The 71,785-nt window shown below is 46.0% G+C and overlaps 1 protein-coding gene across 3 annotated transcripts; it reads right to left on the bottom strand.

Moving 5' to 3' along the window:
- Window positions 1-36,288: 36,288 nt before the first annotated feature.
- Window positions 36,289-65,906, bottom strand: XPNPEP1 (X-prolyl aminopeptidase 1). Of its 3 annotated transcripts, none has more exons than XM_082764482.1 (20): window positions 65,846-65,906; window positions 63,276-63,406; window positions 57,878-57,941; window positions 56,335-56,439; window positions 55,928-56,020; window positions 54,851-54,994; window positions 54,366-54,461; window positions 52,047-52,128; window positions 50,880-51,090; window positions 47,316-47,405; window positions 46,151-46,201; window positions 44,979-45,037; window positions 44,232-44,309; window positions 43,621-43,692; window positions 41,803-41,863; window positions 40,891-40,960; window positions 39,601-39,774; window positions 38,673-38,749; window positions 37,879-37,977; window positions 36,289-36,842 (listed from the first exon to the last, which is right to left on the bottom strand). In XM_082764482.1, the coding sequence occupies exons 2-20, from the start codon at window positions 63,390-63,392 to the stop codon at window positions 36,714-36,716; spliced, it is 1,872 nt and encodes a 623-aa protein (XP_082620608.1). In that variant the 5' UTR covers window positions 63,393-63,406; window positions 65,846-65,906; the 3' UTR covers window positions 36,289-36,713. The 3 variants fall into 3 exon arrangements, with proteins under 3 accessions (XP_082620608.1, XP_082620607.1, XP_082620609.1); XM_082764481.1 differs by lacking the exon at window positions 65,846-65,906 and adding an exon at window positions 65,699-65,820; XM_082764483.1 differs by lacking the exon at window positions 65,846-65,906 and adding an exon at window positions 64,034-64,952.
- Window positions 65,907-71,785: the final 5,879 nt, after the last annotated feature.

Genomic DNA, 71,785 nt, shown 5'->3' with positions numbered 1-71,785 from the left:
AATAAATAGAGCAGGGAGTTCAGGAAAAGTCAGTTTGATGAAGAAGGAGACCAGACTATACACTCTGTAGCTCCTCTGAATCCCAACAATCTGGAATCAATCATTTGGCTCTATGTGGCCTTGTAACATTAAGGAGAACATAAGCACTGGTTTGAGACTTGTGAGATGCTTTGTAATCCCGGGACAGAAGGTATCAAAGAACTGCAGCATACTTACTGTTAAAAATGTTTTCATAGCACAATTATAGTGCAATTGCAAAGAGATCTTGCATTCCTGCATCCCTGTAGCCCTGGGCTGTCTTGCTACAAACTCTTTTGCAACTTAGCTTGGAAGATTAATATTTTAAGAGCAGCTAATGCTGCTAATTGAACAGGGAAACAGACATGTCAACCTTTGTTTTCCACAGGACTCACTTCAGAAGCATGAATGATAAATGAACCCCAAGAGACATTATCATAATCATCACTCCAAATAAATTCTTCAGACAATGAAGTTCATGGCCATTAACTTTCAGTGAGATGCAGAAAACACACTCGGTGCTAAGCTACTTCCTAAACACATGAATATGTATTTTGCCCCACTGTAATGAACTGATACAGCTTAGATGAAAAAGACCATGACCAGGTGAAGGCAACAGGGAGGAAGCTCAAAGCAAGGAGAGAGATTGAATTAGCAATCGCATTTGGCCTGTGCACTTACCATGGAGCTCCACAATAAATGTCTTGATAAGACCACACAGCCAACAGTTCCCACAGCAGCTTTTGGCACTGAAACAGGAGAGTGGCCCTGCTATCAAAGAACAGCAGGTGTTTGCCGGTATGAGACAGAAAGCTTTAATTCCCAGCTTAAAAGAAACCACTGGAGCTGAGAAGAGCAGCAAAAATGAGTTGGGTCTTTTGTGTCGTTAGGCACCAATGATATAAGGTGACTTCTGTTCAAGCATACTCCACCTCAACCTTGTAATTACTTTAGTATTTTGGGAGGTGAATCTCAGGATTGTGTTTTACCAGGGAGAAGTGATATTCTGAGCCATATGTCACATCCTCACTGTATATGCATGAGGACCTGGACATGGGGTTGGCAGGTTGTTGGCTGTGCAGCAGAGATCCCAGTATCCTTCTTTGGTGCAAGAGATCCTTGATTCAAGCTCTTGTTTTTGAATTGTTTTGAAAAAGATGCTTCCCACTCCCTGACGCTTTTGTCCAAAATAAATAGAAAGAGAAATAAATAAATAAGGATTTTTCATGAAAGGAAGAAACACAGAAAAGTACTTGTTTCTGATTTTTAATGAAGAAGGTCATTTTCTTGAGAAATGACTTGCTGGCAATTTTTGTATCAGGTCTATTTGCGGGCTCCCTGCAGTGACAGGCACATAGCTTCTTTCCCAATTACACCACATTTCTTTGTAGATTCAGCTGAAGGAAAACATGTTAAATAAATTATTTGTTTCTAATTATTCACTCAACTCTAAACACACACACACATGTCTTTACATAGAGACTTAGCAGGCAGACCAAAATATTTGCTATTTTAAGAGCTTAATGGGAAATAACACAGACAAATGTCTCTTCTGATCACAAGCAGGTACATCACCACTTCCCCGCACACAACATTGAGGGCAGAGATTTGTTCCCTGACAGCGAGTAACAATGTGACCAAAAGGAATGTACTGAAATAAGACAAAACTGCAAGCCTATAAATATTACTCCGTAAATATTTTATTCATTTTAAAGATAAAAAGGAAGGCGCACAGCCATTATGCTACATCTGTGCCTTCAGAACTGTGATCCATCGAACTGATGAAATTCTGATGGTGACTTCCAAAAGCTGTGTGATCCTCCACTCTGACAAGACCTTCTGTCATCTAAAGAGTAGAGGTGAAACAGAATAATACAAAAGAAATGAGCATAGAAGAGAGTATTAGTTAATCTTGGAAGACATACACAAATTTATTTACTCTTTCATTATGATTCAAAGATGTGGAAAACAAGCTCTTTTGCTTCTCGTCTTACAAATACTAATATTTCAGGTTTGGGGGGTATGTTTTTTTTGCTGTTGTTGGGTTTTGTTTGTTTGTTTTGGTCTGGTTTTGGTTTTGTTTTTATAGTCTTACAAGAGAGGTGCAGAGCAACGTTGTCAGGCAGCTAGATGCTAATGTTAAGGGGTCAGCTGAACCTGTAGAATTTTTCTATGTGCTCTCCATAGTGGTCCCTTCCTCCTGCATCATTAACCCAGTGAATGCCCCATTAGACACATCTGTCAGGCAGCAAATGAGCTAGCACATTTTCCAGCCCCTTCCTGGGGCTGGTCAACCCAGGCAAAACCTTGGTGGTAGATTCATCCCTACAAACCACAGCATCAGGGAGAGCATTAAACAAGTGCCTTGGACATAATGATGCACTGATGCACTCACCTATAGTTAGAAAATAATATCAGTTTCTGAGGAAAAGGGAAGAAGACCAGGGTTATTGCACAGGATATGGCCTTATGCTAACAGTCTCCTGATTTCCAGCCCTGCTGCCCCGTATCTGCTCATAACTGAAGACCTCAGATCATTCCTGCCTGTTTTTTCCTGTTTGTTAAGGAAAGGCATAAAAGACACTCACAAATGCCTTAGATTTGCATCAGGTGAAATAATAATACAGTAGTGCAGGGACTTCAGACATCTCTGAGCTATTCATATTCTTTCAGTCTGCAAAAATGTACTAGAGACGGAGAACCATTGAGCCGGTTATCATTCTACAATGTCCTCAAAAGACTTTTTTGCAAACCCTGACAGTGGGCCTTTCACTTTTTGTTCACATACTTTGCTTCAAAAGGAAAAAGAAAAAAAAAAAAACAAACAAACATGAAAATCAATGTTGAGCCTCTGACATGTGAATAATATAAGACAAAAAGTCCTGAAATTTCATGGATTTTTTTGTTTCAGGAAATGGCCTGACTGATACAATCTAGACTAAGCAACAAATGAACTTTAATATTATTGTCCGTTTGGTATCTTCACACTCATCTTCGTTCTGGAGAAAGGGGGAGCTTGTGAAATCCTGGAATTTATGTTATTTAACAAGTCCCTTTAGCTTATCATGCCTAAACTCATGCTTAAGCATTTTTGTTATGTGTTAATGAGCACAGACTCAGCAATTTATCTAAGTACGTTCTTAACACTGCTTTTAGCTTTGCAGATTTCCCAGCAGGCTGCCAGCCTTCTCCAACTAATTGACCTGGCTTCTGCTTCACAAAAGACAAAAAACAATGGACTGGGGAGCATTCACTTGCTATGGCAGAAAAGGCCACCATCATCTGACTGCCCTGGCACAGAAGTCCTTGGAAGACTTAATTGTGACAGAGCTCAATCCTATCTCCTCTAAGGCTAACGGCAGTATAGTACCCTAAGAGTCTCACCGTGACTGTAGACATTTCTGTGGCTCTCTCTGGCCTCTCAAAGGACCCCTTGTTCCCACTTCTCCATCTAGACATGGTGGCAGCATCTCTGTCCCCTCTGCAGCCACAGGAGACCCATTTTCATGTTTGAACATCAGAGCTGTGAATCCCAATATTTCCCTTGGTGGTAAGGCAGCAGCCAACTTGAGATGCAAGCTGGACTTTCTGAAGTCCCCTCAGCCTCCCACACATGCTTTTTCATGCCTTTGAGCTCAAAAAGGGACCAAAAAGGGACTGGAAACCCTTTGGCAGCACTTTTTATGCTAGTGACATCTGACACTGCAGGACATGGACTCTGATTTCACCAACTGAGATCAAACCCTAACACCTTCTCACTGGGTCTCCAGTCATACCTTCAGTCAACTTGGAAATGGGATAAAATCATCTCATAATAAAAATATGAGCACAGTCAGAGGGCCAGGAAAAAGTCCTCACTACAGCAACACCTTAAATTGATCCCTACTTGGGTCAAGACTGGGGAAGCTCAGAAGAAGACGATCCACATCTTACAACCCCACTTGAAAAGCTACAGCACTCTGATTTTCAAGAGGCTTTCAGCTGAGGCTTCCTGTCCTCTTGTTAGTTAGTGAAGGAAGCTGGCTCACTTCACTCCCCTGGCTGCTGGCACAGCAAAGGGAGAAAAGATGTCAAGAGAGATTCTCCTGCCTTTTAGCATATCCAATAGTTGTCATTTCAGAAAAAGCTGAAAGGAACTGAGAAGCAGGTGATTATAGGATAACCTCTTTAAGAGGCTTCTCGGTACTAGAAATTCAGGGAGGATGATGCAAATGCTCCAAGGCTGAGATTCTTCTTCCCATCCAACCCTCATCTTCCCTACCAGGAAAGCCCTTGAGTGTAAATCTATTTCTTTAGGGAGTGACACCAAGAAAAAATTTGCCCTGACCTGTCTAAATGTACAAGCAAAAGTTTCCTACCTCTGCGAACAAACCATACCATAGTTGGGCCAGGAAGGATGATCCTGTGATTATAATTCCAGCCTGAGACTCTGGATATATTGGTTTACTTCCATGCTCATTATTCACTTTCTGTATGGTATTGGAAAGGCCACTTAAACTCACTAAGAGCAAATTCACCATCTGTAAAAGATGCATAACCATATTTCCTTTTGTCTCTTTTGCCTACGAGAATGTAAATTGTTTGGGTCATGTCCCAGTACTAAGGGGTATTTTGTCATTGCGGCAATATAAATATAGCAATAAAATAACGCTCTGAAAGAAAAAAAAAAAAAAAAAAAAAAAAAAAGGAAAGAAAGAAGCAAAATCTCTGTCATTCCCAGCCATAACTATGACTAAGTCCACAGAGATCTGTGGGTCTGAAGCTGGCAGCTTCAAGGGCCATGTATGGATTAGATACCATTGCCAGATTCCTGAGAGACTGGCATTTCCATCTTAACCTGGTACTTTTCCAGCCAGACTGAAGGATTATTTACACAGGATATTTGTGTGTGTACACATACAAATATATACATATGTGTGTGTGCACTAAACTTTCCATTTCTGAGAAGAATCCACATCTAAAGGAAGGTCTTGGAAACAATGAATGAACTCTTAAAATCAAAGAACCACATCAGTGAGATGAAGCCAATTGAGTTGGACACAAGGTTAGGAAAAGATCCCAAACCTCCACAATTCAGCAGTCTTGTACCAGCAATTTCTTCACTTGTTTATTGCAGAACCCCCTCCAAATCTCTCTGTACCAAAAGACATGATGCATTTCAGTACTTTTGATACATAAGAATGAAGAATAATCAAAATAAAGTTTGTGAAAGAAGAAATAATTCTTATATATTAGACGTTGAGAAGAGTATCATTTACGAGAACAAAACTCATTGGGTCAAAGGCATCATTTTACCCTTATAAACCACCAAGAATTTCTCTGGAAGGGGAGTTCATGAAACCAAGGATGAAATGTGTGACAGCTGGGGGCAAAGCCTCCACTGCTGATAGGATATGGCCTGAAAAGTATTTTCCAGAGAAGGTTAACTTAAACAACTGTACTAACACCTTTAGGATATATTGCTGGGTTACAGTTTGAGTGCTGCAATACAGTAACAGTACAGTAATAGCACAGACTTAGCAAAAATATGAGCAATTCCATGAAATTCACTGGCTTTTTCACTATTGTTTTGAAAATTTATGATATAGAAATACACTGCTATGGAAATGGGTGTTAGCTGAGCCCCATACATATACTTAGGGCTGGGAACACACAGCTGATCACTCAGCTGATCCACGGTAAATTGCTGAAGTGCAGCAAATTAATCACATGCATGAACCCTCTTTGATAAATGACTTCTCCTTATTATTCCCATTCCTAACGAGACTTCAGAAATAGAAATTGAATCATAAGTAAAGAAAATCCTGCTAGCCCCAGACATAAAATTTTAGATTTGTGGTTGTACTGTAGATATCTGTGGTTATATTGGAAAAATGACACATTACTTTAGCAGAAGCTTTTGCACTTGATTCTGTCCCTTGACAATCCACACATACAGTACCACAGGTGTAAGACACACACAGTGCCATCAGCACAAAGGATGAGATTTTGTAGCAAGCCATACTCTGCAAATAACTACTGCTATCGTTCAGTAGTGACTTTTACTCAGCCCTTAGAAATGTGACCAGTTCTGAGCCCCTGCCAAGTCGGCACTTTCAAAGCAAACCTCAGCTTGCTTTGCTCACTTTTCAATCCGAGCTGGAGCAATTTCCCTCCACCACCTGCAGAGCAATCATTTCAGCAGGAGCAGCGGACAGCTTGACCCCATTTAGCGTCTGCAGACCCAGACCCTCGTGCTCGTGCTTCTGCTGACACTGGGTCAAGCAGTAGCTGAGAGCATTTCTTGCTGCAGCCAGGCTCGTCTTGCCCACACCGCGGGGCCGCCCCACGGTCATGCATCCCCTTGCAGGGAGAGGCAAGAGGGAGAGATAAAACAGCTCTCCTGCCAGAGCTGAAAACAAGAGGAAGATTTTTCTCACCCAAGGCATGAGAAAGCTGTAAAACAGTACAGTATATGTAGGAAGGAAATGGAGCCTGACGGATTCGGACCATGAAAGCACCAAGCGTAACCCATTAAAAGATTTTGCTATTACTTAGCACAGCTGTAGCACAACGATGCTGCAGGGTGGGAAGCCTAGGTCTGACCACAGCACCATGGTGCAGGAGAGGCGGCCAGACCTGCTCCTCTGTGTGTGTGTTCGTGTGATATGTGTTAGGGCCATCTCAGGATACGTGCACGATCTATTCTCCCCTGCCCTGCTTGGAAACAAAAAAGGAGAAAGGGAAATTTATTTGTCGATGAGGTCTTTTTAAACAGACAAGGTAATTACCTGACTACATCTATTATATGCAGAGCTGCTCTGATCATCACAAAGCATGATTGTCAAAGTATAATTAACTGGGGGAAAAAAAAAAAAAAAGTTTGAATTTAATGCAAGGACATGGACAAAAATTCCTGTTGTCAATGTGATCGTGCACTGTGAGAGGGCTGGAGGCAAGAGCAGGGCTTTGACCTGAAATATGTACCCTTGGCTTTTAGCTCCCTGTGTCAAAAATTCTTAACACTGTATTTTTTTAGAACTAGTCTGCTATGGAGAGTTACTAAACATACATCAGCAGCCCAACAGAGCACTAACAGGAGTATGCGGCAATCAACTAAATGGACCGAGTGAGAGCCAGGAGGAAGATAGTGTGGGAGAATTTTAAGTGAATTGGTATGTTCGTAAAAAATGACATATTAATGGTCCAAAAGACTCAAGGTCCCTGCTCATTCAAGAAAAACAGATGCAGAGAAGCAGTTTAAGCTCCAGGAAGAGCTTTAAGGCGTCCTGGGACTGCAGAGCTTGTGTGGTCACCAAGACACAAACCCCACTCCTCCTCCCCTGTTCTCTGCAGGTGCTGGGCTAAGCACAGATATTTCTCAAGACTGGATGCTGTGGCCTGTTTCTCCCTCCTCACAAAAGTCTCCAAGGGAAGAAGATGCACCAGTAGACATTTAGACATTATTCTAAACAGTAGGGGTAACGGGTAGACATTTCCCAGGCCAGCAGTGCCAACTTCACAGCAGTGGTGCTGCCTTGGGAGCCCCAGTCCTTTCCCTTCACACAGCAGCACAGGGCTCATTCTGGCGATGGAAGGAGTAGTGGGTGGTCCTGCACCCCCCCCTCTTCCTCAGGCCCCAGATACTGCCAGGGTGAACCTTGGAAATACAGGATCCAACACCGGCTGAGAGGGCAGCTCATTTCCAATAGTCCCTCAGTAGCCCAGCATTAGTATAGGAATAATGGAGCAGCCCTTTGTCCTTTTTTATCCCCTTTCACGTCTGTCCAGTTCTGTTTTTACCATTTCAGATGGAATTTAGTTTTGTCTCTTGTCCCTCAGACATCTGTGCCCAGGGAAAGGCAGGAATTGGCCAGCTTGCATCACTACAGCTCAGCCAGAGCCTGGTCTGAGCCAGTCCCTGCCCACTTCTCCTCCTTGTCCTTTGCGGACCAGCTGCAAACCCAAATCCTGCATGCTGATGGGGTGGGTAACAGAGGGGTCTGAGTCTCAGTGTGCTCAAAACCCAGCCTGATGTGATGGTGTAGGCACAGTCACTCACAAGCCTGGAGCCAGGGACCTCCAAGACTGCAGAACACACCCCTAGTGGAGAGAGGTTGCTTGGAAAAGCCATTTTCTTGCTGCTCAGCCCTGCTCTGCCCTTCTTGTAGGGCATCACATTCCCCTTCCAACAGCAGAGGCAAGTCCTGGGGCAGAGCCACCAGAGCAGCACGCTTCTACAGCTTGCACAGGAGACTGGCAGATACCTGCAACCACAGTCCCCAGCACTCCTCACACACCACCGGGAGCTCTAACATTAAAAAATCTCGTTTGTGGAAATATAACTGCCTAGAGGGGAAAGATGCCACTGAAGCATTGTGAGGGGTAGCCGGTCAATAAAGCACCGTATGTTAGCAGGAGTGTAGGATGTGTTCATACATTGATAAGCTCAATATTACCACTGTGCAGAGGCGCTGGACTGGGCAGGTTCTTATTGTTATTTTTTCCTCTGACTGCTTTTCAGGCCCACTGGGATAAATGACGAAGGCCACCACTTAGATCTGTTTAGAAACACGTGTACCTACAAGAAGTGAAGGCAGTTGCTGTAAGAAGGTCACGCTGTCAGACAGCAGCCAACAACTGTGCCTGCAGAACAGCCATCCGGCTCTCTGCAGACAGCAGAGCAGTGGCAGCAAAGCGAGGTCACTACGGCTTGCTCCCACAGCAAAAAAGCTAGTGACTGAGGCAAGAAGACCAGAGGAGGCAAAAAGGGAAACGTTTCATTTCCCCATCCCCACCCCCATGTAATCCCACGGAGCCTAGAATCAATTTGTCCCGACTTCCACAAGCATGGAAGGAGAATCAGAAATCCTATATCAATTTATAACAGCCCTGAAAGGGAAGAAATCAAGCAGATGGTAAAGCAACAGCATTTTTTTCTTCCTTTCACTAGCCCTAGAGTTATTGGGACATGCATACAAGGAAGCCTCCAGAGACCCCCCAGTCCTGCAGTTGACTTCCCCACTGAGCAGATTGCTTAGTTGCATTTACACTGCCTGACCCAGTTTTCATCTCCCTGTTTGAAGAGACAACAAAATCATACAGAAAACCAAGCGCAGCCCAGATGCATTCAGAAAGTCTTTGGACTGTGAACCATGATAAAAGGAAACTTGCAGAAAAGAGACTTCACTTTGCCCAGTATACAAAAGGTACTGGTATCGCATTGACTTTACCAGCGACTTAATCTCCCCCTGCCTTCCTCCCTACGCCACATTTTAACCTCACTAACTAGACTACTGCCACACGTGCCTGTTCTAGAGCTACTGTAACATCGTGCTTGGTGTAGGTCAAGGCAAGCTTTGTGTGAGGGAACGTGGTTTGCACTTCTGGTAGGGAAGTATGCTTAACCTGGAGATGTTCACCTGCAAGAACCCCAAAGCTGTCTGCCAAAAGGTGGAGTCGACCAAAAGCTAAGGTCACTGGCTTCAGTATTGGAAACCTGGGAATACCACCTCTTTACATATATCACAACCTTTGCTGTGACCAAAGATCCAGTCCCCAGGCCCCACATCATACTTTGTTTCTGATCTGATCATGGGAGAGGCTGTTCCCAGAGTTCTGCCTAATGAATGTCATAATACAGCCTTACAATTAATTTTTCATCCAAATGAGAATTAATGGACTTGGGCTTCAAATGAGAAACATTTTCCAGTTCTCTCAGGAGGAGAGCTCCGCTTCCCACGTGTGTGTGTGTGCACACATGTGCACATGTGCTACCACGGGCATGTGACAGACCAAATCTTGCCTATTTGCAACTGAAGCATATTCATAGCTAGCTATTTCCCACTCTGATAAATTTTCTCCCTCTATCTTGATTGTGTTAACAAAACATGTCATAGTGCCTTATTTTCCCTTGAATTTTTTAAAGTGAGAGCTGTAGAGTAATTTAATGTCCCTATTTACCACATTTTTATTGAATACAGGAATCAATAACAAACTACTGGTCAATAAAGAGCTGTTTATTGAAGACAAAAGCTTCTTGCAGGTGCTATAAAGGAAAAAATAGAGGAATAATTAATAAGTGTTTGACAGTGGCCACCGGGCTGTAACTAATAAGGGGAATGTATCATCTGTTAGGAGAAAGTTTTCATTTCACAGCTGCCTGGAAGACCTGGGGACATTTTTCTGGCTGCCTGCAAGAGCAGGGCATAGGTGGTTACCTCCTCAGATGGATGTTTTAGCCAAGCAAAGAAAACTCCTTTGCATATCTTAGAAACTGGCTATTGCTTGTGCAGAATTGCTGTCTTCAGTGAGTCAAGAAGTCAGTTTTATATTCCTACAGAGAAGGATTGAGATCCTTATGCCCTCGTCATCGTATGGCTGCACCCGTTGCTTCAGTGGTGTTTAGATCTGCCTCACTGGCACAGATCTTCTAGCCTTTACTGTGCAGCTAGAAAGCAGATGCTAACTGCAGCCCATGCTTCAGTGGTGTTAGTACCACCCAGCAGAGCAGGCTGACATAAGCCCGGCCCAATTTATTACAGGAGGGATTTTATTCTGCCCACACTGAGCTGGAGAAGACCCTGGTCACTCCCAACAAGCTGGCTTCAGCTCATGGGAATACAGCAAAAGGGAGAGGAAGAAAAATATCACAACAGGTACACGGCAAAATACTGCAGAGCTATATTTTTCAGGTGCCCCTCAGGTGCCTCAGCTGTTAGATTTTACTGCCCCATCAGCGAAGACAAGGATATCGATATTATCTATACATCCATCCTGATGAACTGCTAACCACTACAAAAGCACCTTGAGGGAGAAGGCATTTGAAATGCTCAAGAAATGAAATTTAGAACAGAAAAAAAAGACAAAGCCATAAAGAAATGAGGTGGTTGCCTGTATGGGGTACGTGTCTGAGAATACCAGCCTTCAAGTTGCTGCTTGCTGCTGCTGCTGTTTTTACAGAAGTGAGAGTGAACAAAGAACTGAGCTGTTCAGGTAGAAGAAATAATTAAGCCTGTAATCAGTTATATGTCTCCAGATGGAGGCTCATTAGTTTTTCAGGCAACATGCATTAAAATTCTGACAAGTTCGTAGCAAAGTCCAAACAATTCACACACCTCCCTAGCATGTCTCTGGCCTGTAAGGTTCTCTTTTAACCCTCACAGTTGTAATGTGTTAGTTAAAGGTAATGAGGAGAATGCTCCAGCATTGAACCCAATCCATACACGGTGGTGATGTCAAGGCATCAGGATGTAAACCGGCTGGCATTTGGTATATTTAGGATTTAATCTATATGTAAATTTCCTGAACATACTTAGGTAAAAAATAATTCACAAAAATTTACGTTTACAATGTTGGGTGTGATTCTTTATGTCTTTAACTAATGTTCTCAGATCTGTAATGTGGTATTTCAGAGCACAGAGCTGACAGGATGTTTGAACAGGACCAGGACTGAACATTTCCTCTTCTAAAACAACAAACACCTGAGAGATGTTGGTACATGAGTAACAGGCAGTAGTAAGACACAGAAGACGTCTACTGAGTAAGACTCTTGTTAGTTAGGCGTCTCCTGAACTGATGCAGGAAAAATATAAGGACAGCACTGACATCTAGCTTAACTTTTAAATGATGTGGCCTACTGAACCTTTTCAGTGCACCTGCCCCATTCCCAGCTGGTGATTAATACTAGGTGGACAGTCCACTGCATCCCATATGTTACATGAGAAGGCTGGGTCATTTGGTAATAATTGTTCCACGTACTGGGACTGACTTGCAAGGTGCTGTTGAGCAATGAATTAAAACCACTAGACATTTCCCAGCTGTTGCTAAACACCGTGTGGACTGCCCATATTAGAGCTGGAATTTTAGTGTCACATGACAGGTTGTAAGCAGTGGTTGAGTAAATTCTCCTTGAGTTGGCAAAAAATTGCTTGGGTTTTGTTGGACTTTTGTTGTTTGGGTTCATCCCTCTCTAGGTGTGGGTTCTTCAAGTAGACACGGTTGATGTGTGTCCATCTGAAGTCTCTAGGCCACCCCAAGCCATGAAATGGTTCAGCTTGTTAGATGCACACCTTTGCAGACAGGTGAGGGACCAGCTCTCTGTGCAGTAAACACTTCCCAGCCTCCGAAGGGTCGCCCAGCACCCAGCTAACTGCTGAGGTTTTCCACCCTGCCCTCGTGGAAGGAGTTGGGCAGCAGATCCTAATTCCCATATGTCTCTGTGTATGTTTCCCACCTACAGGTGGTAGGATTTTCCCCAAAGTCTGACGTTGCTTTCATATTCAGATGTTTCTGTATGTGGGGAAGGGACATACCTGTGCAGCATGTGCTGTGTGCACCATCCCAAACCCAGGATCCACTCCACACACACATGCATGAGTTGAGACCTCCAGAAGATTTGGCAAGGCCAAATAAACAAAAGCTATTTGTATCATAGACATCATTTTAAGGACAGAAAAGGACTTTAAACAAGGACATAGGTCACTACCTCCCCTAGTTCCTCCCACACAGAGAACAATAACCCTCTCAGACATTCGGCTCTGACTGAAAGACTTCAAGCAATGGAGATTCATCATTCCATTAACTCTCACAATTTCTCATTTCCATGACAGCAAAACAGTAGTTTTCATGCAAGCCGAGAAACGGGCATGTTGAAAAGAAATGCTCATACATACAGAAGGAATGAATCACGAATGCTTGCACTTAGTACCCATTTAAATTTCTCACACTAATGTGCAGGTTATAAACAAGAGACCTAACAATTTTGAGATTTTTACCTAGATGCACGAATCTTCTCTTTAATATTAAAACCTCTATAACACATAAAATTCAAAAACATATATTTTTGCATATAACCAAGCCATTTGCATTCAGATGGTTTAATTGTCTAGTGCAGTAGGAGCCACATTTGCTAGCTGTATATAATTTTCAGACTATTTTATTCTTATTATGTTTGTATAAAGACGGAAAGAAATGGATTATATGCACTTTAATGTCTTTGTCTTAAAAAGTAGGAATATTTACATGCAATATCTGATAAAAAATTTACCAGTTGGTAACACTGAACTGGGAAAATTTAAACATAATTTCAAGATAAAATACACAAAGAGTATATGTACTTAAGACCAAACCTGTTGCAAGCACAATCAATAAAAATATTCATTAAAAACCTTGGCTGTTCAGAGTTAATCGTTCTCTTAGAAGACTCTCAAACACCTTACGGGGAAGACAATACACAATGAAGACATTTAATTAACCTTAACTCTGACCCCCATAGCAAGAGCTTACACGTATCTTGCAATCATTATTTCTTTCATACCTGCTATGTACCTGTGGGAGCACACTTTCTCATCACAAGGATCTTTCAGTGCTTTTCTAAATTTCTCTAAATCAAGCATAAGGGACACTTAATGAAATCACATAAGGAAGCAGAGGGAATGGGATAAGATTAAAGATAAACATAGATGGAGATCATCTCCTCTGCCGGGGTGGGAAAATCTTCAAGATATGAGAAGATAATCTATAGTAATGCAAATATAGCTGTTCCTCTGCCCTGGATGTACTGCAGCAGGAGATCAATGAACAGAAGGGAAGAGTTACAGGGAGAGAAAACCTTTATTTTACACACAAGAAATTACATGATTCTGGGAATGAGTAAGGCTGCCAGGCCACATTCTTGCCTTGATTCCCTCTTTGTAATAAATAATAATCAGGGCTTTCCCATGGACACCCAAAAAGCAATCTCTACTGAGGTAAGATGAAGGAAGGAAGAGACTAGCTCAAGCTCCTTCTTGGAAAACTTCCCAGATTTATGTTAAAACTCCTTGTAATCTCTCCCCTACTGACAACATATCTGTGATGAGAACCTCAGACTGAGGGTTGTTAGAGATTTATTCACTAAAAGCTTTTCAACTCACCTTCCAAATGCACAGCAAATTCACATGAGTGTCAAGAACTCCTGAAAAAAATACCACTTGGAAGAAAGCAAAGGCTGAAGATTTTAAGAGGTGAATGAGAAATGGCTCATTTACGATCAGAATATCTCAATGTTCATGGGAGTCTATGAGAACACATGGGTTTAATGGAAAGGGAGAGGCACCCCACACTTCAGAGAAATTCCTGATATGGGAGGGGATGTAGCAAAAATGTCATCCCCTTATCCTCACAAAGGAATATTCACAAAGGAAGACAGAGAGCTCTTAAAAAGGCAGATCTGCTGAAGACATGGGCTGACATGCAATAAGACTTCAGCTGTACCGAAGGAGCAAAAATACACTGTTGAAAGGAGTATTTGGAAGCTTTTTGGAGAAGAGGAGAACTATCTCCCCCATGCCATAACAAAATAGCCTTCCTAAGACACCGCAGTTATGGGAAATAGTGCCATAAAAGGAATGCAGATCATTTAGGAGAGTAAAATTTGGTGTAATATGGATTACTTTCCCTTGACTTGCAAAGGCAGCATACATTTACTGTACTAGACAGTAACTAAGAAACTGGCCCAACACACGAGTCAATGAAGAGGCTGCCACTGACTTCATTTGACTATAAATCCAGTCCCAAGAAAGATAGGTGAAATGTATGTGCTTTCTACTACCAATGAATTATGGAACGGACGAGAGCTATTTTTCAGCCATGTCCACGTTGTTTGAATTCAGCCAAAACTGCAGTTCGCGGCTGAAGGCGATCGCCTCTGCAACACAGCTTCTGCAGAGGCAAGACATGGATCTTTTAAACAGCAGAGTACAGCAGCACTTTAGAGATGAGAGCAGCTCGAGAGCTCATTCATTGGCAAAGAGTGTGTGCCATTATCTCTTTGACATACACACACCCCAGCCCATGATAGCCCAAAAATGTATGGATATATTTTAACATCTAGAAATCTCAGAACAAACATGAGTGCTTGGATAACCTCTGCCAGGCTGCCAAGGACCTGGAATTCAGACTCAGCAGAGATGATGTGGTTTCTTCAATCACAAGCCCCTTGCCCTGTAAGATGCTAAGACAAAGTCAGCTCAACCCTGTTTCATTTATGAGAGCTGATATGATAATAGGCCAAGGCCTTACAACCTGAGGGCAATGGTCCTTTGCATCCATATATGAAGCAAAACAGCTGAACTCATTACTTGCTGGAGCGGACAGCATCTGTTCTATCATGTCATCGTGCAGACTGTCAAAATAAATGACTTGGAAAGATCAACACTGGTAAAAAACACCAGGGGAAAGGCAGACAGATGGCTTAGATAGGAAAAGTTGAACTCTTCATCAAGGCTCTGGTTTGTGCTGATAGTTTGGTTGTTCCCTTAGACCTGACTTTTCAAAGACCTGCAGACTTGCCTGCATAGAGAGTGCAGGTGAGCTTAGAAAACATGAAGAAATAGCCCAGACCTTGTCTCTGAGAGCCGTAATATTGCTTCTGTTGTTTCACTGGCAGAAACTATGCCCTACATTTAGCTCCATTACCCAGGCTTTGACTGTGCTCACTAAGAGTAAGTCTGTTGGCACATCACAGCAGTCAGTTTGGTTTCTTTCTCGGAACCACAGACAGGAGGGCCAGGCAACAACCTTGGCCTTATTCACCTCCTCTTCAACACCCATCCAGGTATCCTGGCTGTGAGACCCAACCCAGTGTCTCCAAAGACTTTTTAATTGAACTGCAGAAGCATCTATCTGTCAGCAGATACAAATGGCTTTCTGATAAACACCCTCTCCCTACCCTTTGAAATCCATACACTGCTGAAAGGCTCGTCACTGAGCTCACTCCCCTATTGAATACTATTGGAAAAGAGTAGGAGACATTTTGCTCTCGCAGCTTTTGCATTGAGCTCAACTACTAGTTCAATGCTACCACAAACTTTCACCTTCTTGCATCCAATATTTTGCCACCCAAAGCAGGAAAATCATGAGGAAGAAAAAAAAAAAGTTATCATAGAAGAAAATTAGCATCCAGCAGCCCAATAACCCCTTCACTGCAGCCCATGCAGGGTGTTATAATTAAAGCCATAAAATATTCAGAATTGATTTTTGCATTTGGAGGATATGCTTACAACATAACTGATGATGGCTGCTGCTGTGAACCTGGGAAAAGCATTCTCCCCAAAAAGCTGTTCTTGCTAGAAAACCTGCAGGCCTCATCCTGCCTCTGTCAGGGGGGAGGAAGGCCAGATAACCCAGGCAGAAATACATCCTGTCCCTACCCAGCCCCAGTCCACGTTCCAGACAGTCACAGCTTAACTCTTCAAGATCAGAGCCAGGCTCTTCTCCTGCAGAACCTCCTTGAGTGCATTTATGCAGACACACAAATGTGCACCCAAGCCTGGTGGCATGCCCTGTAGCTGTAGGAACCAGCCCCTGCTGCCCTGCCCTGCCATGAATGAACCCACCAGCAAAGCAAGCAGCAACCAGAGACCAGCAGATCAGTGAACAGTGCCCAAAATTCACAGAGCTCACAGACTAAGTCCTGGCTCCCAGGAGGCTGATGATTTACTCATGCACCTCGTGGAACCATGGAGTTTGCCAGCTCCTCCCCATAGTAAGTATCAACAGCACTTTGAACCTACTGTCTGTGATTTCTCTTAGACAGAAAGGCTGCCCTGACCTGGGATTTTGCTTTGGTGTTTTTTTTTTCTGTTTGATAAGTGTGAAAGCTTTCTCCAGTCTGTCACATTCCCTTTAAAAGCAGCACAATTTCCTAATTTAGAAAGTTTAATAAGAAGCGTGAGAAGTCAAGATGGAAAACCTTTTAAGCAGAGTTAATTTGCAATAATATTTTAAGCTCTACAATAAGCAGAAAGCATCCAGTCTTCCTCACGAAGCGATAGCTACACTTTTATTGCATTCTTTCTCCTCCATGTTCCCCCACTGCTCCAGCCGCTGCAGTGGCAGTTGTGCAAGTTGTCACCACCGTGCTGCAGGGCAGGGGGATGAAGCCAGTGTTTTCCTTGCAGAGCCACAGCAGGTACTTACTAGTGTGCACTGGCCTGCTTATGCAGAGAAGGGAGGGAGCTGCACCAGCCGGCTGTGCTCCAGTCACAAAGAAAAGGCAATCTCTTTTGAAATGTTTTGGTGGGAGATCTCCGGGCTGATGCCTCCTGCCAAGTCTCCATCCGCCTCAGCACAGGAAGGATGGCAAGAAGCCCTACAGCCAGGACCAGCTCTGCTTCCCTAAGCCTGCTGCAGAGCAGCAAGTATCTGAGCCTATTTCAGGGAACAAAACCCATTACCAAAACCCTGGACATAAGTGTCAGCAGCTGCAAGAGTTTACTTTAAAAACCAGCAGTTCCTCCTGCTACATTTCATGGTGAGAAGCAGAAATTCTTTTCCATGAGTAGCAAAGAGGGCAAATACAGCCCGAGGCCCACCCTGCAGCCAGCTGTGAGTTAGAACAAAGCTATTACCATAATTCAGCTAACATTTGCTACTTCTCCTTTCCAAAAAAAATCACCATCTTGTACAGAACTTCAGATGAGTCCCCTCAATTTACAGCTAAAGTCATTAGGAGCTGCAAGAAATAATAATGACCTAAGAAATGTCTTGCTCCTGAACGCCAAAAACAATCTGAATAAAAAATTCATTGATCAATATTCTCCCATCATTTCTCACCAATTAAGCCTGTAAGTCAGTGTACCTGAAAAGATACGCCACAGCAAAGACTTTATGGGCTTAGCCTTGGCCGTTCACCTGTGAAAAATAAAATCTGCTTAATTTTTATGTGATAATAATTATGTAACTTATTTTTGGAAGTAAATAATTCTGCAAGGATGAGATGCACTACACAGAAGAGCGGGCTGTGCCCGTGTTTTGCCTGCTGATAAGGGTCAATTCTGCTGTCCCTTTGAATGCCTGCAGCACCAGCATTAACCTCTGCAAACATCTTGAGAGAAATGAAAAGAGACCTCCCAGCAAAGCTAAATTCCTCTGCCAGCTGACATTTGTTTCCTTTTATCTATACATTTGTCTAATTAAGAAGATATAGTGCTGTTTTAATTTTCATATAAACTCTTAACTTCAATGGGTATGCATTCTGCAAACCAAACAAGGATTTATTAAGATAATAAAGCAAGCACTTCATAAAAATTTAAATGCCTGCTACGAGCGTCTTTTTTTTGTGGAATTAAGAGGCCAAGAAAATCTCTTAAACTAGGGAAGGCATCTGCAGTAGTCAAACAGCCTTGGCAAACTCATGCCCAAGCACATGCATGAAGTCCCTGCGTGCAGGGGTGGCTTTCTATATCTTAGGCCATCCTCTGCCCACGACACTGAGACTTCAGCAGGATTGTAGCTGTGTGCCAGCCTTGCACCTTTTCAGGCTCAGGGGTGCACTGGTTCAAATTAATTGATTCATTTACAAGGACCTCAGTGCGGGGGGAAGCATATTAGTTTCCTTTGCTTGTGCTGCATCGTCTGTTTATAACAACGTAGTTAATCACAGAAAGAGGAGATGAAGATCTTTTTTTGCCAGTGTGGCAGGAAAGACTGTGAAGCTTTAATTGACCCCTCGAGAGACAAAGTGAAAAGCTTGTGGAATGAGCTGAATTTTTAACACAAGGGCACATTTGCCTTTCAGTTCTGCTCTGGAGACTAAAAGAAAGGGTCGTGCTCCCTGGTCCCAGCTGTCCCAGGTGCAGTTGCTGTACCACCTCCTCACATGAACCCTTTCAGAAGCAGTGCAGGTATTAATACCTCAGAGTAATAGCTCACAGTAATCCCTTAAACCCTGTAATTGAAAAAAATGGTCACTGCTGACTAATGATTTTAGAGGCTGGGGTTTAATGGACTGAGTTCTGCATAAGATGCATGGGGATTTTTAAGTGGTTGGTAGCTCTGCCCGACTTGTCTGGGCCATGCACAAAGGTGTTCCTGTAGGCTATGTGACCTGGGGCAACCAGAAAAATCTAGCCTAAGACCAAGACTGCAAGGGACCAAGGATGCTGTCCCAGATGCCACATCCTACCTCCACTCCCCACTTTGCAGCCAGTAGTGGATTTTAAGTGGATTTAGCAGGCTCCACAATGCAGAAAGCTCCCAGCTGGCTGGATGAGGAAGGACAGCATCCCTTGTGATTGAAGGAAATGTTCGGTCTGGCTTTCTGTTGAAAGAAGGCTCATTTATTGAAGGAGGTTTCATAAAAGTACTTTCAAGCCCCTGCATTAGTCATGAGATGCCAGCATCCATATACAGCCTTTAGAAAGGTGGAGAAGGTGGAAAATATTCCCAGAAATACTCAAACGTGACCAAACACTTGCCTAGTGGCAAGGTTTGCTCAGGATAACTAGGATTTGTTTCTAATTCTGCACTGTGGGCTCTGTGTCCCCTTTCTCTCCTCCCTCCCTGTAAACCTGAAGCACAGAGGCTGTGGTTTCCTTAGCGGACCTGGCAGCCAGAAGGTTGCTGCGGGTCCCAGCCAACAACCAGTGCCTTAGCATGTGGTGTTTCCTGGAGCTGAGAAGCCTACTGCTCGTGAACACTCTGATGATTAATTCCTCCAGCCAAAACAAAGCATATGATCTGCTCACAACCTGTGGTCACTCCCCAGATGTGGACACGTCTGTGGTAGCAATGAAGAAAAGCTTTTCAGGTAGGGGCAATGGCTTTTGTTATAGCAACTAAAAGCTATTACTTCTGCCAACAAAACTCATTTTGCCCTTGTTATACCGCTGCAGCTCCAACAATGGTGTCATAAATAACAAACATATCCAACCGTGTGGCAAGAAAATCTAAGCAACACTTTATCTGCTACTCATTTATCTTAAAATATTCTAGTCAGATTTCCTCTCTAGTGTAGCAAACATTATGTTTTCCTTCTACTTCTCAAACAACTGTGACATTCTCGACCACAGTGCAAGAAAGTTCTCTGCAAGCCCCCAGCATTATGCAGCCCCATCAGTAGCTTTGATTATTTAGTTGGCACATCTCCAGCTTGCCTGCATGGCTCTAAGACTGTCAGTCCTGCGCACTGATTCATATTCCTACTGGTTAATACAGTTCAAGTGCCAAAGGCAAGCCAAAGGGCGAAGCCAAAAATAGGTAGTAGCATCAGCTGGGAAAAGTAACTGATTCACATAATGTCAGAGACCCCAAGATGACCTTTTGAGCCAGTGTTTAATAGAAGGCATTGAAAATGAAGATTTCATGCCTAAGGCCATATTGATAGCATCATGGAAACTACCATAAGCCAGCACTGTTCTTCTGCGAGTTGTTTTTTTAATGATTGCTAATCTTGTTTAAGACAAAAAAAACTGCAGTTTACTTGACTGTTCTGGGTCTACAGGGAGGTTTCATTTCATTCTCCCTTTCCTTCCTCTGAAGCACCAGATGCCAGACAAGATTAGACAGCAGTTTGAACTAGAATGAAGAAAAAAAAGATCAAAAAACATTTGCATGACCTCAAAAATGCTCCTGGAACCAGACGTCCAGATCCTGGTCCTCATTTGAACCAGCTTTATATTCCATCAGTGTAACAATGCAGAGGAAGTTGACAGAAAGTTGTCAAAGATAACTTTTATGCCCTACATAGAAAGTTTTTGGGACAAATAACCAATGGTCCATGGACCATTTGTTAGTGAGCAAGGCAGAAACATATTTTCATTCTTTTCTGAAAATGCCCAGTTTTGACTTCCTTATATTGTATGGAGGGGAAAGCCATCCCTGTTTTCTACTCATTTTGTGGGAACTGATTTCTTTGGAAGTCTTTGCTCTGACTTTCCAAATCAAACTGTCATCTAGAAATCCTTCACCATCATACCAAAATGCAAAAATGAGTATTATTGCTGAAGGAAGCAACAGCTGAATAAAAAAGGTACTTATCCCTTATAAGGCATAACAACCCCAGGGCATCCCACAGGAGTTATCCCTATCACCACTGGATGAATAGAGATTTTTACTGGTCCACAAAGCCCAGATCATACATATTCATGCCAAACATGTAGAGTTCTTGTCAAAAAGGCTTTAGCCAAACACAAGGCAGGATGTAGGTTACTCTTGAATCAATAGCTCCTGGTATGGTGATCTACAAAATGTCATAGCAACCAGTCCTGCAATGGGCTGAACTTCCTCTGAGGTAACATTTCTGAGGGGAAGTTATGCCAACAACTCAAACCACATCTTGGGATGCAGCCCAGAGCGAGGTACCAGCCCCAGGAACTGCTGGCACCCTCCTCTTCAAGCTGCCAACTTCCTGGGTTAAGCTATATGAAGAAAAAAAGAAAAAAAAAATGTGAAAAACCAGGAGGAAATTGGACTGAAAATGTTCTTTCCACTGGAGTTAAGCAGTACATTAAAGCTGGAGCATTATGTTCAGGAGACAGCCATTGAGAAGGCAGGTTCTCTGCCTCCTGTGGGTTGCTGAGAGGGGATTAGCCCCAGAAATGACCTTCTGCCCTGCTGTCAGTCTTGCCAGCACCTTTAAAGAATAACTGCCTGTGCTGCGACCTTCACAGCACACCAGCTTGTTATATGAGACACATCTAGCCTAAACTATGTTCTCCCAGCACACCAAGACTCTTGAGGGACCAGCACTTGAGGGATCCCCAGGCACAGGGAGAATAGCTGGGTGGGGAAACAGAAAGAATTTCTGGTACGTTTTTAACCAGTAGGGTTGAGTACAAAACCTGAACCTATATTTTTCCAGTTGTGAAGATATCTGGAGATACCCGTGTCCTGTGTTCTTAGAAACACTTGTGTCCAAACGATCTGAATGCTGGAGTGTCATGGCCTGGACTGGAAATGCTTGTGCTGCTTGTGCTGTAACTCACACAGTACAGAGTGGCAATAATGTAGCCTCAAACAGGGGATCCCAGATGTTCTCCAGCCACAGAGCATCGCACCACGAGGCACAGTGTTGTGACTCCCACCATGACTTCGAGGAGTGCCCTGGGACTGCACTGCCCTACAGCACGCAGCACCAACAGCCAGTAGATCAGATTTTATCAAACTGTTGCACCCTGTGCTTTCTCCTTCATAAAGTCCACTCTTCACACTGTAATCAGCATCCAGATACCCCTCCTCTCCTTGGGACTCACATTGCCACCTCTTCACCCACACATCCATGCGCTTCTTGTGCTCTGCTGGGGACGAGGAGAAAGGGCAGGGGATCGTATACCCCTTCAGGAAAGGATGATTAGATTATTTCAGCCTGCTCCCCTTAAAAATTTATAGTTATGGACCAACAAATAGCACACCCAGAGGTGACATTCCCCACATAAACGATTACTTAAGGATTAGTCACGCAGCTGTACCCAGAGCATATGGTTGGCTTTACAGGAAGGATTGTTGTAGCATAGATGAATACAGATGACCAAAGCTGCCAGGACAGGGGCCCATCCTTCCACTTCAGCTGGCTAAAAAGTTTGTTTCAGGAGCTCTGCAGGGCTGTATTTGGTGCCTCCTAGAAGCTCCTGCAGCACGGCAGTTGGCAATCATGAAAGGCAGGAAATCCTTTGCAAAAACAAAGGAGTGGAGAACACAAAAAAGTGTCTGATTTCCTGATAAATCTTGATCACTGCAACAAAAGGTCCTTCCCCTCCAGCTGGCAGTTTCTGAAGGACAGTAGAAAGACAAGAACTTTCCACAGCATTTTTGACTGCAATATTCATACGGGAACCCCAGGAGCTTTTTGCGCAGCCTGAGCACGCAGCCACGGTGCAAACTTCCCTGAACAGGGCCTGTCCTTTCCAGCAAGCTGAGCCCAGCCAGTTCGTGTACACCTTCAAACCCAGGAGCAGTACTTGCTTTGGGAAAGCTGCTCTGTGCAATGCCCTAATCCAAAGTTTAGCCCTGGTAAGGGTGGAAAACATGCCCCAGGTGACTTCACCAGGATTTCAAATCACTTGTCCTTTACATTAATAATTGTGGCTTTCAGCAGAGTGGCGTCCAGCATGTAGGACTGTAGGATGTAACAGATGCCCTTTGGTTGCTCTACTTTTTTCCAATTGTTAGTTTATCACCCTCGTAACTCTGTGAAGAAAAATCCATAGGGAATATATATATTTTTGGGGGGTGGGGAGGGTGGCTGGACACGCCACACTCACCCCCTAATGCTGTGCTACCAGCGCATGTACAGGCACATGAAGTCCCCCATGAAACGACACCAGCCTCCTGCTCTCACCGGAAAACACACATCATCACTCCCTATCCATGTTTTAACGCCTGCAAAATCATGAACAAGACAATTACAGAGCAAGCCTTGCAGCAGCAAGCCTTAATTATCAAGGCACCTCTACCTTCATAATTTCAAATACTTGTCAGCAGCAAAAAAAAAAAAAAAAAAAAAAAAGGAAAAAAAAAAAAGGAAAATGTCAAGCAAACCACAGATGCACAGAGAGACATGATTATTACATGATTATTATCTTCCCAACACCACCACCATGTTTTCCTCCTTTAGCCATGGCTCTTCTCCAGGCTCATTGGAAGCCAGCTTGCTTGCTGCCTCCTCGCCAAGCCTGTGGCTCTCTGTGTGCCCTGTGTCTCCTCTTCCCACTCTCCAGCTTAGTCAGCACCCCACAGCTGCTCAGAGGGGGCCCTTTGGTGGCAGGACACAGCCACGATCAGGCTCAGGCCCCAGCTGCCCATGGCCCTCCAGGGGCACAGTAAATGGCGAAGTTGGGACCAAGGCAGAAATACTGAGTGAAAGCAGTCCAAGGCTCAGCCAGAAATGCTCGCTCTAGGGATGGAAATCTGCAGCATGGAGAGGAGCAGGGGAGAAATAGGGTTAAGAAAAAATCCTGGTGCAGCTCTGCTCACCAGGATCTCCTGTTGAAGCCACGTGCGGTGCCCCAGGAGCTGCTGCCGGTGCTGCTGCCCCATGGCCCTCTCCTGCTCCTCAGTGCAAGGATCAGCAGGGCACAGCCCAAAGACCAAGCGAGGCACTGGCTGTACTCTGTTTTTTAAGGTTGGTGGATGGTTTTGTGTGAGCAGAGCCAGAGCTTTTATGAACAAGAAATATTATTTCTTCCCAGGCTCCAGGAAATGAACCAAGAATCCTTTCCTGGGCACGGAGAGCAGGCATAGAGCCACATAACCCAGCTCCCACCCAGTTACAGGGAGAAGATGCAGAACAGGGAAAAGATGGATCATCTCAGGGCAGTGGACAGAGGACAGACCTAAAGCTGTTTTCTGATGACTGCAGTTCAGCAGCTAGCACCCAATAAAATGAATTCAAATTCCTTTCTCACAAATCACCTACGGCTTGCTCCCACTCTGTGGATGGAAATAATGAAATGTCCTTGAGAAATTGAAATCCAGCCACTGTGTACATTTCAAGTGCCCCAAACCGCTAGATTGAAGATGTGGCTGATTCACCATCTCTAATGACCTCCCAAACCTAGGAAAAGGACAGATCAGGGTAGGTTTTTTCTAGGCTCCCCTGGACTCAAGGGAAACCATAGCAGCTCTGCTAAATGAAAAATAATATAATGCAGGTCCCAGTCCTCCATTCATGATCATTTAGCCAGGTGTGATGCTGTCAATAGCAGTGGCTATGTATTACTTTAACACAGGTGTAATTTAGCAAAGGGTCATGTCTGCTTTTTTCCCTAAAGAGCCCTCACAAAAAGCAATCTGTCAGACCTTCCTATTCAGATCATTCCCAAGTTATGTTCTGCAATACAGTCATAGAGAAAAATGTAGAGTGCTTTCAGTTTAAAGTGAGATGATAAAAGAATACATGATAGCCAGCAAGAAATTTCAAGGGGGGAGAGCAGTCCTTCCAACTCCTCTTGGGGTCTGACATTACAACTCCTCAGTCAAGTAACCTAATAACTTACTTCATTCATTCCTTTTAGTGGGAAGTAAACCCAAGTCCTAACTATTGCAGATCTCATGTCTGGCTTGGAGTCTCAGTTTTTCTAGCTCTAATGAGTAGGTGTTTGCCATCTGAGAAGCTCATTTTTAGTGGAAGGGCAGCTAATGGGCATAGGTGGCCTTCTGAACAAGTGTCTCAGTCTGCTGCAGAATGCAGACATCTGTGTACAAGTGGGTTTCTTTGCAGGGCACCCTCTCACAGCTTTTAGTACTGTGAGGAAACTTTCAGGGACCTTAAAATGTTTTTCAGGTTCTGCACAACACGTGTTGCACAAAGCCATGAGCTCTTTTCTGCATCCTACTCTGCGACAAGCAAACCATTTGATCCATACCCTTTCAGAGCCACCAGAAGGCTCCTATTAGCTTGGCTGAGTTTGAGTTAGGCCTAGAGGCAATTTCCTGAAGAATCAGCTATTTCTTGCCAGGGCCCAGCACATAAGGAGGTGAGGTAAACATTTGAGCTTGTAGGACTGAAGATGTACAAAGGGTAGAGGGATGTCCATACCACTTACTGCCAGGCATCTTTGAGGAATTCCTCTCTTTTGCCCCACTGGAAGTGAAGGCAGCCAAGGACTCCCACCTCTCCAGCACAGACAGATTTGTGCTTAGATTTGTGCCACTGGTAATATTCACACACAGTTTGACAGGTTTGGAAATGAGAAGAATAAAATTCAACCCTGCCCAGTTTTGGCAGAGTGGCAGGGGGATACTCACCCTGTCCAGATTAACAGAGCTCTGAGCACATCAGGACATCCAGGCTATGTACAACCCATGGCAGGCAAAATTAGTGGGTGGTGCACAATATTAATTCTGCTCCTTATCCATGTGCACCAGGATGCTGTCTTTAATTAAATTAACATAAGCTCTCTCTTTGACATTCTGATTTAATATTATAGGCTTGGGGGTTTATCCCATTAAATGTGCAAAATGTGAATGCATCTCAGACTCATTTTTTCATTTGTTTCTCTGTACCCACACAGTTTCAATTGTCTTAATGATCTAGTTTGTCTTTGCCAGCTGGGACGTATGCAGTGTTTGGTTCTTAAAAGGGGAGAACAAATCACTACAGTGGCTCCTCTACTGCAGGGCTGGGGGGAGCATCCCACTGAGATGGACAGCATGATGGCTGTCGTCTTCCCAAAAGTCACCCTGAGCCTGGGGGACCATGCTAACTGAAGAGCAATTTATGCTGGGCTCCAATTCAATCCCTGCCCCATTCACCAGGGCAGAGCTTGTGTGGGTCCTTTGACCATTCCTGAGCAGATGAGGAGGGCTCTCTGGAAAGGCTGTTCTCCCTGGGCTGTTTTCTCTCTTTTAATAGCACTTTTCGTGTTGTCAAGTGGTGTGAAAATGTCATGGAGAGCCTTATTCAATACACAATGTACAGAGCAGGGATAGGTCATGCTGTCTCACTCATAGAGGGAGACTCCCTTGCACATGAAGTCTCCAGGTGACACTGACCTGTTTTGTTAAGACCTCATGTCCAGTTCCCTGCCCACCATAACCATGGGTCTCCTTCCTGGTCAGCTTTCTGCCACCAGGCAGCTGAGTCCCAGCCCCAAACCCAACCCAAACCCTTCATCAGTACCAGCACTTTCAGTGCAAACGGTGCTCGCTCTCCCTACACAAAAGGCTTGCTGCAAGGTAGTGAATACAAGGATTTTCCCCACTTGTTCTTTTTTCTGCCTTCTTGTCAGAAGCCAAGGAACCAGACTACAGTTTTGCAACACGTGGTCTATGTGCTTCCATCCAGTCTTCGCATTTGCATGTTCCTGCCTGAATTAATCACTTAAATTAATGCTTGCTGATTTTCTCACGTCAATAAATGCACTGAATGCAAAACAATATCATCCTTACAGTGACTATTTCTAGCTCTACAGCTACAGATTAAAACAAAATTTGCTGATGTTTCAGAACCAGCAAAATCAGGCATCTGCAGTACAACTCTGATGCTAAGCAGACTGTTACTAATGATGGGATGGCTTGTATTAAACATTACATGGTTATTAAAAATACTTTTAAATGCTTGACCACAGCAGCATAAAGCTCACTTGCTTTGCTCTTTAAAGGTAATGGGAACCTGCTGTACTGCAGGGTCATTACCAGGTTGGTTGTGCTGCTGGTGCTTTTCTGGCACCATTGAGTGTCTTCTCTTGATTCAGCATCTAGATTTTTTCTGGATTTTTACAATTCTTCCACCTTAATCTGGGAACCCATCTTCTTCTCCTCTTGCTGTAGGTCTAACTGGGCCCAGATACTTCAGCCTACAGAGAGAGGGCAGGAGACAGCAGGCCAGGTTGATGAGAGTAGGGGTAATCCTGCACAAAACCATTCCCTGGGGACAGCCCCACTCTGACAGTGCCACGTCTCCTGCTGGAGCATTGGCTTGGACTGATCTCCATCTCGGTCTATACCATGGTCAGTGAGCTGGCCAGGCACCGTGCAGTCCTCTCTGAGCCAGAAGCAGAGTATGCTGTGCTGACAGTGACTAAAATGAGACCCATGTGATTTTATAGCTTGGTCTGGTAGGGTTCAAGGATTATTTCTACTAAGAGATGACAGTTAAAGCAACATCAGCTGCCATGCACGAGTCCTGTCACCCACCCTCGGCTCAGGGCCCAGGCATGCAGGGTCACTCACAGAACCCAAACCTGGTTAAGAGAAGATAACCAGTGCTCTGAGAGCAAGAGGCAGCACACAAAACACTGTTGACATTTAGCCATTAAAAACCCACCAAGCTGCCTTGTAGCTACACTGAGGCTTTAACATAAAGTGGGTTTGCAACTTTTGGCAGAAAGACCCTGCAAGGAGGAGTGAGGGAGGGGGGGGGTATCTCTGTCAGGCTGCTCCCTTTAGCACAACCAACAGCACTTTCAGGGAAGCATTTTGTAGGAGAGGTTATGTTTTAGCCTGGGCTTCACAGGAAGTGGCTATCCCAAAACAAGGGCAGTCCGGCCTACTGCTTCCTGCCCAGTGCTGGGGCTCCCATTTCTCTCCACCGACCTCAAATCAAACAGCATGGACCAGAACACACACCTCATGCATCTTCGCTGCTGCTCATGTTTCTCAGAAACTACACGACCACGGAGTCAGGAATTTTTTTTAGCAAAATGTTTGACTTCAGTTTTGGTTTAGGGTTTCAGCCAGGTTTCATCAGGTTTATGCCCAAAAATATTCTAATGCCCTTTCAAAACTTGTCAGAATGCCTTATTCAACCATTCCTAAATGGAAAATTTGCAAATACTTTTTTTTTCTTAAGAAATTAATCCAATTGGCTATGTTTAATTAGAGTTGTCAGTATATACACATCTTCTGAAAACGAAATGTTTGATGGATGTCATTTTTTCATCCCAATATTTTCCCAGGCTTCTTGCTAGCAAAACTGTTCATGGCTTTATCATCTCATCCCGGAGAAGAATTACCCTACAAAATATTTTCAAAAAGCAGAAAAAAAATATTCCCTGTTTTTCCCTCGTTTTGACCAACTCTGAAATTGCAGCGATCGCAGAAGCACTGTGCTCGCATGCCTCTCACAGGAGCTCAGGCTCCTGAAAGAGCAAGGGAATGCTAACTCCAGGGTTGACTTTACTTAATTAAACTGAAGGAATATTTTTGCAAATGACAAGGATTCTTCCCAGACCCCACCCTGATCAAGCTGTGCGTCGAAACATGCAATTTGGTGATCCTTTTTTTTTTTTTTTTTTTTTTTAGCAAAATTACTGTCAGGCTTTGTGACCCAGCAGGAAGACAGGCTATTAACGAGTCAGATATTTATAGTGCGGATGTCAATAATTCGGACTATTTAATCACCGCTTACTTCGATTTGTCCACAGCTCAGGCAAAGGAGCAGGCTGTGCCAAGGGCAATGGAAGTGCACGGAGCTGGTCTCAGGTCTGGGATCTGGCTGTGGGTCACTGGAGCAAGCATCCATGCCAAATTTCCTATATGCATGTGTCCCAGCCTCCATGTTAGGCAATTGAGTCAAGTACTTAATAAGCCTTATAATTAGATAATTACCTAACGGTGAGTTTCTGATGATCCATCCCAGCACAGATGCTAGTCTAAAAGGTGCTCAGGGGCGGATCTCTACGGCACACCTCCCAGCACAGCTGTTCAATGACAAAATGGCCCCCAGATGTTTTTGCAGGACCCAGGTGCCTTCCAGCTGTGCCCTGCTGCTGTAATGGGAGGAGACAACGTGTTCAGGCTCCCACAGCTCACAGCACAGCCCTGCACCCCTAAGGTCCTTCTGGGGACTTCTCCCCACCTGCAGCACACAAAGAACTCCTGGATTACAAAAGCAGGGCAGAAATACAGTGGTATTTTGCCAAACTCCTCTTCTAGCCTTCAGCAATCTGCAGTTTAACAGTCTAGAGGGATTTTTTTTTCCCCCGGATTTGCCCTTCAGCTAGTTTTTGAATCTCTTTAAGCAGCCAGCACCCACAACCGCAGCAGAGGTCAGCTCTGCCTTGTGGGAAGCCCTCAAGACCTTCCCCTCTTTTGAGCATCCACCTGGAAAACATCATTAAGCATCTCCAATTTCTTGCATAAGCAGCACATAATGGACCCAACCTCTAATCAAGCCATGCTGGGTTATCCATCCTCCAGCCACGGCTGGATCCTGTACATCTGCTAATGCTCAGCAATGTGTGGTCTTAAAGGAGCTGTGGGTGGGAATGGGAAAGATTTGCTTTTTTTTGACTAATGGCACGATGTATATTTTGCTTGCAAAAGGCCTCTCAGATATGAAGTTTCACAAATCTTATGGAAAGGTCTTTTCTGAGTGCCCAGAGATGGTGCACAAACTAATCCTGTAGCACTGAGATGATAAAAGCACACCCTGAAGAAATGAATAATTGAGGGCCAGCCCTAAATATTAATAGCATACAAGGGGGAGAAGACACTTTCCTCAACTTTGCACTTACCAAGCTGCCTGTTTGGATTTGAGTGGAGATATTCTCACAACCGCTCCAAGCTCCTTAAAGCCCCTCCTAGAAGTCTTTGGAGCTCCAAGCTAATGCTACCTTCGCCTGAAATCCCCCAGCTCATTTTCTATTCAAACCTCAAGAGGAACACAGCAGTGTTTATCAGAAGACGTGATCCAAATGCAAATGGACACGGAGGACTCTTGCTGAGTCCCCTGTCACACACACAGCAGCATCTGCATGGGAGAGAAGATGCACAGAGCCAAGGGACTGGGTGCAGTGAGCTGGGACGCCTGGCCAGGGCTGCTTGACACAAATGCTGGGGTGGCGGAGGGGTTACTGAAGGCCCCAGTAGACCCCCTCCAGCTGGCTAATGCTCATTTTGGGAGTGTTTTACAACATGCTGCCCCAGCAGGGAACATATCCCAGCCTGATTTTTAGGCAAGAACAGACCAAGGCATCTCTGTGAGTTGCAGAGGCAGGGACAGGCTTCGTGCTCACCCCCATACACTGCCCCAGAGATGCTGCAAGAAAGAGCACGTAGCTGAGTGCCCACACGGGAGCACGCCTTCAGCTTCCGCAGGCTGTGATGCCAGAGCTAGAGCAAGCCACTGACAGGTACCTGACAAATGATGAAGGATGCGATTGGATTTTTTTTTTCTTCAAACTAATCTGAGAGTGGAAGTGGGGCTCTGCAGACAGTGCATTGCGGGCACGAGGCAACAAAACTCCCCTGCAGCCCCAGGCCAGTACAAAAATAAGCAATGTATTAATTTAAAAGAGAGAGACAGAGAAAGAAATATTCTCTATTCTTTCGTATGACTTAGGCTGCTCTCTGCTGGCTTTGTGTGCTCTGCACATGTTTGTGGTCAGGATCACCAGCAGCATTACCAACAGTAACATTCACTCCCAGACCAAGACCTGGGAGGGGAGACACAGGGTCCCCTCCTTATCTGCCACTGGTTTCGTAGAGGAATTTAGACCTCTGTCTTTATAGTTTTCTGACCTAAGTTTCTGCACCCTGTTATCATCTTTCATTCCCTGTTTTACACCTTGCTAACCCAAATGGCCTGGTGTGAAGTTCCGACTGATTTCTAGGTTATCCCAGTAAAATCTGGAAAGGGCCTTAATGAGACAACACTCCCAATGTTAGGGAGCTAAAATACCCAAATAAAAGAACTTTCCTCTATACTTACTTGTGTTAAAGCATCTCTCTGAGGCTTCATGACTTCTAGACCTGACTTCATTGCTGGCAGCAGTAGCAGCATGGCAGCACCTCTGCTGAGGAAGCAAGGGGTTGGGGACAAAGTGCATTTGAACAGCAGGCCACATTTGGCTTGGTCAGCCTTGGGAAGCAGTGAAACAGTCATTTGCAGCCAACACTGTTTTGGGGGATGGTTTTGAACTTTTTAGTGATGGGGGTGTGCCAGGTGCTGAGGAGCACTGCCCCAAGGGAACCCTGTGGGAGCTGCAGCCAGCCCAGCCCCAGCCAGGTGCACCAAATTTCAATGAACTGAGCCCAAACGTGCCCCCCCTCTGCCTAATGTTTTGCAGGTGTTTGACCATTTACATCAGATCAGCTTCAGCTTTTGAGGACTCAGTGGGGATTTGCTCAGCCTCCATTTCCCTGCGTCAGCAAGCAGAAATGGTCTCAACACTGGAGAAGTGATTCAAGTCCCTGTCCTCCAGTCAAGCCTACCACAAAGGGCTGTGGCTGGAGAGCTGTCACTTCCCCAGCTGACATGACAGCAACACACCCTCACAGAGGCCCTGCCAGCCTCCAGCCAGCAAAACGTGATGGTTAAAGCCCACCTCTGAGCATGGTTTTGCTGATGGCTCATCTCACAAGTTCCTCCTGGAGGAAGGACAAGAAGGAGCTTGTGGGCAGCGATCGAGGTACAGCTGCTCTTCAGCAGCTCATTTGGAAGCCCAGCCAAGGAGAAAGAGCAATTTGAGTAAATGAACAAATAGGTCTAAAATGGCCTCAGATAGCTTTTGGCTGTAAATTAGGAGACACCTAACAGAGCAATGTTCTTGAGTCACTTTGTACAAGGCACAAGCAGAGGAGAGAGCCCCCCATGCCTGCTGTTTACAACGGAGCCAGGTGAGCTCATGAAGGAGCTGCCCCAAATCCCTTCCTCCTCATGGAGCAATGCAGAGAAACCTTAAGAAACAAGTTTTTTTTATGGGGTCAGGCAGCATTATGTTCCTGTTTCTTTCCTATGCTAATCCTTATCAGACGGCTGATGCTTCACTGCGTCGCAGAAGCAACCATGTCCATAGGCATCCGCCACATCCCAAATTTAGAACACTTTTTAACAAGCTAGGAGAAGCAAAATAAACAGCACTTGATCTGCGAAGCTTCCCATTCTTGACAGCGTCCCCAGAGGTGGTGGAAAGCTGAGGAGATAGCTCCTTTCTTTAATTGGTACATTAAAATTCTTCCAAGCCGCTACACAACTGTTAATAGGCAACTTAATTAAGTACTAACCCAGTTCATATTTCCACCCTCCAGAGGCTCTTGTTTCTTTTTTTTTTTCTTTTTTTCTTATTACAGCCAAAGCCATAGGGAGTTTTGTCCTTATCATGTAAAACAAGCTGAGGGCACTGACACCAGACAATTTATTTAACTCCTGATCTCAAGACACCTCTGCCAGATGCCCAGGCCAGCACTTTCTTCCCTAAAAAGAAGACTTGGAGAAATGATCTGTCTCCTTTTGCCACTCTACAGCAAGGGGTCCTGCTGTCCCCGTTTGAGCAGAAAACCTTCAAAGCAGATTAATTACTTCCCACAAGGCAGAAAAAAAAAAAAAAAAAAAAAAAAAAAAAAAAAAAAGGAGCAGACCCAGGACTCTGGGAACAAGGTGCAAATTGCTACAAGTCAGCAAAAATAAATGGCGAAAATCCTCAGCAGCAGCAGCAGTCGATTCACCCCTGCTGGGTGCCAAAAGGAGCCGCTGCCAGGCAGTGACAGCTCCTCTCCAGACATCGGGTGTGAGCACACAGGCGTGTTTTATGCATCGTGTGACGTGTTTTAGGCAGCTGTGTGACTGAGGAGCCTCCTGCAGCCTCGCAAGAGCACCTCTCAAACACAGAGAAGGGGCAAAGGAAAGAAGGTGCCATCTCCTGGTCCTGAGAGCATCAATACCTGGCTGCTTCAACCACCTGGCTCTTGTTGCTGTCTGCTGAAGGGATCACAGGAGGGAGGCCCAACATCATTGTAGGGCAACTAATTCCCTGCGTGCAGCTTAAATGTCAGGCAGGTTTGATGGGGCTGCCAAGGAGGTCCTCAGCAATGGTGTTCTCAGTTTTCCTCTTCTTTCTAAGGCCGGGCTGGGGTAAATCAAAACCTGCTTCAACAGCTGCCATGTAAAGTGATGGGTTTAATAGTCATGTGAACAAATAGTGGGGTTTCCATTACAGGTGAGATATGAGCCATTAAAAAAAAAAAAAAAAAGAAAAGAAAGAAAATGGGATTTCACTGCTGCCAGGCACACTTATGGTAATACGCACAGACAGAGGAAGGAGATGTGACTGCAGAGAAGCCAACCAGTGTGCCAGGTTAGGGAGTGAAGGAGCATTTGGTGCTGGAGATGAATGAATATGAATCCTTCTGCTCAAGGAGAAATGGTCTGTTTGTCTCAGGAGCCTTGTACACCAGCAGACACATTGCCAATGCGTACGTCATGATTCGTGATTGAATGGTGAAGCTGATGGGGATTTTCGTCCCTGAAAAATAGGGTCTGTCTCCTGCTGTACCATTTTTATTCCAAGGGAAACAAAGGGTTTGATAGTCCCTAAACACAGTTGTAGTGCTAGAAATCTCCAGCTATACTAACGTTACCAAACAGCTGGGCAAGGGACAGTGAGGGAAGTGCTCTGGCAACACAAGTCAGGGCAGCCATATAGACATCAAATATGGTTTAGTTTTGCTGATGTACTGTCCCATGGGTAGAGACACAATCAAGAGGCGGTGGTGACAAACAGCCCACTTAGATTCTGAGTTGAATGAAAGGATTAAGCCAGACGGGCTTGCCCCAGCAAGCACCCCTTTGACCAGGACTGCATGAGGAGCAGAAATGTGCCTCATCGCATCATCCAAAACGGGGAGACACCCAATGGGTTAAAAAACTGCAAAACCACATGGGTTAAAAACAGACCACTAAGCGTATTGTTGAAGATGCCCATTCCTCCCCACACTGAAAAATTTAAAAAATAAAAATAAAAAAAAAGCCACTATGGAAAGAAAATAGTAATAACAACAAAATGAAATAATATGGTAATTTTCATGAGAAGCATAATCTTACAGTCATTTCTGTGGATGGCGCGTACAAAGAGAAAACCTAAACCCAACAGAAACTTGCTTTCCTTTCCTTTTTTTTTTTTTTTTTTTTTTCCTTTTGCCAGCAGAAATGAAGACAGAGACCACCCAGAAAAAGCAGACACTGAAGAAATAAATCAAAACCTGGGGAAAAAAAAAAGTTTAATTTTCTGAGAAAGAGGTAAAGAACTCCTCATTGGAACCAAGGCACTTCAGCAAACTCCCTGCAACAAAAGCCCACAGGGTCAAAGTGGCACGAGAGGACCTGCTGGGGCTCCCCAGGCTGGTCCCTAGAGGAGCTAAATCCAGATATTCCCATCTCTGTCCCTGTGTGCTGGAGGGATTTTGGGATGGGAAAGCACCAGGAATTTCTGGGACGTGGGTGGGAACCACCCCCCTTGATATATGACTGTGAAGAGGGAATCCATGTGGGAAAATGTCTAGTTGGGCACCGCCAGGTTTGAATGGCCCGAAGTGCTGTTGGTGTCACGTCTCCCCTCCCCGCTGAGGTGCCTGAGCCAAACACAGTGACTGCAGGTTTGAGACTGAGGACTACAGCTTCCTTGGCTGCTCTGTTTGATAGAAGTCACCCTCTTCTGCATTCCCTGAGGAAACATTTGCCCTGAAGTTTGAGCGAGGAGAAACCTAATCTTAGTCTTTGGTCTTTACCAGGACATCCGGGCGCTGTTGTTGGGAACACACACAGCCGGCAGCTCAGACCCCTTGTGGGTTTATGCTGACCACCAAAGCTACCTGCATGAACTTCCACCACCACCCTGGAAGGCGGCTGCCTGCCCGCAGACAGTAGCTCACGCAGCCTGGCGAGGCTGCGGCACTCAGCCTCACTGCATGCAGTGATTTTGCAGGGAAATTCCCCTTTTGTCACAGTACAACCTGCTCAGATCCACCGCTCGGTCTTTGATCCTGTAGCACAGTCAGTACCAGCAGCTGTAATTTGGGCAAAAACATTTCTTCCACAGGTGCAATCTGTTTTAGTTGATAGCACATACTCCTGAGACACTGGGGACTGCCTGATGTGTGAGCAGGGTTTCCCACAGCCCCAGCTGAAATGACAGCTAATACTTGCATACTTGCAGGTGGTGGTGGGAAACTGCATGGATATTTAAATACAGACACATAGCTGCAGAGGCTGTAGCATCAAAAACTTTTAAACCACTTACTACACTTTTATTTTTACACTTTCTTGGATAGCATAGCAAGGAGACGAGGGAACATTATTTCCTGGAATGTTTCTCTTCCTTTCTCTTCCAAGTTTTGTTTGGCTACATGGTACTGCTTCCAATTTCTACATCTCTTGAGGGATATACCAATTTCATGCTATTTAACAGAGATTAACATTTCCCTCTTGGAATTATGAGAAATATTTTTTAAAAAGAATTATCTGAACATTTCCATTTGCACAGACCATTTCCTTAAAATGTCGGGAATGTGAGTTACTATTACCCAACTGTCCCTTTTATATTTAATACCGAGTTTTAGTTTGATTGAAACACTGTAGGTAAGTGTTAATAATGTTTCTTTTAGTAAGTATATTCCTACAAAGCCATTTGGCCTTAAGGACAGTGCACCGGCGGGGCTGCATACAGTGACTTTCCAGAAGACAGCTGAGATGACTGCAGAGCAGAACATTCTCCCTCCCAGCTGAAGGGAGGGAAGAGCCCAAACCTGCATTTGCCTTGCAGTAATTCTCTTAACCACTAGATGTCTTTGTGCACTGCCTAGCACTCCAGAGCACTGCTCCTGGTGTCCAGGGCCTGGCTGATTTTGTACCAAAGTTGCAGAAGCCTTTCTTTGTCCATTACATGCATTTTTATTTTTTTTTCTATTTTTAACTTAGTAATTGCCTTGTATGCAGGAAGAGCTGTACTTCCATGGTATTGCCCACACATCCTGCACTGCCACGGGTTATACAAGTACTCTGTGAATAGCAATAGACAGAAGTAGTGGCCTGGGTGCTCCACAGGCACAACCCTCCGCCAAGTGTCACTACATCCCTTCCACGATCTGTCACAAAGCATAGACAGAAGTGATAGCTCCCACCAGGCCTTTCCATAACATCTGCCCAGCTCCTAGCATAAGGCAGCTCCATACACATATATGCAGCTCTATTTCTTCACTGTCCGAGCAGGCTGCACACAAATGTGGAATGATCTGGTCCTTGCCCTCTTTTAAGCTGTCTAACCCAATATATCACTGATTACAAGAGAAGCCAGACAGAGAAAATAATGTGTTGGAAACTTTTATTCAGTAATCAGTCCTGCTGTTTGGGTAGCATCCCAGCAACTGGAACCCAAGTATGTAAAAATACTGAGTTTTCATAGTGAAAAACCACACCATATAAAATATTCCAGTATTGTCTCTTAGAACCATTATTTCAAGAAGACCCCCGTTTCAAAGGCAACATGCTTATTTATTTTGTTTGCTTTCTATTCTCAACCTCCCCCCTGCTCAAAAAATGTTGAGACAGTAACCCTCCTTACCCCCACGCTACCTGCCAACTCAGGGGAGGAGGAAGACACTAAATGAAATCCCCCTTCTGATTTCCCAAGGTTTATCAATGAAATTTCTCCCAGTGGTGTCAGGGGCCAAGAAGACGTAGATTACAGTGACACCAAGCAGTCCTGATGTTCCCTGTATCGAAGACGACCGTGGTGCTACTGAACTCTGATCAGAGGCTCTGTCTCCCGGATGAGCCATTGAAGAGCTTCAAGCCGACCTTGCCTCTCCAGCTCTGCTCCAATTACCTCCCGGCACTTCTGATGATAGTCATTCACCCAGTTCAACTAAAGAAAGGGAAAGATATGATATTCAGTATGAATGAAAAATAGCTGCTGCCTTTAGAAGGTGTGTATAGCTAGAGACATTAGTAGGCCACTTTGAGATGGGCTGTTAGGCTAGGATAGGATCTTGTCCCACACACAGACCTCTAATATATGGAAGTGACTTAAATTCGATAAATTTGATGAGGGTAGGAACTGAAGCAATTAGTCCTGAGTTTTCAGAGGAGCTAAGGTTCAGTTCAACTGATAAGTATTTAAAGTCTCTGCAAATCACTGCCTCCAGCAAGTTAGAATAGCTGCCATGGCACAGCCTAGTAAATAGCTTTGCAAATTTGTAACTGAACAATGCAGTGATGAGATACGAGTAGCCTATTGATCTCAACAGGTAACCTTAAGGTAGATAGATCTTGGTATCGTTCAGTCCTCTTTAGAAAAAAGAAAATGCAAATTGGATTACCATTCAGAAACCTAGGATAGACTGAAGAAAAATGGACAATATGATAGAAAACCAGGATGAAACATGCCAAGGTGAAGGTAGAGGGAAACCTAAATAGAAAGCTGTGGTGGTAAAGCTATTTAGGAAATGAATGCTGCTGAGCAAGTATCCTATCTGCTCAGAGTCCATATGCACTGATAAATGTGGCATGGCTAAATGGGACCGACCATGCGGAGACACAAATAGCACCATGGGACAGTCATCAGTGTAAGTCTCTGGGGAGACAGCATGGTAGTCTGACAGAAGCAAACAAAGGCAAGAGTAAGAAAGACTATATGTAACAGCAAATACCACATCAAAGGAACTACTAAAACAACATCACTAGAGTGTCCTTACTGCCCTTATCATAGAATGATTTAGATGGAAGGACCTCCAGAGAGCTCATCTACTCTGTTCTCCCACTCAAATTGGATCATTTAAAATTAAGTCAGATTCCTCAGGACTGCTCTCTGAATCTACCAAGTAGAGCAGAGGCAAGTGGTTTTTATAAAAAGAAAAGGTTCTAGCATTAAAAAGGCAGTGGAAACTTACTGTTTCACTTACCTCTTTTTGGGTCAGCAAACTAACATCAATCATTTTTGTCTGGATTGGAACCAGGGTTAAGGGTTCAAAAGTCAGGCTCCCTCTGTTTTTGAAATTGTACTGCAACAGAAACACAAATGGGGTTGCAAATTCTTAGAAACAGCTCTAGCAAGATCATACTCTCATGTCAACACCGGACACTAAAAAAAAAAAAAGCAGCCTTGTAGCATTCAGATGAGAAGGTAGCAACTTAACAGTATTTTTTTCCTCATATATCAAGCAGAGAATCTCAATATAAACCACTGTCATTTCTTTCAGTGGTCACTTCATAAAGGCTACGTCCCAGGTCACAGTTGCACGGAACTAGCCATATGGTCATTTCCAGTTCAGCATTTCTAAAAGCGTAACCCAGACAGACCTGCAATTACAATGTCAAAATCTGCCTGTAGCTTTGGTTCTGCTGTCAAAGGGGACTCTATCAGAGATAAAAACCCTGACCTGAGAAGATCAACCAGCAATGATTCCAAGGGGCTGCATTAAAGATAATTCTGGTTTTTGACACCCAGACAGAAAACATTTTAAAACAACTCTCACATACACGTTTCAACCTATGGAAACTGCAGAAGTAAAACTGCCTTCTCTGTCCCCATTGACAGGGGAGACTCAAAATCAGTCTTCACCAAAGCAGGGTTTTGGAGAGCAGCAGACGAGTAGGATTCAACTACCTGCAGCATGATCCCACCTCAAGTTCCAGTACTTTAAGTTTTATAACCACTGACTCATGAAGAAGGGGGCATCTTCAGTAGGTCACTCACCTTGGTTTCAGCAGGGATCACAAGGACAACATTTTCTATTCGGATCCCAAAGGATCCATCTTCATAATACCCAGGCTCTGCAGAAACAGACAATAATTAACTAAGACACACAGATACACTGTGCAAACACTTATTCCCTATGGCCAAACTTCCCCTTCAATTGCTTTAGTTTGCTGAGGTCGCTAAACAATCTTGACATCAGGCACCCAGAGAAGCAAACAGATTTCTGACTCCTTAATCTGCACAGAAGCCCTGAGCAAGGTGACAGCAGAAGTTCTCAAAGAGAGGAGAAACCAGACAGCCCTCAAGCTCAGAGAGTCTCCTTCCAAGTCAAGAGAGAGCACCAAGTACATGTTCCAAGTACCAGAATCTCCAAAAATCTTCATCTCTTTATGAAAGGCAGGTAGGAAACCTCTCCCCTGAAGTCATTTTATGAGGGTGTTCCCTGATACCCTGAAAGAACTTAACAGCCCTGAAGGAATACAAGTGTCTCAGCAAAACCCAGCAGGTTGTTAATTTACCACAGGGAAAGTAAGGCATGTAATGATATAAACAGCTGGCTCAAACAGCCCATAGCAAAGACAGAATTATTTCCTGGTGTCCACCTAGTTGTGTAGCCAGCTCTTCCACTGCAGAAGGTGAAGGCAGCCTGACAGGGCTGGGATGGTCAGCAGCACAGCTCTGCTGAGGTTTGCCCTGTACAGAGAAGGAAGCAGGCCTGCAGAACCCAACTTGCTTTATTGTGACAGCTAAAATCACAGGGTCTTTATCCAAAGAGTTTAAACAACAATTTAAATTAACTGAGAAGGCAGGGCCAGAGCTTATGATCCCATCCTCCCTTTCTACCACTGTCAGATTTATCCCCTCTGCATCTTAAGAGCTTGGTCCCTCCCCCTAAAATCCAGACAGAATCATCACTGTTAAATACCATCAGAGACGATCATGCCAGCCTCCAAAGGTTCATCTGCAAAGGTTTTGTAGCTAATGCCACAAGGACCCTCGTGTACGTTTAGGAAAGAGCCAACTCCATGTCCTGTTCCATGCAGGTAGTCCAAACCACAGTCCCACAAGGCAGAGCGGGCAAAGGAATCTAGAAGGTGACCTGTAGGCAACACAGAGAAATAAAAATTGATCGAGTCAGACTTCCTCAGAGACTGATAGTCACACTGAGGGCTCAAAACTGGAAAGTGTGCAAAGAAAAATAAGAAAATTTTAAAAGAACAAAAGAAAAGTCACTGGTTTGTTGGAAGTTCCAGGGCACACAGTCTGCCATTCAAGCCCATTCTTTTCTAAAAAGCCCCTCTCCTTCCAGGTTGCACAGCCTTTCAGTTTTGCTGCTTGCTCCACGGGGGTTTTCAGGAAAGAACCTGGTGTTTAAGTGCATTCAGTATCTTTCTTAAAAGGTAGCTGTGCTAAGATAACTCAAAGTAGAAGATGTGATAATTGCATTTGGTGAACAAATCAGACAGCCTTCTTGCCTGGATGCCCAGTCATTTCAGGCAGTTTCAATCAGTGTAGAGGATTTCTATGGCCTGCATACAGACACCAAAGTCTACACGTGCAAGTTCTAATACCCTCCAATTTCAGTTGGAGTTTCTCATGCCACTACCCAGCTGCTTTTCCTTCACATACCCAAGCATGCAAACTGGAAGTAATTCTACAGAAAGGCATCTTGGTATCAGATTTAGGACCTGGGAGAAAACAGCTTGCAACATTCACCAGCAGTGAATGTATATTACAGCTTTTCCTGCACAAAATTAAAAGTTCCTCTGTGTGTCATTTTCCCATGCTGCTCACTGATAAAAGATTCCGCATTAATTGGAAGACAATTAGCCAGTTCTTTTGAAGCTGGAAAGTGACCTATCCCTTTGATAAGGCTGTGAGTAAAACATACTGAAGACAACCTCAGAGCACAAACAAGCCACAGACGTATTACAGTGCCAGTGACTGATTAAAGTCGCCGTCACCCTAGAACCATCACACTCTGAACACCCTTCAGACTTCTCCCTCAAAATGTTTGGTGCTGGTTGCTGCTGAAAAAGGGAGAAAATCAGTAATCCAGAATCCAAAATGTTGGTGGTGTAACTGTCTGTGTCTGTTTCCAACGCATCTGCCTAACACACCTCAACCTGTCACTCATAACGCTGCTCTCAGACCACAGAATGGTTCTTCAGAGGTCACCACGGCCATGGTCAAGCACTCCAACTCACCAACCTACCTTTGGTTCCATTCGGGAAGATGGCTGCACTCACAGCTATGTGTCCCTTCAGGACATAGGTGAAGCATTCCTGCCAAAGAAACATGTACCATAAATAAGCAGGGAGAGACAAAACATCGTCCTTCCCAGGAACAGAGAGAAAGACTGCATCTTGTAGCAAACTGCAGAGGATCTAGAAAGACCTACTCATGCTTTCCTGTGACAGGCAACGCCAAAGCAAAGCAGAGCAGAAAGTTTAAATTGCTCTAAAGATTGTTCTCAGTTAATATGCAGAACGTGTCACAATCTCAGGCTGCAGGTTTAGCAGCAGGATTCATCTGACCTACATGACTCATTTTCTTTGTGGCTATAGTTTTACTTCCTAAGCACGCCCTACAGCATATTTTCATCACTGAGCAAACTATAATGATGAAATGAGTGTTAATTAAAGAAACAATTTAAAATAAACAAAATTACATCGCTGAATTTCCAACACGGACCTTCTCAGAGCAGTCAGACTGGATTTTAACACAGTACACTAGACACAAACCACTACTGCAGCCCTGCATTGGATACTGAGCTTTATGCTAAATGAAACTCCTACAACTCCCATGTTGGGCAGCCAGTAATGGGCATCCACAGCCCACTGATTTTATTATCTCTCAGAGAAGACATGTCATTTAGTAGATGAGAGGTGTGCATTTTATGATAAAGAAGTGTCATTCTCTAAATTACTGATGTTTGATGAAAACCTGAGGTCTGACAGTCTCCTTTTCAAATCAGCAAACTGCTATCACTTTTATTAGTAAAGAAATGATACCCGATAGATCCCTCTGACTGTATATCAATAAGGCACATCACTAAATTTAAGGCATCATGGTTTAAGCATCTCTAATAAGGGTCAGATTGCAAAATACTGAGATGCCAGCTTACCTTTTCATAGGCTGATGGTGTGCCAAAATGCATTGTCCTGGTCACATCTGTTGTACCATCTCTTCCAGAAGCAAAGAAAGATGCAGCAAGGGATGTGGGGGGAAGAAAGATCAAAGTGAAAATGCACAGAAAACCCAATCAGACTGCAGAAAAATAGACTAATCATCGGGTAAAGTCATCTGCTCTGTGCTACACAGAACTGATGCTATACAAGTTCCCAATCTCAAAAATTCCTGAACACACACACATCCCTAATGTAACAATAACAATTTACAATTCAAAATGTTATCTTTCATCCATAAGGACCCCAAAGCTCTTTTCAAATTATAATCTAGACTGCTCATAAACACTCATAAACATCAAGTTAATTTGAGGTTCAGCAGCTGGTACCTGCCCATTGAGAACAGGACAGAGAAGGCCAAATTTATTCAATCTGTATGAAAGATGACTCATTTGCAGCTTAAAAATATATATTTATGCACAAATTACAGCTACCAGCTGAGGAGAAGGAAGTGCAAGTAGGTTTTGTGTCCTTTTCATCCTCAGGATGCTTTGTGCTACAAATTATCTATCATTTGGATATGGGTTAGTCTGAGACATCAGAAAACGGCTCGAAGTTCTTTATGCAAATATTATTTTGAGCCTGTTGTGAAAAACACAAAGGGTTTTGAAATAATGGGTTTCCTCTGAAGCACTCACTGCTGTGCCAGCACTCTTCCCCAGCACACACTGGTCATGGCCACAAAAGAACTTCCCAGCAGTGACAATCTGAGCATCCCTGTGACAATGCTACCGTAAGTGCCATTGAGGTCCAGCTTGCATGTTATTCAAAGGGCTGCTTTTCATAGAGGCACTAAGGAAATCATTAATTAGGCCACTGGGGGGGAGGAAGGGAGAGGGATCTCATTGTAAAAATCTTATCAAAAGATGTCTACATGGTTCATTTTCAAGGCTCTTCCTGACTGACAAAATAAAAAGGCTTAGCTCTAAAGACAAAGCTCATCTCAAAGGAGCAGCCAGGTCTATCTTGCATCTCTCTGAACAAACTACTTCTCATCTATTTACACTGGTTAAAAACACCCCTTCTTTCATTTTCCAGGGGGTCAGAGCTACACAATAAACAGCTGCAGAGACTGAGGCTGCTGCCAAAAAAAAAAAAAAGGCAGAGAGTGAGTCAGCCATGATGCCTTCCCAAAAACACAAGTGAGACCAAGTGGCTACTGGGATATGAAACCCTGCCCCTGAGTCTCTTTCTGGAAAGAGAAAGAATCCCACAAAGCAGCGCTGTCCCACTCCTTTGCTCCATCTTGTCCTGACTTCAGCCAAATTATTACCTTCTGCCCACATCCTTACTCAGCTTTGTAGGCAGCCTTAGGCTGAACTGGGAAGCCAGGCCTGCTGCCTGTTCTCTGCAACTCTAACGTGAATGTGCCAGTGAGCAGAGCTGCAACAGACAGAAGTGCATGCCGCCAGCTGAAGCATATCCACCATCACACTGTCAATGGGATTCTAGGGAACAGCACTTTTGGATCTCATCCCCTGCCCCAGGCCAGGCTAGTCATCGGCCCTAGTCTGCTGCCTGCAGGCTAGCTCGGCGCCTTCTGGCAGGGATCAGTCACACAGTGACTGTGGGGTTATGAGTATAGCCAAGAACATCAATCTCCTCCCACGGGGATACAACAAGCAGGCTTTCTGTGAAATGGCACTGCAGTCAAAACCAGGCTGTGCCATGTTTGCCAGAGCAACTGCGAGCTGACCCAGCAGGGAGGTCACTAGGAGCAGAAAATGTAGCGGTTCGGCCCCATCCATCCCACTCACTTGTACTGTGCTCCCGAGTCCAGGAGGTAGATCTCGTTCACAGACAGCGTCCTGTTGGTCTCAGGAACTGGCCTGTTCGGTTAAAGACAAATGTTTTTGTTCCACCGCTTTAAGGTCTCCAGCCCACATCTGCAGTCCAGAAGCCGTATCAAGTGCAAGCTTGGATGCGTCAGCTCTGATTTGTGGCAGTGATAGAAATCCAACACATGCTCAAGCAGGGTTCATACTGAGGAATGTATTTTCTACAGTACATGGCACTAAAGTACAAAGAATAGCTTTGTTGCTTCCAGGAAAACCCTCAGCATCTGTTCCTGGACACACTGCAGAAAAGCTTGCACTTGATATTTGTCCTTCCCAGACTTCTACCCCCAAATAGCCCTTTGCTATGGCCCTTGGACAGTTCAGCATCATAATACGTGCATGCTGCCAGCGGGAAGAGAACTTTGTTTAGTATGTGTAGGAGCTCTGGTGGAATAAAACAAGATGGCAATCAACAACAACTACATCTCCCTGGAGTGAGATCATGCTCTGCAGTGATTCCACAAAAAGCTAGACAACTCATTCCAACCATGTTTGCTGAAGGATGAAAGAAGCAGCCACGTTTCTCTTACTTGTAGTGAATGATGGCTCCATTTGGACCTGTGCTTGATATAGTAGCAAAACTCAATTCAACGAAGTCTTTCTGTTGGCTGAAAGAAAAGATTGTGATCAGTACAGCACAAGCAAGAAGAGCACACCAGGTACACGGTGTGCCCCATCCTCAGTTTCACTTCGTCTTAGCCTTCCCCTTAGCCTTGAAAGCCACCTGGGCAAGGAACACTTGGATAGAAGAATTGTACAGATCCAAATCCTATTGAGCCAACCGTGGGGAAGCCTGCTTTCCACCTCCACCCTTTTCTTAAAAAGAAGTTCACCACCCAGACCACCCACGGAAGAGATGTCCTGAACTATTTCTTTGTTACATATTGACTTATAGACATTTCTGGAGGTCCTGTTACACACAGACTGGACTATTTCCCAATACAAATGGTGCTCATTCTCCACCAGAAGAGGAAATTTAACTCTTCCATGAACTCCTCTGTGGTAAGAAAGCAACCATCTCATATATAACAGTCCTAACCTGCAACATTCCTCTTTGCTGTCTTAGGAGGAAAGTGGGACCCAGTGGGCTGGGACTTGTACCTCCCCCAAGAGACCCAATTCTTCCCCAACTCTTTCAGATGTTCAAAGAAATGCTGGAGCTATGGTTTGTCCTCAGGTAAAATATATCTGTGAGTGAGCAGGACTTCTACAGAATAAAAAAAAGGATAAAAACACCACCAAGAAAACACCCTCACACAGGGGGGTTAACATTTTACCTGCGAAACTCCTCTGCTTTGTCTGCAGCAGTTATTTCTGTCACTGTTCCCTTCGGAACCTAGCGGACAAAGATGCAGGTTGAATTAGTACATCAACTAGCAAAGAGAATGCTATATCCCTGAACACTGGCCCCCCTCTGAGCATTATGAAACCCAGCCTTGAAGTGGCCTGTTTCCAGGTTTTCTGTCCTCATTCCTCAGTGATGAGGAACACAAACCCAACAGTATTGTGCAGGGCGTGCGAGAAGCAGGAAGCAAGAGCTGGTCAGAGCAGGATTGCTGAACCTCGCCTAGGGAACAGCTGGTGCAGTATCTACTTTGCTGAGATATGCACGGAGTAACATCTCACAACGCAGTATCTCCTCACATACACGTTACAGTAAGCGTAAGCAGTTCTCTCCATTTCAACAGCCCAAGCTCTTAGCAGAAGTTTTATGCCTTTAATCTAGAGACAGAAGCAGTTGAAGGAAAAAACAAAGCATGGATGTTCCATTTTATTTTAGGCGTTTAGTAAATCAAAACCTGCAACCCAGGGGGACTGAATCAGCTGGTCTTGGACTGGACAGGAAAAGAGATAGGTCTCATAACCCCTGAGGCAAGTTTCTTGAGTTACTCAGACACGTAAAAAGGCACCTTCTGGAAGTCAAAGCATTTCCATAGGTGAGTTCAATGGACTCAGACATGCAGTAGCACACAAGCAGCACAGCTTAGTAAGTGACTGTGCAACACCTGACATTCTGCACCTTCGCTATGTACTTCTAAACCAGAGCCAACATGAGTAACCTCACTTTATCCCAGTTTTACTGTACATGGGCATGACCAGACCTCTCCATTCATAAACACCAAGCCTGTTCATTCTGCCAGAAAAAATATTTCTTTTTACTTTATGATTTGCACTAACAAACCAGCACAAGACAGTATTAGCACTACGTTAAGTCTGTTCACGTTATTCCTCACCTGCTCTGGCTTTGGCCTGTGCAAAATAAATGGGAATGTGTTTTCAAAAAAGTCTTTGGCCTTGGATGGAAGTATGATTGAACACACACCAAAAAAAAGAAAACTCATGTATGTCCTCATTTATATCAAAAGGGGCTATCAGGAATATTAAAAAGTTCATGCTAATGACAAGTTTTACTTAATAAAATTTCCAACTTAAAAAATTAATACACTACCTCCTTCTCCAGCCAGTTAAAGAGCTCACACAGGGCAACAGCATCTTTAACCTATGGTAAAATAGGCAAGAAAAAGGAATTGTGAAGAAAAAAATAAGTTTCAGTACAAACACTGTTTTTGATGCAAAGCAATTCAACCTGCAAGTTTCAGAAATACAAACTAAGCGGTAACCTGGTGTTTTCAGCTTCTGCATCCTGCAATTACTGCAAGCATCGGAAATGTACCACGACAATTAAATAAGCATTAATACAGGTTCTCTGCTGTGACATATCTTACTCTGGAGAATTACCGAGTATTCAGCAAACACTAGCTATATCCCACACATGACTTTCAGGTCTCTTTTACACACAAGATCTTGCATTTCAGCTCATGGGAGGTAACCACACAACACATTTGACCATGAACCGGGAAACAAGATCTTCTCTGCACAATACAAATATTTTTACTTCCCTTTAACTGACAGGGTAATAAAGCATTGAAGTAGGAAGTAGCAGATCCCAAGAAACTAGCAGCAAATAAGGGACAAGCCCGGAACTGCCAGCGCTGCTTCAACTAGCACATTTCTCCCGTTGTAAAACCTGTTCCTTGGAACTTAACAGGAAATAAACAACAGAAAATTTCAGCCCTGCTATGAACCTGTTTCACAGGCAACTTCTTTGCTTGAAAATGTGAAACATCCTGGGAAATCAGACTCATTTCCAGAGTGTCGTGATGAAGACATGAAAAACAGAGTGCTTTGAGGACACAAGCTGCTTTTGAGTATCTTGGCCTGTGTTTTGCACCATGTGTTGAAGAAGTTCTCTATGTTCATTAAACCGTGTTTATTCAGGAGATAATAATTTTAAGATTCCAGTGAGACCAGCAACAGCACTTGCAAAGGGGACAGAAGATCCCTTTGAGGGTTCGTATTCTAAATAACACTTCTCAAGCCTACATGGTCTTCCAACAGAGCAAGGTTGCATCCTCACATGATTAGAATGTTGTTCTTCACTCCAAGGGAACGCTAAACAAGCAAAAGACTGCTTCAACAGCAGCAGTCATCCAACAGGAAACATTTTTAACCTGATGTCCAAATTAATATTTGCTTTTTAAACCACAATGCTAAAACAAAAAGGAAAATTCAATTTATTATACGTGCAGGAAGGCTCTCAAGGCTTCACTTACATGTGCTCGTCTCATGCCTTCCGTTTCCGACGCATTCTTCACAGCTTTTGCAATGCAGATGGGGGTATATGGGGTGAGGTATTGGTAAGCCTGCAGCAGAAGGACAGGGATTACTTGTGGATTAGTCAGACTACGTAATCCTACAGGTTTAATAACTCAGCCTGGCCACAATTCATACTTCGGCAGTCTCCCTCAACCTTCAGCACTGGGAGATGCTGGTTGCCAGTAGTCAGCTAAGTGTACTGGGGAATAAAGAGGAGAAACAGTCCCTGACTGCAGGAAGAACAGCCGTCAGGGAAACCCAGGGAACTGAAGGGTCAACAGCATGTCACAAAGCAGGGTCAAGACTGGATATCCTAAATATCATATCAATATCTGAGCTAGGGGATTCCTGCTCGTTCTGTTCACTAAAGGCCCAGAGACAGCTAATGAGAACACCAATTGCGGGGACTCAGGCAGAACTCAAGCTGTGCAAACAGACCTAAAAAGTCACCTTGACTTGTTACCTGACTGCTAATCTCAGGCAGCAGCAAGCAAAGGGTATCCAGCCCAGGTACCAAGCACTGGAATTGAACCTGGAGGACTCCTTAAGGGTCTGGCTCCTCCAGCACCGAGCACCACCACCTCTAGTGCTCAGTGCTGACGAATACTTCAACGGCCCAAGAAACATGAAAATAAACAGTTTTACATGCTGTGCGATTCTGAAAGGAGCTTACATCAGCAGCTTGAGATAAAGCTTTCCCATGCATTAAGAACTGGGAAGGAATCAGTTACCACTGTGCTTTCCTTAAACATCAGCTGTCCTTAAGCTAGCAGGAACGCTTGGCTGGTTCTCAGCACATCCTCAGAAATTCACAGAGGTGACTCGTCCAAGCCGCATGACAGGATAGAAGGAACAAGAACAAGATCTTTTGCCCCCCAGTTCTCTGCTCTACCCATTATATACTGGGAGATGAGATGAGCAGCTACATAAGTAGGTAGACGATCACTATCTTCCTGTTCTCAGCACACCAGCATAGAGAAGCATGACTCAAACTTGTGGGAAAGGACTGCTGGACCCTCAGCAAAGACAGATTTCACACAAATCCTACAGGCTTATGGTTTCCAGATTCTTAACAACAACAACAAGAGGGTTTCATTACTTTAAACAGAAACTAAAGCACAGAAGAAGCCACAGGAAAGTTCTCTCGGAGCCAGGACAAAACTTTTTAACAGTCAGACTGTATTAGATCGGCTTGTCTTTTACAGACACTGTCAGGTTCTATTACTCTCCTGTGAAAAGCATATTTACATGCAGTTGTAGGCAAATCTATAAAGGGTTTGCAAATCTGTGTTTAATAACAAACTGGAGTTTTGCCAATGTCAATATTTGTCTTTGATGGAGACAGGCAGTAGATGGACTTCCAGGGCTGGCATTCTTCAAACACCCCAGGCCAGTTGTTCAGCTGATGTGAAGTGGTAGAGAGATATTGAAAAAAACCCAGCATGAAAACTGGGAAACCTGCGGCTCTGCCAGGGACTTTTCAAATGGTCTTTAATCAAGAAATTTCAGTCGTTGCCCTTCTGCCTTCTACTGCACAGAGCTCCTTGAGGCAGGGACTCTCCCTGTGCTTGTACCACTGTAATGACTCAGTATTAGACCAAACTTCCATTGCTAAAGGGGAAATATCATCACTACAACTCATTAAACTCCTTTATCTAGGCCAGACCTACTATACTTGTCCATACAGGCATTTACTTGCCCTGCATAAAGCAGCCACAGCCACTTACCCAAACCAGGGTCAGTCATTGACTCCAACTACAGAACAACCAGGGGGTTGCTGCTCTGAAGGCAGAAGAGGAACAACTTACCCTGGATGCGCCACTGACTCTGTGCCTCCTGTTACACTGAACAGAAGGCAGTGGGCAGAACGTTAGCATTTTGCATTCAGGTGCCATTTGCAAATGGATTGATGGTGGCAGAACATTTAACCCTAAGCAGGGGCAAAAGAGTGCCTGTCTTGCTCATGCACATGCCTTGTGATGTTTTTATTTTTTTTTTTCTTTTACTAAATTAAAGAAAGATAAACTACATGCTTCCCCCAAGTCAGTGCAAAAGCACCAAGAGCCACATGCCATTTTAAAGGGATGTGCTGGTAGTAACAAAACTTGCCAGAATGTTTTGGTTTTATCATCTGTCCTGATGTACTAAGCACAATGAAGGTACCAAATTATGGATGGCTCCTGCTATCCATTAGAGAGTTTAAAGAGAGTTTAAAGTTGGAGAAGTTTACCCAGAAATTTGTGCTGGCTGTTTGAATTCCTGCTCTGGGAATTTTGTCTTTTGGGAGACACAAAGCTGAGTCCACTCTTAAAATTTGTGTATACAGAAAAGGCCTTCAGGCCCCAGGAGTTAGCTGTTGCCACATGCGGGGCCATATCATACAGGCACCTGCAGCACATCCAGGCAGTACATGAAACAAGAAAAAAAAACTGCCTGATGGAGGCCGAAAGCTGGCTTGCAGCCAAAAATTTTTTTACAATTTAGTTCTTCCTTCAGTGACCCCTTAATCTGAGCCCTGTGATTCTGAGGTAGCAAGCCTGGACCATTAAGGAATTCAGCACAGAGTGTGCTCAGTGTGTCTGGTCTTCAAAAGCAACATCTGGAAAATATCCACTGGAAAACATCCTGGTTCCCTGCCATACTGCTGTGCGGTGTGTTCACTCTCAGCATCTTTTGCGTACTAGGTGTCTCTGCAAACTGCATGATGTTCCACAGAGAACGTGATCTCTACTAAACAAGAGATGTACACAAGATACATGGAAGCTGCCTTATCTGTCTGTAGTTGCTGCTGTGTCCTTCCCTGAGTATCTCCTTTCATGGCTACCAGAGTATCAGGTGCAAAGCGGGGCTCCCAGACAGTCATGTTCAAGTACAAGGGTACAAGACAGCACACAGATCTGTGCAAAAATCGTTCTGATGCTACAACTGTCCCTCGGCAGATGCAATCACTGCCTGGACAACCAGTGCCTGCAAGTTACTCGTCTCCTCACAAGGTTCCCTGCTGCAACAACTATCTCCCTGTTCCTCCCGTCTTCAGTGAGGCATCATACATTGCCTCATATCCTCAAGGCACTGCAATAAAAGAGGAACCATCTTCAGACGCTCAGATCAAGCCTAGTGCCCCCTTCCTGAAAGTCCAGCCCAAATTTCCTGCTTAATTTCTGAGAGTGTTTCCAGCTCTAACTGCTGGGCTGTGCAAGGCTGGTGCTCCAGCCGTGGGCATGGTGACCCGAGCTCACCCTGCTCCCTCTCTCCCTCCCCTCTCTCACTATACTTGCCTTATCTTAAGCTGACAATTCTTTGGGTAAATCAGCTTAGTGACTTGGAAGGGCAGCTCCATCGAGAGCAACCCCAGGATTAAACAACGCCTCGATACCTCAGTACGGCTGGATCCCTTCCGCTCCAGCTCCAGCCTGTGGCACGCTTTGTGGAAGGGAAGCTGAGGCAGCTGCCCTCATTAACACCATTTCTGACCACGCTGAACAAAAAGAAAAGCCTTTTTCCTTGCCAGAGCCACAAACCTTGGGAACAGCCTCAGTCAGAGCGTAACTGGCTTTGTCACTGAGCCATACTTTCTCCTTGGGTGAGAGGCTTGCACCAACAGCCTGCAGCTCCGTCAGGATAGATCCGTAGGGCATCACCTGGATCTTAAACTCTGGCTCCAGGGTGGAATCAAGCTGTAAGTGCTCCCTCACAGCTGGGTCCGTCATCCGGTCACCATCAATAAAGAGCCTGAGAAAGAAATAGAACAGAGCAGTTGGGATGGGACCCAGTCTGACAGTAGTTGGAGTAAGGTACAGAAGGAGAAACCACGCTGTTCTGGTGTTCAGGGAGAAAGGTGTTTGTCAATTACACTTTATACTTTGCTCTATACTGTTTTATCCACCAGCCTTCACACAGCTTAAATCCTGCTTTAAAATTATGAGGTACCATCCTGCTGAGAAGGAAGGAGTTGATGGCGTTTTTGTTTGCACAACACATTCACAATGGCTGCATCCAGTCACTGTGCTTCAAGCAAGAGAGAGTAACAGAAGCACACCATGGCCATTCCCTCATTTTTAAGAATAACATCTCGAAGAGGAAAATACACTGTCAAGTACCACATTGCCCTCTCTTGCACTGATTGAGAAAGTTCAGCTCACCCTTCATGTGCAACTTGTACTCACTCAGCCAGGTTTTACCCCAGACGCATCTAACCAGCAGCTTGGAGATGCCTCTAAGACTCTTGTGCTTGCTGAAGCTCATTTTATGCAGCAGCAGCAGGAAAGTAGCCTGTCCTAACTCAGCCCTGAAACTTTACTGCACAGTCCCTGAAGTTTTGAGGTTAACTCATCAATGACTCATTAAAGGGAGGTTTTCCGATGCCCAGGTCAGCGCTGGCTCTTACCCACGTCTCACCCCGGGCTCCAACAGCCCTCCACGTTATCTCAGGGTGACACCCACAGGGGTCAGTTGTCCTGCCCAGTGCAACCCAGCAAGTCAGTTGAGGTGTGAGGAGCACAGCAGAGCTCTTGGCTGCCTCTCTAGCTCTGATCAGGGGAGGAAAATAATTAATGGCAAAGGCAAATGTGCTCAGAAGACATTAAAGCATCTGAGCGTTAAGTGTTTTTAAAAGACAAATGCTTTGCTGGATCAGACCTCCCACAGGAAAATGCATCTTGGGGGACAGAAGAGGGGAATACAAGCACCTGATTGTGTTCATTCCTATGACGGCGTACGCAAAAAACACAGGATTGTACTCAACATCAGAGCCTCGGAGGTTGAAAAGCCCTGGAAAATAAGAACGCCAAGAATCACAGTCCTGGTTCATCTTCTGTAACATGAAATAAAACTAAAAATAATCTCAGCAAAATACAGTCAAGCAATGAGTCGTCAGGGGTGCAGGCCACGGGTCCAGCTCCCACCCAGCAGTTCCACATCCTGCTGCCTTTCTGGCAATCCTAATTTTTGCCAGGAGATGGCACCAGAACCGCAGCTTAAACACTGCCATCGAGCAAGGAAATTAGGGTTTAACTTCTAGAGGACAGCTGGCTTGGTAGAAAGCAGGTACAGGCAAAAAAGATATGGACATGATAAAAAATGTTCTTTGCTCTTTCTAGTCTGTGCAGTACAATAAAAGCAAACTTCTCAGCAACCAGAAGAGTTCAAAGTTACAAGAGGATATATCATTTAATTACAAACTTTTCTTTTTTATAATTGAGGGAAAAGGGAAACAATAAGCAAGACCAAAATGCTCCTTTTTTGGCCTCTCCTTTGGGTGCCTCCAACACCTCAGATTCAAGCTGCACAGTCTTAATTCCCCCTTCCCCCCCCAAAGATTTAATTCCTCACAACTGCAGGCAAAATCAAGAGGGGAAGTAGATGTTCAGCATCTCCAAACTCATGATTTTAGAGTCAAATAAAAACCCCAGGATATCCAATTAGCTGAAATGAGTTACTCAAGGCAGTAACGCCAGCCAGCAGGACAGCTGGAAAAAGAACCAGCATGTCCTAAATCACAACCAAGACTGTATTCATCGAACTGTGCAAATTCTGCCACGAAAGTCAAACTAGAGTTTGATTCTCCCCAGGGGAGGAGTAGGTCACTTGAAAGCAGGAAAGAGCCACAAAGAACTCTTTACTGCATGGGTACAAACTTCCTCGCTCAGACGATTCCCAATACAGTAAGGAGGTCTCCTTTGTGGCCCTCTCCTTCTGTCCCCAGAAACTCATCTGAAGTTTAATACAGGAAATTGAATTAAACAGAATTAAAGCGACCTTCCCATTCCTCCCCTGGTTTAGGATAGGAAATCAGCCAGGTACCTGGCAATAAGTTTCTCTCATGACCTCCTCTGGTCTGTCTTTAAACCCTTGATTCATAACCTAGCTTGGCTTTGTTGAAGACATTTAATTTGAAACCACCTCAGGGCACCAATTTATCATTAATTTAATTGGAGATGCGCCTGAAAAGGTGAGACAATCTCTGCTCACACAGGCCTCCCCAGGGAGGAGTCATATTCACCGCTCCCTGAAGTATTTCTTTCATGAAGCAAACTCTGTGCTCAGTGCCCCAGATCCAGGAGAGCCCACAGGCCTCCACAAGCTGGCTTCTCCCAGCGCCAAAGACTCTGTGCCTGCAGTGCTGGAGCTAGGAGCATGCCATTTTCCTTTCTGCTTTGTCAGATCAGACATGAGGTACATGCATTAAGCAGCACACACCCCGCCAGCGCTATGTTCCCACTGCACCAGTCTGTGGGCTGGGATGCACAAAGGATACACAAAACTAGCAGGAGTCCCAGAGGAACCACTGCTGTTTCTGGCTGTGCTCCCTTTTTACACACTGGGCTGGCAGCCAGGGCGTGCAGACCTCGTTACCCCGGGGCCCCAAGCACGGGGGAGACCCTCTAACAGGACCCTTGGACTCCAGGCTGAAACGATCTGGGAACAACAGCTGAGCCCTGACATGTTTGTTTAATCAAAGCGCTCACCGAACAGCGGAGAGGTAAAGACTGACATAAAACCTTGTGACAATTCGGAGGATGACTGAATGCCACGCACCCCACCCTTGCCTTATGTACACAAAGCCACATGCTGCACTGCTTTGGTTATAGTTCATCCTCTGCAGCAGATAACAGCCTCCATCTTCACATAGGGTGAAGCAGCATCAGGATACTTTAGAACCAGAAGATCTCACAGCTCATTTTTACCCCTCTGGAAACTGCCACAAGCTTTATGTGTAACTTCCCTTTACCTTCTCCTGCACTGTTTTAAAAAGGAGGTTATTTGCTGCCTTTCCTAGGCCAGAAGTGTATCCAGGAGCTGTACTGGTGTAAAAAGACAATGTGCAGAAATGCAGGCTGGCTGTTTGTGATCTGGGTTCTCAACTGCAGCTGATACAAGTTAATCGACATCTAACAAACACGTTGGCTGTCATGAGTGCCTCTCACCCTGGCAGGGTTCTTCCTTTCGAGAGCAGGGAGGATGTTTATTTTTTAGGAAGAACTGAGAAGGGAAATACAAAGACTTACATGCTACTTCATCCAAGGCCGTTACCACAAACCACAGGACTTTCCTCTCAGCCATTTTTGAACGGAGGGCTACAATTTTGTCTCTCCAGCTGACCCCTGCAAAACACAATACGAAAGGCTACAGTCACCAGCTTTACTGGGGATGATGGTGGAAACACAGATGAACTGGATTTTGGAGATACTCAAAGCACACTGTTTTGTTTGTGGTCCTCAGTCCCGCCCAGTAACCAACAGAAACCTTCCCAAACAAGATGCTCTCTCCAGACATCCATGAATTTGTTTCTAACTATCCAGCCTCTAGCAAAGTTATGTCAAGTTTCAAGAACAAAAGAGGTCGTTAGCTGAGGTCTGACCAACTTCTCAACCGAGTCACAGGGGATCACATTGGGCTCCAGTGGTGTTTTTCTCACTGTCTTGTAAGGCAAAAACAAAGGGAGATAGGGCAGTATAAACAGTCCCTGTCTACTGAGTGTAAAACTTCTCACCTGTGTAACTCAGGTCCAGCGTGATGAGAGGCTTGCAGGGGCGCTGAGGACAGTCTGTCCAGATTGTATCGATCAGGTTTTCTTTGATAGGTACAAGATCGTGGCCAGCACTTCTCAAGACTTTGGACATCCTCTTCCATTGGTCTGACACAAGGAAGAGTCAAGAGTGATAGTTTCAAAGAACACATACTGATTGAACAACAGCCCCATTCGCTGGGGGGGAACAGGAATCTGAGTCTCCTTTCTTTACAGCCTCTCCTTCCCATAAAAAAAAAAAAAAAAAAAAAAAAAAAGCTACTGCAAATTGAGTTCCACAAACACAGCCACGGCAGGGCAGCAGCAGATACAGAACTTTGAGGCCCAGGAGCCTCAAGCTTCTGCTGAAGAACTGCTCCAGCTGGGAAACAGAAGTCACTGGAAGAAGCCACCCCGGAGACCACCATAAGGATGTCCTCTACCCTGTGCAGATCCATGCCAGATCTAAGCTAAACACGAGATGGGGACTCATGGGACTGCCATAAGTCTTGTCCTTTGCTCATGTGCATCAAAGGAAAGGTCGCCCCTTACCACCAAGGACCTTTGGATTGGGCCCCACATTCTGAAGCGTGAGTAGATGAATACTTGTTCACCTCTCCAGAAGCGTGCTTCCTACAGGGACAGCCACAGAGACACTGACACCTCCACACAGAAAGAAGGGTGTGAGTTTTGCCTAGGTGTTCTGGCTCATATGCTGGCCAAAGCCTTCAGCGACTCTGGGCTGAAGTGCGTTTTGTCTGCGCTGTAGCTTGTAAAAGGAGGTGGACTGGGACTCTGCTTTTCACTCAAGGTCACTGCAAGTCCAGAGTAGTTGCCACCTCTTGCATTTTGGAGTCAATGAGCTGCTGTGAAGTTCTCATGACACATGCCTAAAACCACAATCCAACCTGTTTTGCATACTGGTTTAACTCCCCACCACTCTATCTGGACCAAAGTACAGCAACATTTAGCTGCACGTCATCAGACAGCAGCTTAGCCAGGGAAGCAAAGAAACAAAAACTAGCTGCCCAGCCCAGAGTTAGAAAATAAAGTAAAACCAACCAGCTGGAATAATGAAAGGGTCCACTCCCACCTTCGAGCCTTCTGGGAGGACACTCACCAGCCAATCTTCCTGAGTCGGTGTATCTTTCAGACCTCCATGGATTAAAAAAGTAAATAAAATGTAGTAAGAAAAGGTTCACAGAAGCAGTCATACCAAAACATTACTACACTACCCAAAATATCAAGTCCAACCTGATGCATCAGACATGATCTACTACTGCATGTCCAGACCCATGGGAATGAAGAGCCACGGGACCCCTGGGCCCTAAAGCAGGAGCAGCAGTGTACCCGATACGTCCCTAAACTCCTGCATGATGGCATATCCCTACTGCCCAAGCTGTACGATGGGCGAAGCAGCTTGTGCTTGTTTGTTTTTCAGAGGAGCAGCAGCCCAGCCTCCTGCGTACCCATTTTCATGAGAGTCCAGTTGTTATCCATTTGATTTGCTGCTTGCAGGAAGTAGCGCCCGTCTGTCCACATGGCTGCGTGCTGTTCCGTTATGATGGCAGTACCTAGGCAGGAGGGCAGAAAGATGTGCTTATTTAGAGGTTACTTAGAGTCGATCTCCACCTGATTGTGGTCACACTAACACATACTGTGCATCCCCAGACTTCTTACAGGGAGGAAGCCTGAGCTCAGGCCACCCACAAGGTGCAGGTGTTACTAGGCTGGCCTAAGTGGGGATCACTCCCTGCTGCGTCCCCTTTCCTAAATGTTACAGCTGCAGCAGAGATGGCTGAGCAGGAACTACGAACATAAACCTCTGCTGACTGCAGGATCTGTCCGATTCTGCTGACCCCAGATGGAGGGATGTAAACAGACAGTTAAGGCAGTGACATTTCAGCGAGGTACCCTCACTGCCTTGCCCATTCAAAAAAATAACAGAAAAATAAACAGAGAAGTCTTTTGAGTCTCTGCATCTTGACTATACTCTCCCTCACCTACTACATTCAGGAACTGAAGCCCAGATTAACAGAGCTTCCAAAAGGGAATTGTTTTCTACCAAACTCCCCCACACATGCACACAAAACCCTTTTTAAGCTGCTTCAACCTGAAAAGATGGAAAGCAAAAGTGCATTCCATCGGGAAACACAAGGTGAGTGAACCCTGAATGAAACTTCACTGATTAACCAAATGCTAGGCTGGGAACACAGACCTTCCAGGTACATAACAAGGGTCCAAAATAGACAGAAAGATTAAGAAAAAGCAACGTGGAAGGCATGGCATCAATACAGGATTCAAATTATCCGTTAGCACCAGGCTGCAGCCCTGAGTTTATCACCTTCCATATGGGGGTCCATTCATCAGTTTCTGTGAACTACTCTGGGACCCTCCAAACACATACATAGCAGTATTTATTAAACCAATTTACAACTGAGGGGAAAAAAAAGACCTAAATAGACTAAAGTGACTTTCCAACAATCACACAGCAGAGATACATTGCTTAGGGCACAGCTAGCGTAAAAAATAGGTCTCTTGACACAGAGCTATCCTACAGCCAAGAAAACATCCTGTCTCAGCAAGATAAGCAAACTTTTCCACAGAGTTCAGTTTCCAAATGCTGTGATTCTGGCCCTGGCTCTCTCTAAACAGAAGGGCTAGCTGAAGTCCACCTCTACTATTTACCCAAACAGGCGTTGTAAAATTCTATTCTGGCTCCACATCAAAAGAAACGAGCATAGGTTACAAGAACTGCTTTAAAGAGTTAACAGGATTTTACTTTATGGACGGTTCATTCACAGGTCAAACATGTTCTGAAAAGTTGTTATTGCGCTGATATTACATAATTCCAGTGGGCAGCCAAGACAGAATTCTGCAGAGGCTGGGATGGGAAGAGAACAGTCCATACAAGCTGGATAGTTTTCCATCCTGCCTCCATGGCATGAATGAGACCGTTTCTTTACAGGGGAGTTCTGGACGTTAGCAAGAACCCAAGCTCTGGAAAATTACCTGCAGAGCCATCAAATCCAGAGATGAACGCCCGCCTGCAGTCACAGGGTGCAATGTACTCGCTCTGGAAAACAAAAGAGGCAGCAATTATTTATAGCAGCAGGCGAAAAAAAGTCAGCTGATGACAAATACTTTGATAAGCTGCTTCTCCTAAAGGATGCCACGGAGAGAGAAATGAGTTAAAAAAGCCTCGGCTCTCCTTCACTGGAACATTTAATCATCTGTGATTATACTGTATTTACATCCAACTGATTTGGGAGTTCTTTTAGTGTTTTATTTTCAAGCTGCAGCACTTTTCTCTCACAACTGTCTGTAAACACTGAAGTACTTCAGAGTTTGCAGATGTTTATTTCACACTCAGTCTCCCCTTTAGGCAACAAACAAATGCCGTCTTTGAAGCTGCTATGTGAAAGGAAGAGAAATCAGAAGTGCCCCTTGATCTTGGAGACCAGAGTAACCAGTGCATAAAATCTGCAAAATTCACTACCTCCAGTGAAGTCTCCACACTGAGATTCGTGAGGATTCCTTGAAGACTTTGTCTTCCACAACGACATTGAAGACAAGTATTGAGATGGTAAAACTGTAAAATCTTTAAGCCTTTATGAACTTTCATAAGGTGCTGATCCTCTCACTTCTTCCTTGCCTACTCAAACCCCAACTTCAGCAGAAACTATGGTTTTGCCATTGAGTGAGAGAATCAAAAACTACTCGTCTGTCCTTGTCCCAAACCCATCACAACCTGTTAGTGGGCGCTTCTGTCAGCAACACTACAGAGCCTGAGAAGGCACAGATACCTGACAGTCATGGGGCTGCCAAAATTAAAAGAATAACCATACCTGGAAATGGCCCACACAGCATTCTTTTATCGGATCCCATTCTGGCAAGTTCGAAGCTCGGAAGTGCTGAGCAGGCCTGTTCGTAACTAGCACAACTCAGCAGAACAGCGTAATCCAGGCTGACAGCAGCGATGCTCAAATGGCAAACCCCCTGAGATCTGTACCTCAGAACTGGTCTGAAACCAAAGAGGGTTCCTGTGCCCATAAAGCTTCTCTCCCCCCAGCTGTGCTGTGGCAAGAGAAACACTTTGGGAAATGAGCTGAGAAACCACAGCCTGATTCTCAGGTGGCTTCAGTTCCTGCTGTGATAGGTACTGCATTTCCCTCTCTCTGGCCATGTCTATTTTTAAATCACCTGCTCATCAGAAAATCCTCCCTTCAAATCTGTTCTTCTTCACTGTTCTCCTAAAAGGACGGGGTTCAAAAGCACAGAAACAAGCAAGAAGCACAAATTGCAACAGCTCCCAGTTACCCAGGACCAACACAGTTTATTTCTGCTTCCAACGACTCCACGGTCAAAAACCCTCCAGAAAAAGTTGTCTTTCCCCTCCCTGAGAGGTCCTGGGCAGCAGCTACCAACCATTTTCCACTGACCTGATGAAACCGAGCCTTGGAAGAGCAAAACCCATGGCCCAAAAGAGGCTGAATAAGTTTTTGATCTCGATTTCCAGGGAAGATCCCCGGGATTGCTCCCAAGAACTCCTCTACTTTATCTACCCACTAATTGGCAGAAACAGTGCCACGAGCCCCCTGCAAAAGAACAACGGAAGCACCAGCAGGCAGAGAAGACTTCTGGGGAGCATCCATTCCCCACGGGTGCCTACCTCACAGCAGCAGGACCAAGCACGAAGGCAGAGCAGAGCAGCGCAGGGCTGGAGAAGGATCCTTCATTTCAAGACTTCCCACCAACTACCCGCCCCAGCGACCACCACAGTTCCCCCTCCCCTTCACTCCTCAACTCACAGCTGGGGCACCACATCCGAGGGTCCAGCACCTGAAGGAGATGCTGGAAACTTCCCACCGTGGATCGCATCACTGACTACGATAACACAGCAGAGAAACATCACAGGCTGGCTTGCTTGTGCAGGCAATTTCACATTCATGGGAACGAGTCAAGGCTGAGCTAGCTGCAATAACAGCCCAGAACATCATTAACAGCCCAGAACAGTGAAACAGATCAGTGTAATTTAAAAAAGATTAATCTACAAGGTAAAAAAAAAAAAAAGTTTATCGATTTTAGATCTGGTAAAAGCTGAGCTAAGCTAACAAAGACCTTGACTGAATGGGAAATACCTCATGCTGTCCCATTCACAGACAAATCCAAAGAATGCTTTAAGTGCTCCCAATGAGGCAGATGGGCTTTAAAAGGGCCTGTGAGGGACCTGGAGGGGAAGAGGGTTCATTCATCTGTCAGCCTGAATTCCTGCACTCCCACCTGTTCCGCTCCATGCAGCAACCCCCACTGTGCAGAGACGAGCCCGTACTTTGCACAAGCTAAAATTACAAGGGGAACACCTGCGTACGCCACACAAAGCGCAGGCCACAGCACAGTCAGAGCAAGGTATTTCCCTGGGGCCTGCCTCGCAGCTCCGATGGCCTTCAACCTGCCCCTTTCTCAGGCTCTTTGTGGCTGCTCTCCACACCTGTCAGTCCTGAGCATGCAGATAAAACTGGGGGCTGCATCACAGAAACCCTCAACCAGCCAGGAAGACCCCAAAAAATCAGTGGTGCTTATCAGTAGTTGCATGACTGAGTCGTTAACATCCTATAACTTATTTTGCCCAGAGCATTTGAATGTCAACTGAGAGCAGCAAGAAGAGCAGCTCGCTGCCCGCAGAGCTACCACAGCGATGCCGCTGAAGAACAAACACCGCTGTGTGCTTGGAGGGAGGTCAGCATTCACTGCCAAAAACCTAACCACAGAGTAAGATCTGGAACAGGTCAGCACAACCTGTGCACAAGCCATCTCCTCTCTTGCTTTATAGCTCTGCTGATTCCCTGGCTCACAACGCATGTGCCAGAGGAGGCAGCCCCGAGCAGAAGATGGCATCTCCGCCAACCCAAACACGGGGCCCTGAGCTGGGCAGGTCCTGCCTTCGTGTGGAAAGATCGGCCAGATCTGACCAAATTTGTTTGCACTGAGCCAAGAGCTGAGGTGGAAGCCAGCCCCAGCGAAGCTGTGACTCAAACCCAAGCTCCAATACAAATATCATTCCCTCCCACTATGGGGAAGGCGCCTCCGATCTCTGGATAACCCCACGCGGGCAGACTCCACATTCACTGTGAACTGGACGACAACATAAAAATGGATCCTGCGCTTCCCACTGCAACACCCCAAAAGCTGAGACAAGCATTTGTCATGCAGACACAAAGGGATGGGGTGCCTCAGTCCCACAAGCCTGGCATTTCATCCTTTCATGTTCCTTTGGTAACTCAAGCCACGAGACATGCCCTGGACTCCCAAAAGGCTGCAGGGCTCCTTGTATGGACTTCAGCCCACTTCTGGCTGGGACTGCTCTCCTTTCTCACCACCCTTTGGACCAGCCAGGTCCCCAGGGACACAGTTTCTTCTGACTTCTTATCACCAGCATCAAAACATTCAAAAATCAAAGCAGCTGGCACTCAGGGCTGCCTATAAATGCCACAGATGCAAGGTATTAAAAGCCTTGATAAGCCAGAGTCAGAGCCAGCTGCGTGAGAGCAGCTCTTCAAGTCTTTCACCTCCTGACACAACTAAGCATGGAAAGCAGAGGACAGAACTGGTAGCAAGACCCCAGGCAGTATTATAACCTAAGCCTTTTGGCCTTGAAAGAAAAAAAAAAAAAAACAATTTTCAAAGCACCAGAGCCCAGAGCTCAAATCTTCCCAGTGATATTACCAAGGAAAGTCAGGCAGAAGTTGCAGCATCAGGGCCTGATAGCACAGGTTTAGCTCGGGGGTTTCTTTGCAACCAAAAAGGCCGTGTTTCCCCCCTCTAACACCAGGGTCAACACTACAGGAGGGAAAACCCTCCTTGTTGATCAGTTCTCTGGCATGGATCCCAGGACAGCCACTAAAAGCTCGGGCATCACTGACCCACAGCCTTCTGAATCACAGAGGGAGCTGCCTGAGAGTAAACTGACTGCAGGCCTGTCAAGTTCCTCTCTGCACACAGGAAGCAAAGCCTTGCTTGGAAGGTAGGGAAGCTGCAAAGCTCAGCTCATCACAAGTCACCTGGCTCAGCGAGGCTGTTCTGGGCTCAGCAGGTTTCCGCCTATGCCTAAAACTGCAGCAATTCCCAAACCTCACGGACAAAACCCTGCGCTAGCTAGTCAGGAAGCACCAAAATCAGCAGCTTTTGGTAATCCTTTCCATTTAGGATAGATTCTCTCCACAAAGAAACCTGACCAACTTGCCCGGCAGGAAATAGCAACATGGGGTTCTCTGCTTAACTGCACTCTGTCAAGGAAAAGAGAGCACCAGAAAAACCCAGAAGTCCGGAGGGTCACATTCTTCAACTCACATGACAGCATTTAACATCTAGTGAAATGAAACCGGAGTTATATATGGACAGGGGCAGCTCGAGGCAGGAATGCAGCAGACAATGGCAGCTGCAGAAAACGCCTTCCCCCTACCTGCCCAAGTTTGGATCTCCAAAAGAGGAAACATGATGCTGCACATCGCTCCCAGGGCACAGACAAGCCCAGACCCAACGCACACCGGTGCCAGGTCGAGGGCAAAGGTTCCGATTCAGTTGCATTTTGCTCTCTTGCACCCTGGGGTAAAAGAGCTTTGGGCGTGAGCCAGGAAAGCTTCAGGTCTTTTGTTTGCTGAAAATGGCTGAGGAGGGAAAACGCCTCAGCAGCTCTTAGGCCTCCCAACAGAGCAGGCAGAAGAGCGAACTAGCCAAGGAACAGACTGGGAAGGAAAAAAGGCAGGTCAGAAATTTAAAATCAACATCAGGGACTGCAGAAGCAGCACACAACAGAGCTGCCACCACGAGTTACCCCCCTCAGCCCAGCCACTCCTGTCTTCTTTAGTGCCCAGGACTGGCTGATGCAGAGCAGCCTCCGAAGGGAAGGGTCACTGTGGCATCCTCCTTCCCCACCTCTCCAAAGCCCCTCTGCATCTAGGAGCTTTAGCACAAGGCAGCAAATTCCAGCAAGAACTGGATCTAGCACAGGGAAAGCCCTGCAGCCACCAGGCTTAAGAGCACATTTCAGTTGGGAGGCGCTAATGGAGAAACTAAAGCCCATATAATGCCTTTTCCTCCCCCCGTAAATCCATCCTTTCCAACAGCCAGGATGGGGACAGCAAGTGCTCTGGCAAGCTCCCTTTTCTCCCTGGAAACAATCTGATGAGACGTTGCTGGTGGAACATCCACGCTGATTTGTTGCAAGAACATAAAAACCTTAGTCTCCTGAACAGGCTCCAGAAACTTTTTCCAGCATGATGTTTCTCAGGTTACTCAGGCTTTTATGCTAGAATCATTAAAGTGAGTGGATGAGGGATGATTTCAGTTATCCCTGGCTTGTAGTTTTTATTGGGAAGTATAATTGTCCCCACAATCCGTCTATCCATACCTGGTGGGCATCTCCAGAGGGCACTATGTAGGCTTGGACAGGTTCCTGGACATACTTGGGATTCCTCATCACCTGCCGCAGTTGTTTCAGCAGCTCTGTTGTAATTTTTGGACTCATCTTCCCACCTGCAACTGGAACAAAGCACAAAAACTTCAGAGGTCCTCCAGCCAACCCTGGCCTCTCACACACAGCTGGAGGCTGCAACCACTTGAAACTCCCTTTGAGGACAATTGTACCTGTGTCACCTTCTGCTGTGTTGTCATTTCACTTAAGAAGAAAAAGGACCATAGAATCAAACCCGTTCTGTGCTGTTCAGACCCTTTACTACCTGGTAAAGGACGGGCACGCCAAGTGGAGACACACACAAGCTGAACACACAAACACACACCATCGCTTCTTGGCACCTGGAAGCAGAGCAGCTCAGACATGCCCAAAAGCCTGAGGAACCCCATGACAGCCAACAACGGTCTTGGCACGTCATGCTGAAGGCTCCAAGTCCCCACAGATCAGTCACGCACACAGGAACAGACTCTGTCTTTTCAGTCTGGAGGCAGAAATATTGTGGCTAATGCTCTGCAGGAACATGCAGTGCAGGGAGAGCAAGCTGTGCATTTTGGAGACTCAGAAACAGACCAGTTAAAGCAATTTTTAGAAGTTCCACTACAGCCCAGGATTTCGTACTGAATTGGGGACCAGATTAACCCAGACAAAAGAATATTCCCAAGGACATACACAAGGATTTCAGGGGGTATACTCACCTCTGGGCTGCACCTCAGCTCACGCAGCAAGAACTGACTGTAACAGGAGGCACAGCCCATCGAGCTCTCACAGGTGACTGCCAGGGGTCAAGGGTGGCTTAAAGGAACCTTCCCTAAAGACCTTTGGCAAACGCTCTGCTGATCTCAGCTGGGGTAAAGGAGGCAGGAGTGGGGCACAGCACAGGTGGAGAGGAAAACAAGGGCGCAGGCCAAGCACACTCCCTTGCCCTGGTTCTGCAATGGATGCACCTTGAGTATTGCAATGCACGGCAGCCTCTCAATCTGCTTCCCAAAAAACATCAGCAGCTGGAGCCCTGTGCAGGGACACAGAAGGCCACACTGCTAGGAAGCCAGAGCGAAGGCTGAGGTGCCTCGCTCTGCAGCTCAATGCAGAGGTTGTGTAAGCAGTGCGGGAGGCCTGGCCTGAAAGCCTGTGAGAAATCAAGCGATACCTTCAGAGATCCTCTATGTCTTTTCCTCACTTACCTCTCCAAACTGTGCCCAAAAAATCCCCTCTACCTACTCCTTTCACACTTACAGGTACAGACTGGGATGCTGTAACCTCAGTGCCTTCACTCCCAGCGCAGGGTGGGCAGGCTGTGCTGCCCGAACACCACACTGTGCGGTATTTTATTCTGACCAGTTCATTTCACAGCTCATTGCACAGCTATGTCCACAAACACAGAATAGATGGCAGAAGCAAACAGCAAGCAAGTCTCAAACATTTTTTACGTATACATGCTCTTATTCTATCTACACCTCAATAACTACCAGAGGCCCCAAGAAACATTATGGTCTTGGGCCCAAAGACAGCAAAGCACAGCCCTGCGATGCTTCTCATCTAAATGGGGAGGCAGGAAGACTGCCTCTGATTCATAGGAACACAGTGTGATCTGACAAGGCCACGCAGCAACACTGTGACTGAGCCAAGAACTACACTAAGACCTGCTGCTTTCAGGTGGGAGACTCTCTGCCTGAGACCATCACCCATATCCCTCACCACGTGACAAGCTGTCTGCTCACACTGCGTTTTAAAACCCAGCTCACAAGGAGCACAGGATGCTCAAAAGGCACCACACACACCACCCCCAAATTGACAACCCGACCCAGCACCTTCACTGGGATTAGATTACATCTCAAATTTATTTGTAGGACAAATTTCATATTTTTTCCACAGTGATTACAAACTACGTTGAACTTCATTATACCGTGATTGTTTCTGTGAGTCCTTTATAACGAGCTGATTTATTTACAGAGAGAGAAAAAAACATAGAAGAGGGAGAGCAACAACACTGTGACCAGCCAGGAGATTCACATATTTATTTTAAATAACCTCAGGAGGCCACAGCTTCCTTTCTCAACCTGTGCTTCGCCTCCAGGAGCCTGACAGCCTCATTTCAACAGGCAGGAACGCCGAGGCTTCCCTTTTAATTAAACCCCTTGCTGACGAGGCCGGGGTTTCTCAGCAAGCCATCGGTGCGGTGCCGCTGCCCTCACCTCGCAGCTCAGCCGGGCTCTTTTCCTGCCAGCCCTTTCTGCGCTCACAGCCCGGCGGCGCCCAGGCCGCGGCTATAACGCGATAGCGCCCAGCAGCGCGGCCCCGCCGCTGCCTCAGGCCCCGCTTCCCGGCCCCGCCGCCCCCCGGCTCCCGGGGCCGCCGCTCACCCAGCGCCGTCGCCCAACCGCCCGGCACGGCCCCAGCGGCCGGCGGGGGACCGGGGCCCAGGGGCCGGGGCCACCGGGAGCCGCCGCCGCCTCCTTCCCCGGCCCCTGAGGCCCGGCCGCGGCCGCGCAGCCCCCGCCCGCCCTCACCTGCCGCCCGGGCCCGCCGCTGATGACGTCGCGGACGACGTCACGGGGGCGCGGGGCGGAGTGTTCGCCTCACGGCGCGTGACGTCACGGCGCGTGACGTCAGCGGGCCGCCTCGCTCGCTGCCCTCAGCCTCCCCCGCCCTTGTCCCAGTGTCCCCCCCCCCCTTCTGCCTCCCCGCCATGGTCCCAGCGCGGGGCCGGGCCCTGAGGAGGCCCCCTGGAGGTTAAAATAAAAGAAATGAGGAAATTTCACACAGAAATGTTAAAATACATGACACGCAGAAATGCTAAAATACACGAAACCACCGCTTCCAACGCCTCCGTGCTTGGCGTTGCTGACCAAAACGCCTCCCGCCTCCCTCTTCCCTCTGTTCTTGTTCTTCCCAGCTGAGGGCTCGGCTCCATGAGTTGCCCCCGGTGCCACAGGGCCGTGTGGTGGCAGCTTCAGCTCCCAACCATGGCTTCCAGCATTACTGGGCTGGCTGAACGTTAACGCTCACTGATTTCCTTCCCCGAGCAGAGCAGGCTGAGGGGAGGCCTCATGGCGGCCTGCAGCTCCCTCACAGGGAGCGGAGGGGCAGGCGCTGAGCTCTGCTCTCTGGGGACAGCGACAGCACCCGAGGGGACAGCATGGAGCTGGGACAGGGGAGGGTCAGGCTGGGGGTTAGGGAAAGGGTCTGCACCCAGAGGGTGGTCGGGCACTGGGACAGGCTCCCCAGGGCAGTGGGCATGGCCCTGAGCCTGTCAGAGGTCAAGAAGCGTTCGGACAACGCTCTCAGACACAGGGGCTGATTTTGGGGTGGTTCTGTGTGAAGCCAGGGGTTGGACTTGGTGACCCTTGTGGGTCCCTCCCAACTCAGCTACTCTGTGATTCTGTGATGGGTATTCTCGTAGGACCCTCATTCCAGGAAATGACCATCTTGTAAGAACAGACGTGTAGGGGCCCAGAAGTATTTCACAGACATCTAGTTACACTGCAGCAGGCAGCACCAAGGCTGTTCAACAGGTGGAGAACCAAAAAAAAAAAAAAAAATCTGAAAAAAAAACCACCCACAAGGCAGAAATGAGACCTAAACCCTTGAGTTCCCATTGCCAGGGCCTCTACTTCTCCCAGCAGACCTGTAGGGCCTCCAGGCTCCATGGTTCGTGCCCCTGCTTTCCCCATCCTGGAGAAAAGGTCCAGAGATCTCCTCTTCGCCCGTGCAAGCAGGGAAAAACCCTGGATATTCATCATCCCAGTGCCACCAGTGGCCTGACCCCACAGGACTGTGACTGTGTCCAGCCTGTGAATGAGCACTGGGGGGCTCCAGGGTGCGCTGGGGACTGGTGCTGAGGAGCAGCCCTGGGGGAGGTGGGTGGATCCCAGGCTGAAGGAGCCAACAGAGGACTGCTGCTAAAGGCTTTGCCCAGGTGTGCACGGGAGGCAGCACTATTTATTTCGTTTGAATAATACATGTCCTGTAAGTTAAATAAGAGAAAGTGGAATGAGCTTTCCAGTTAAGCCCAAGTGTTTGATGCTTATTTCCTGGGCATTTGGGGTCTCTGGGAAGCTTCTAATGAACGTGCCAATGTAGATAATGTAAAATACTTTAATAATTCATTTATCAGGCAGTGCTGTGTATGATATGAAATCTGAAATGATTAAAGGGATGAAACTGTCCTTTCTAAGCAGCTGTTTGATCTCAGCTAAAATGGTGCAAGTTCTGTCGCAAAGGTGTTTTATCAAAGTGGTTCAAAATACCTTGCTTTTTATTAAATTGTCCTAAATGGGCTATTTTTTATATTCTTACAATGCTGTGTTCCATCAGATTACAAAAGAGAGGGGAGAGGGAGGACGGCCTAGCAAGTAGCAACCAAAATTGCCTGAGACCAACCTCGCCATATGACAGAGCCATTAACTCTGTTGTAATCTTGATCCATATCAAGAGATCAAGGCTGGGAAATAAGCCATAAAAGAACTCCCATTACCTTATCAGCCCTCCCATACTCATGATACCTTTATTATAGCTGCAGCTTTCATTTCTTTCACCTTCTCCTGTTGGGCACAGCTGAAACTGTGACTCCTGATTTGCAATCTAATCTTTTGAGATGACCCTTGGCCCCGAGGGAGCCCCGAGCTTTTTAACGGCACCGTTGGCTGTTGGTGCATCTTGGTGGGACCAGGGAGGTGGAGGTGGCCCCAGGTAGCTCTCTGCAGACCACTGGTCCCATGCAGGGTGCTGTGGAGAGGCAGCAATAGAAAAGGGGGATTTGTTGCATGAGGCTGAACACCTGCAGTGGGGGAACAGTTCAGTTCACACCACGAGCTGGCTTTCAGAGAGCTGCATCCCACTGGTGGCCTGGGACATCTCCCAGGCTGAAACACGAGGGTGGACTCATACCATGACTGCCCAGCAGCCCCTTTTCTCTTGGCAGTGCTGCAGCATCCCATCCTGGGCAATAACCAAGCCTCCCGGACTCATGCTGCTGCCCTGTGCCTGCCATGCACACTGTCCTGCTCGCAGCGCCACAGCAGCTTCATTGTCCAGCCTCTGCCTGGCTCGGCGAGGACACGTCCTCTCAGCCTGCAGGCATGCCTGGGAGAGAGCACATATTTTGAGAAGGGTTTTCTTCCTATTTCCACCCTATAAAATTACCTAGCATTTAGCACCTGCATTTTGGTATTGTATAACAGCAGCACGTAGCATGCCGAGGCACGGTGAGTCCTGAGAATGGTTCAGCACAAAAGGGATGGTATTTTAAGCTCTCAGCTCTGAGTTAAACAGAGACTCCAAACACGTGTAATGAGTCTCTTCTGGATCACATTTAAAATAATTTTGGTATGTTTGGAAACAGTGAAACTAGAGACTGCAACAACAAATGGTGCGTTAGTTGGTTAATGTCAAGATAGCAGAGAGAGATTGAACAAACCTATCTAGAGATCCTGTCTCAGCTTTCCTTAGGAGGATGCCTCATCCAGCCAGCACTGGAAGTTCATCGGGTTTGGCTGGTTCCAGCGGCTGCCTTTGTGCATTTAGGGAGGAAAGGGAGGCAGCAGCAGGCCAGGTAGATGTCCCAGGGCTCTTTTCAGTTGAGTATCAGATGGTAGGACTTCACTCATAAATCTTTAATGCCAAGGATGGAAATAAAATCACAGAATCACAGAATTTTAGGGGTTCAAAGGGAACTCCAGAGATCATCGGGTCCAATCCCCCTGCCAAAGCAGGTTCCCTAGAGGAAGTTGGCCAAGTAGGCACCCAGGCAGGCCTTGAATATCTCCAGAAAATATTCCAGAAAAATGTTTGCTGAGCTCTCCCCCCAGATCTGTTTCCACACTGAGCAGCACACATCCCTGCTCATCTGCACTCAGCTGTTTGCAAGGGAAGTGTGAGCCTCGTAGCGACTTCCAAGACCTCTTCATTTCCCCTTGTCTGCTATAGCAGGAAAAAGAAAAAAAAAATGGAAAAAGCTAGATCTAATGCCTGCAAAGAAAGCATGGAGACACTGCTGCCCTGTCAAGTACTTTAGGAGATGATTTGTTCCGCTTGCATAAAACAGTGCTGCTAAGGAGGTGTATCCTGATGGACTGGACATACTGTCTGTATTTAAATTAAAAAAAAAATCTTATTGCTTATTGTGCAACAGAGGCTTTTCCTCAGCTAACACGATGCCACTCTTCCCTGACGTCTTCATCAGCACAGGCATTACTGGGGCTCAGTACCTGGCATGCCCATGTTTTGGCCTGACACCTGGGAGCACTGCTATCACGCAAGCTTCCTGCATCTTGCCAGGGAATGATACCAGTGATGCCTTGTGCCTGCAACCCACAGCCTGGCTCCACTGGCTCTGCCCTGAAGTGGCCGGGGACAGCACCCATCTCCTCCAGCAGCACCGGCCTGGGGCTCTCCCCGCTCCCTGTCCTGCCATCAGGCTTGCTGGGAGCTGCACGAGGGGCCCCAAACCTCTGTAAGGTGGTGATGGACGGGCGGATGGACAGAGCACACAGCCTGTGCAGCCTCATTTCCTTAGGAAACTGGTTACCCACCAGGCACGCATTGAATTCAGCATTGTCAGGACTCCACGATGCATCTGGCATTGACAGAGAAGGACCAGATGTGAATTTTGTTTGCAATTAGCATTCACCACAGAGCAGAGATTCATTCATAAATATACATAAGGACCCCACTTTACAAGCCCCAGCTCCCACCCAAAGTCACAACCTCTGCGAGCGAGACCTGCTCACCTGTGGAAAAATCCCTGGGGCCTGAGCACATGGGAAATAATTTGGCATACCAAGCTGTGCAATATATTAAATGGATCGCAGCACAAGAAACAGATGTTTATTCCAGTGGGTGCAGGAGTCCAGACACAAAGTATTGGGTTACCGTCTGTCTCAGATAACAGGACAAAGTGGAAAAGCTGGGATTAAAAGTGCTGCCTGTGCCCCGTGTAGGGGCTGCGATCCCCAACCATGTAGCCTGGGTCCTGTGGCAGGTATTTCGCACCCGGACCTGCCCACTGCACCGAGCACACGGACTGTTTGGGGCTTAGTTTGGTTCCTGGCCACTTGGTTTAACTCCTGTGCCCAAGGCAGGATGATTCGTAGCCCACATCCATGGGCGGTTTGGGATCATGGGCCCCCAGCCATGATCCTTCAGGTCCTTGGGGGCTGCGATAGCAGGGGCAGACCTCAAACCCACAAGAGCCAGGGCAGGGTTTGAGCAGACATCACATCTGCCCCCCAAAAAGCCTATGAGGAGCACACGGTGACAGCAGGTCAGGAGGACAGGCAAAAACTTGTCTGAAAACAACAGGGAGGTTTTAACTCCACGTGTAACGCTGGTTGGGACAGTCTGTCAGGTCTGTGTGCCTCTTCTGTCCTACACAGGGTACTTCTCGTTCTGCCTGGGTCTCCTTCACACCATGGCACCTTCAAACGATGGGCACAGAGCAGAGCAGCAGGGGCTGGGGAACAGATTGGGCCATATCTTCCAGTGGTTACCCTTTAATGAGCCTTCCCATTGTTCAGGTCACAGCTTACGAATCCTACCCCTTTGAAAAAATACGGCCTGTGTAATGGAAAAGCACAGATGACATTCAGCCTTCATGAAGTGCTCCTTGCCATGACGGACGGGAAGAGGCCAAGTGCTTCACCCCGTCCTTGGGAGTGGAGGCGCAGGAAGGAGGTGGGACAGGGCAGGGGGAAACTTCCACACTGCCGCCTCGACTACATCCCCGCTGTGTCTTCCATGGGTTAAAAACACTCCTCATTCATTCAAGGCTCATCTGGCTCAGAAAGCCTGGTCTCCACCACGGTGTGTTTTTTTTAAAAACCTCACACCAGTGACTCAGGCCGAACTCGTGACACTGGGGTCGCGACAACCCATGGATGACACGGGGACGACCAGTCCCCTGCATGCCTGCTCCCAAATCACCCGGCCAGGATTCCCATAATATCGCCGCAGCTCTGCCAGGAAACAGACTGTAAAAGTTCCTGTTTTAAGCCGGGAGATGAGTTTTATTGTCGGCAGTCGTTATAGCAACGCGAGGTGCCGGCGAGCAGCACGGCGGCGCGTTGCAGCAGCCCCTGACAAGTTCAAGGCTGCTGCCTTGCTGCTGAAGCTTGTTGCCAAGGCAATGCAACAGAAGGCGAGAGCTGGAGAAGTGACTGCTGCCGGCAGCTCGTGCCAAAAGGCTCCGTCTGCTGCAAGGCGAATTTGGGGAAGTCGTGGTAGTGTCACAGCACAGCCCCACCGCAGAGGAAGGGGCATGGGGACGGAGGGAAGGAGCCCGGGGAGAAGCAGCTTCAAGCACCGGGTATCACGGAAAAGCAGCGCCAGGATGACCAGGGTGTCCTAACCTGCAGTGCAAAAAAATGCACCACGTGTTTGGAGGAAGTAAAGATAATCACAACACCCTAATTTTTTTACATTTCTTTAACTCAGGCAACACCACTCGAAAG

The sequence above is a fragment of the Aythya marila genome, assembly GCF_965140915.1.
Source record: "Aythya marila genome assembly, chromosome: 7".
NCBI lineage: Eukaryota > Metazoa > Chordata > Aves > Anseriformes > Anatidae > Aythya > Aythya marila.
Note: the sequence above shows the minus strand (reverse complement) of the source record. Positions and strands in the feature narration are given on the sequence as shown.

Bases quoted from the DNA above. Each gene is read 5' to 3' on its own strand.
- XPNPEP1 (XM_082764482.1), bottom strand. From the start codon at position 63,392: ATGAGTCCAAAAATTACAACAGAGCTGCTGAAACAACTGCGGCAGGTG. The intron at 56,440-57,877 runs GTAATTTTCCAG...CCTCCTGCCTAG, and splicing joins TGGATTTGATGGCTCTGCAG to GTACTGCCATCATAACGGAA. The intron at 45,038-46,150 runs GTAGTGTATTAA...TTTGTCCGCTAG, and splicing joins TTAACTGGCTGGAGAAGGAG to GTTCCGAAGGGAACAGTGAC.